The sequence below is a fragment of the Primulina tabacum genome, chromosome 16 (assembly GCF_025594145.1).
Source record: "Primulina tabacum isolate GXHZ01 chromosome 16, ASM2559414v2, whole genome shotgun sequence".
NCBI classification, from domain to species: Eukaryota; Viridiplantae; Streptophyta; class Magnoliopsida; order Lamiales; family Gesneriaceae; genus Primulina; species Primulina tabacum.
In genome coordinates, this window is record NC_134565.1 from 18515718 (window position 1) to 18587806 (window position 72089).

At 37.4% G+C, this 72089-nt stretch overlaps 2 protein-coding genes across 8 annotated transcripts; one reads left to right on the top strand and one right to left on the bottom strand.

The window, feature by feature from the left end:
- The first annotated feature begins 9372 nt into the window (after positions 1-9372).
- On the top strand, positions 9373-13671 carry LOC142528385 (uncharacterized). The gene is made up of 7 exons (XM_075633430.1): positions 9373-9832; positions 10062-11539; positions 11892-12074; positions 12204-12338; positions 12664-12719; positions 12871-13049; positions 13583-13671. The coding sequence occupies exons 1-7, from the start codon at positions 9373-9375 to the stop codon at positions 13669-13671; spliced, it is 2580 nt and encodes an 859-aa protein (XP_075489545.1).
- Positions 13672-30404: 16733 nt separating this feature from the next.
- On the bottom strand, positions 30405-47022 carry LOC142528725 (peroxisomal nicotinamide adenine dinucleotide carrier-like). Of its 7 annotated transcripts, none has more exons than XM_075633851.1 (12): positions 46808-47022; positions 46634-46720; positions 46484-46558; positions 46133-46263; positions 45958-46012; positions 45488-45640; positions 44053-44121; positions 43866-43973; positions 43221-43289; positions 31855-31909; positions 30763-30997; positions 30405-30663 (listed from the first exon to the last, which is right to left on the bottom strand). In XM_075633851.1, the coding sequence occupies exons 1-11, from the start codon at positions 46886-46888 to the stop codon at positions 30807-30809; spliced, it is 1074 nt and encodes a 357-aa protein (XP_075489966.1). In that variant the 5' UTR covers positions 46889-47022; the 3' UTR covers positions 30405-30663; positions 30763-30806. The 7 variants fall into 7 exon arrangements, with proteins under 7 accessions (XP_075489966.1, XP_075489965.1, XP_075489964.1 ...); XM_075633850.1 differs by having other exon boundaries at positions 31855-31924; XM_075633849.1 differs by having other exon boundaries at positions 46484-46720.
- Between the last annotated feature and the right edge of the window lie 25067 nt (positions 47023-72089).

A 72089-nucleotide genomic window follows, 5' to 3' on the forward strand; every position in this document is an offset into this window, starting at 1 on the left:
AACCGCATCTAGCGGCCGTGACCCTCAAACACTTCTAGTCGAAGAGTCCTTTCCCTTAAGGAGTCTATTTTCGTTTTTATTTTTTCTCTATTATTTTCAGCCTTTAAACATACACCTAGGGACCCTTAAAAATGTGAAAAAACATCCCTTCAAGTACCCCTACCATGGCAGCCCCTTTGTGCATCATTATGAAGAGTTTTAAAAAAGAAAAACTCTTGTTTTGTGCATGTATAACCATAAAAACGAAAATATAAAAGTTGTATCATGTTTTTCATGCAATCATATATCAAACACATAATATGGTGTGAAAGATGAGTAAAAGGAGAATATGGCGTGCCTTTGCGTTTTAAACGCACGATTTTTCATTGACGATTGAGGAACGACGACGAGGAAACGACGGCTTGAATTTTCCTAGCAATTATCGATGCTTTCTTTGTTGTTTTCCCAAACTTTTTCTTGAATTGGAGGTGTGTGCCGTGAAGTTTGAAGATTTGTGGGCTGTGGGGCGTGGGATTTTATGGGTTTAGGGTGGGGTTTATAACTTAAAATACTTAATTAAGTTGCTAATAAGGCTTAAGCTCACTAAGTAGGTAATTTAGGCCCATTAGTGCTTAATTAAATTATTAAAAATAATTTTGATTAATAAACTTTGTGAATTTATTAGCCGGGTTGCCAAAACGTTCGTATTTTTGTTGAAAAAACAACACCGATAAAAATTACGTCCCGGCGTATAAATCCATCTCAAAACCCCTTATTTTAAAAAAATAAGAAAAAACATCACCCATATTTTAAATAATTTTAAAACAATTATTCCATAAAAATATTTTCTATTTTTTTAGCCATCGGTCTCTGTTCCTCGATCGCAACTGTAATATCCTTTAAAAATACATTTTAATGCAACCATGTAGAAAAATATAATTTAAACATATCAATATGCACCACATAATTAATTTAATGCAATTAAAATAATTAATTAAAATACAAGAGAATTTAATAAATCGTATGCATGTGGTTCGCGTGGACCTTTAAATTTTCGGGGCGTTACATCTAGCTCCTTCCATTGCTATGTTATTGATATAGTTGTTGTTATATATTCATTGATCAAGGAATACCATTAAATTCATTGATAAAGGAGCTAGTAAGCCATTGTTGCCTACCAAATGTTTGTTCAATTACCTCAATGAAGTTCCTATGATTAAAGTAAATGATAGATAGTATTTACAGTGCATGTCATTGGCCGATTTCATGATGAATGTGTATCTCTCATAGTTTTGATATTTATATCAAATAGATACCTATTACATGGTCACAGGTCACAGAACTATCAATTCATTTCTTTAATTCATGCCAAGAAATATCATATATATTTCCTCGATATCTATTGCTCATTGAAGATGGTATTAAATTGTTTCTCATTGCCATAGCCATGTTATTCAAGCCAAGCCTATGTATATGTATTTGTTATTTATAGCTCTACTTACTGAGTTATAAACTCATTCCAGTTAATGTCATGTGATGCAGGTGACAAGAGTATGAAATGGATTGTCAAATGCGGAAGAAGTCATATAGAAAGATAAAGGAAACTTTTGTAATGTCACACTTATTTTGGTGTAGTGAATATTGGAAATTTTGAGTAACATGTATTTTGTAGAATGAATCAAGAAAAATTGTGGTGGCTTTTGAATATCTTTTGATGAGGATCTTGTGAATGGTTATGTTTAAAAGTTTGAAAATTTCATTATGCAAATAGTATCTTATTTTTCCTCTTTAAATTGTAAGGCTTCCGCGCATGTTATTTTTAAATTTTATTGTCATGGGAGTGGGGTGTTTCACCACACTTCATTTCTTTTAAATTGATTCAGCTCTTCTAGCATAGCTTCAATCCAACTAGTATCCAGAAGAGCTTCTTCATTCTTCTTTGGTTCATCCTGAGAGATAAAAGCAGCATGCATATATTCATTTATAATTTGCCTTCTGGTTCTTAATGGAACTGCTGGATTTCCAATAACCAAAGATGGAGGGTGTGATTTTCTTCAAACAAAAGGTTTTAAAGGGATTTTTTCCTTATTTAATGGATTCATGCTCAGCTAAAGCAGTAGCAGGTTCTGGAATGTCAGCTGCTGGTTCTAGTACATCTTATGTCTGAACAACTGGTTCTACCAGAGGAATGTCTGGTTCTGGATTTTGAGCATCTTTGACACTTGGTACTGCATCATCTTCACTATCCAGTTTCAGATGAATTCTCTCTAATCTGTTACCTAGATTTGGCATGTTAGAAATTTCAGGAGCACTGCTATCTTCATCAAAGACAACGTGAATAGATTCTTCAACATTAAGAGTTCTATTATTGAAAAATTATATATGCTTTGCTTACTGCTGAATATCCAAAAAATAGTCCAGCATCTTATTTTGAATCAAATACAGACAAATAATTTTTACCATTATTATGCACAAAACATCTGCAACCAAACACATGAAAATATGATACATTAGGCTTACTCACTTTCCATATCTCATATGGAGTCTGATTATGCCTCTTGTTGATCATGGTTCTGTTTTGTGTATAATACGCTGTGTTGATTGCTTCTGCCTAGAAGCGCTGAGAGATGTCTGCATCTGCTAGCATTGTTCTAGTAGATTCTTTAAGAGTCCTATTTCTCATCTCAGCTATCCCATTATGTTGAGGCGTTCTGGCAGCTGAATATTCATGATGAATACCATGTTCATCCAATAACTCAAGAATTTTGTTTGTAAATTCAGTGTCCCGATCACTTCTTATTTTAATGACAGAAACTGATTTTTCATTTTGAATCTTTTTCAGAAGCTGGAACAGGAGGCTACTGGTTTGATCTTTTCCAGCAAGAAAGATTACCCAAGTAAATCTAGAAAAGTCATCAACAACAACAAGAGTATATTTATTTCCCCTAAGCTCATGATAGGGATTGGACCAAACAAGTACATATGCAATAATTCCAAACATCTTGTTGTTTATTTACGACCTTTATTCTTGAAGCTAGATCTTACTTGTTTGCCAAGTTGAAATGCAGAACAAACATGATTCTAACTAATATCGGGTAAACCATCAACTATATTTTGCTTCTTGAGATTATTGATTGACTTGAAGTTAAGGTGATTCAAACTCTTGTGCCATACCCAATGTTTATCACTTAGGGAGGCAACTAAACATGTAGGAACATTAACATGATCTTTGTTCCATGATACTTTGTAAGTGTTGCCTTCCCTTATTCCGGTTAAGACTATAGACTCATTGGCATCTTTAACTATGCAGGTGTGCCTCTGAAAAGCAACTGAGTATACATTATCACACAGTTGACTAATGCTGATTAAATTGTAACAGATATTTTCAACCAAGAGTACATCATTTATAATGATATTACCATGGATAATCTTACCCTTACCCACAGTTTTACCTTTTGAGTTGTCCCCAAAAGTTATCTTTGATCCAGTACAACTCATTATTTCTGAAAGTAGACTCTTTTGTCCAGTCATATGTCTGGAACATCCACTGTCCAGATACCATGTAGAGCTGCTTATGTTGGCTTTCCTCTCCTGTTCCTGGAAGCACAAATTTTAGTAAATTGTACCCAATCTATTTGGGTCCAAGCCTTATCAGTCCTTTAGGAACCCACATTTGTACAATTCTAGGTGATATTGGACTTCGGGTATCCCCAGGGGTGTGTGCAACAGAAGGTCTGTTTGAAACGTCTACTCGTTTTAAAAGTGCGGGAATTTTTTTTTTTAAAAGCTCACATTTCGAAATAACATTTAAAATAACCATATTAAAGACAATAAAATTAGCGCAGTTTAAAAATAACCAATATCATCCAAGTTCAAACGTAAACGTAAATAAGTAAAATCGTAATATCATCGACGTGTAAAAATGTTTGACTCCTCTCAAAAACTCGTAAATCAAATGCGGAAAACGTTCGGTCCTTGGGTCATGTCATCGCACCAGGGCTGCCTACTCAGAGTTCGGCACCTCCAGTATCCTCAGCATCAAGCTCACATGCATCAGCTCTATCGTATCAGCTCTATTCGATGGATCCATCTACGTATAACCACAATACTGGGTGGCAGGGACATCAGCGATAGCATTATCCCGTCCACTGAGCCTTGGCCTCAGCTCATCATATCTCATGTCATCGTATACATATACATCGTCAGTCACAATCAATTCACATCCTATCAAAAACATCATCATATTCACCACTTAATAAAAACATGCATATACGTAACTTTTTCCTTAAAACCAAGCATGCACCGTATTTATCATAATTTCATAAAAATCATAAACGTGATACGTAAACATTTAAAACATGATAAAATGTGCTCAGGGCACTGTCTTGACCAAAATCTCACCCCAGGTGCAAAATGATCATTTTGCCCGTGGAAACTCGAAAATTATCGTTTCACCCTTGACCTCTAAAATAGACCCGAGGCTTACCAAACTCCTTAAAATTTCCCAAAACATTATTAAAAGCATTCCTAGACGTAAATTCAAGCCAAATTCACAACTTAACCGATTTGTTTTAAAACTTGGTCCAGGGTCCCGGTTTTAATATGAATCGAACACAAACTTAACCAAAACTTTCTCAACTTTCTATCACACCTAAAAAAACACTATAATGCTCCTAAAACCCAACAATTCAAGCCCCTAAACTCACGGCTGAATTCCAAAAATTACATAATATTTCGGACCTCCCTTATTGGCACTCCATCACCCTCATCTTCACAAAAACTCACGCCCCTAGCCTACCCCGACGGCACTAGCCTACCAGGGGCCTAGACCAGATTCTAAGGCACCTATTAGAACCAAGCCACCAGCCCCATGCATGCTACTAACAGCTACGAACCGAGAGACAACAACAAGATCCTACCGAGACCAACTCGTCTCTCCCTAACTTGATCGCTCGTTCCCTCGTTTCTAGCATGGTTCGAGCCATTCCAGACCCTGACTCAGACCCACCAGGGTCTGTTCCAGGGCTGGTGAAGGCCCTCACACAGCCAAGATATGAGGAAAGTTGATCGAACCCCTACACAACCCTCACACACGCTCGGCCTTCACGATTTCAACCAAACCGAACAAACTTCTCACTCCAGCGCCTACACCTCAACACTCTCGATCTGCACAGACCCTTGAAAACCTTAATTATCAGCCCCTTGCACCACATATCATCAAAACGTGAGTACCGATCAAAGAATAGCATGAACACATGCAAACCGAACATATAATTCAAGTACAGGGCTGGATAGAAGGTTTAGCATGCATAAATACATATACATCAGTAATATAATGTGAATGATGCGAGAATGATGTTACAAAGCATGTCTGATGATGATTGATGAACAAAACAAGAAGAGGGAGACACCGGATGAATTTCTTTGCAAGAATAATTGACCACTGAAGGCTTCCTCGATGAAGTGCTCTGAAAACTGTGAGGAAAAGATGAGGGAGAGGGGAGGTGTTGGCTAGATGATTTAGGTTTAGGTTAAAGAATGATTTGGGTGCTTAATTATATAATAAACAACTAGTTAATGGGCCCCAATTTGTTTAATTAAAATCTTAAAAGAGTTTTAGCCCAATAAGCTTCAAAATAGGCCTATTAAATCCAAACACGCTCCCGTAAAATATTTCGTGTTGGAAAGATTTTGAAAATATTAGCCGAACCCTCAAAGAATCCCGTGATTCGATAAAATTTGCGTATCAGGATAAAAATAAAATTCTGCAGGTGAAAATACCCAATAAAATCCTATTTTTTAAAAAAAAATACTCTTAAAACACCTTATATTATTTATAAAAATTTAATCGTGTAATAAAAATAATTTTCCTGAGAATTCGCCGGTCTCTGTTCCTCAATCGAGCGTGAAATGCATCTAAAAACCCTAATGCATGAACTTATAAATTTTCATGAATTAAATCCTATCATTCATGAATTAAATCCTATCATGTATGAATTATGCATAAAAATAATTAAACACATAATTACAAATAAAAATCCTAAATTTCATGCATTCAGATTAAGTGAATTTAAATTCCTGGATCTTACACTGTTATTTCTAACAGAATGCATTTTAGGATGTTGTTCTTCCCTTCTGTTTTTTATCGTTTGGTGTGTATCTCTTCTAAAATGATCTGCAATTATAGTACTGGTAGTTTCTAACCTTCACAGAGAGTTGTCCTACTGAGTTGAATCCTCTACTGGATCCAGTACTCTGATGGACTTTTCTCTTAGGTTCAACATAACCCAGACCATAATGATTACTTCTGTTCGTCTTATCTAAAAACCTTTCAAATTGAACAGTTAGTACTACGGGTTCATGTACCACACTGTATTTAACAAAGTGAATGTATTTGACTTTGCTCATATCCAGTTTTGGCTTTGTACTTGTTTCAGAAGTGCTTTCATCGTTACTGAATCCGATACCACTCCTGTCTCCAGATTGCTTATGTAATTCTTGCATCTTCTCTAATTAAACAGAAGACTTGTTCCATGCATTCACCAGAACCGATAGCTTCTGATTTTCAGACCTCATCGTATGGTAATCTGCATTTAATCTGTTACTCTCAGTTCTTAATTTACTTATCTCAACTTATAGATCACTGCAGCTGTTTCCGTGCAAGCAAGTAAACTTACTGATTTGATATTTCAAGTTTTGATTATCAATTTTAACTTCCTCGAATGATTGAGAAAGTCTTGAGTACTCTTCTACCATGTCATGCAGTGCTTTAACCAAATCATTTCGTGTAAATTCATCATAATCAAAGTCGAATACCTCTCCAGATGTCGAGGCTGATTCAGTATTCGCCATGAGACATTTTACTTCTTCTTCATCACTCTGAGTCAAAAGACTCAGAGCTAGAATTCGCCCACTTTGATTTACTTTCTTCAGCAATCATTGCTTTGCAGTCTCTTCTGGATTTCTTATCATTCCGCTTGTACTCCTTCTTCAGGTTATCCTTCTTAGGTTTCGGGAAATCAGCAATAAAATGTCCGATTTTTCCACTATTGAAGCATTCCATATCACCAGGTGGTGCTTGATAGATGAGGTTTTTACATGTTTTATTGCATTAGTTTGTGTGTATTTGCATTGTGCATTCGTACATTTCATTTACATTTTGTTCATTTTAGAGTAAACATATGCATTTGATCATGTCTCAGCTTTTGTGTGACAAATTTGCAGGAAAAATGACCGGAAAACCGAATATGGAGAAAAATGCGCAAGCCAAGATGGAAATGGCAGAAAGGCTGGCGCCCGAGCGGTAGAAAATTACCGCTCGGACGCGAGAGGTGATCCAAGCAGCAAATCTCCAGAGAGGATGGCGCTCGGGCGGTAATATTCTACCGCCCGGGCGCGAGTAATGATTTCCGATAAGAAAACTTACAGAAGACTCGGCACTCGGGAGGTAATTTTCTACCGCCCGAGCGCGATTTCCGCATTTCCCAAGCAATTTACAGAAGGTGTGGCGCTCGAGCGGTAATTGACTACCGCCCGAGCTCCACCTATTTTTGGAAAAAGTTCCTTGCCGATTCCTTACCTTATTCTGGGGATGTGGATGATATGGAGGGGATCTTTGGACATTTTGAGGGCATTCAGACATTATTCATCAGCCGCCACAAGCTTTGGAGAGGACTTTTGCGCTTGGAGTTGAAGATTCGAAGATTTCCGGGCATCATTCCTCGCATTTTCAGTCACGACTAGTATTTCGAATCTAGTTTTTATCATCCAAACATTGTTTTGTTTATTTCTACTATGAATTCGAGTAGCTAACTTTAAAATATTTGTTGGGATTTAAGGGGATCCTACCCCAAACTTTGATTTAATTAATTTATATTTCGATTGTTGCGTTATTCTTGAATGTGCTACTGTTTTCATTGTGTTGTTAGAGCGTAGCTAACTTTAACAACGTTTTTATATTGCGAGTGAGTTCGAGAGAATTACTTGTGATAGGAACGAGTAGTATAATCCGTGGATCTACAATTTACATAGATATATGAAATTGGATACGCGCCGATAGTCATAGTCCGGTAGGGCGAAAACTAGGGGATTTCATAGATCGACATGCGATTCACTCTTGATAAATAATTAAAGGCATTTAATTACTTGATTGAGTAGAATTAGTTTGGCATAGCTCGAGAGAGTGTGTTCAATTGAATAGGAAATCATGTCGGAGGCATATAATCATTATCGAACGAATTAATTAATTAACGAGGGGTAGGTGAATTGATATTCCCAACAAATTCATTTCTTATTGAATTTTAATCAACCATGTTAGATATTATATTTCATTATTTAATTATTGAATCTTTTTATTTGCATGTTTATTCAAGCATAGTAGTACTAAACCAATCAATCAAATTTCGTTGCTAACGATTGAATAACTGAAAATAATAATTGTCAAATACAGTCTTCAGTGTAACGATACTCGTACTCATGTACATTATACTCTTACTTGACATCGTGCACTTGCGATTAATTTTTGAGCATACAAAATCATATTTTTATTAAGGATTCCACAGTGCAAGTTTTGCTCGATTAAGTTTTTGGTGTCGTTGCCGGGGACATGTTAATCTACAATTTTATTTTCAATTATTTACTTTAGCATTCTCTATTTTACTTTATTTGACACCTTCGATTTCTTCGCAGGTATCTCTCTTGTGCATGCCAAGGTCTCTAGAGTCTGAACTAGAGATATTCGATCTCGAGATTGAAATAACCTTATGCAGGAGACGACAACAGCAGAGGCTAAAAGACATAATGAACAGGAACGAACGTGAGGAGGAGCATCACGAAGGTCTAAGGGTCGAAGAGCCAAGGCGCATACCCATGCTTGAGTATGCGCAACCGTCACTTGATGGAGCACGTCCAAGCATAGTGCGACCAACTGTCAGGGCAAACCAGTTCAAGATCAAGCCAGCCATAATTCAAATGATCCAGAACACTGTCCAATTCTGGGGGAATGCGCTAAATGATCCGAATACTCACATCGCCGACTTCTTAGAAATTTGCAATACTCTTAAATTTAATGAAGTTTCAGATGATGCTGTTAGACTACGTTTATTTCCGTTCTCTTTGCGTGATAAAGCTAAATCTTGGTTGAATTGTTTGCCTGTAGGGTCAATCACAACTTGGGAAGACATGGCTAAGGCATTCCTCTTGAAATACTTTCCTCCATCGAAAACCATGAAGCTGCGAGCGGACATAACCACCTTCTCTTAGTTTGAGCAGGAGTCACTCTACGAGGCTTGGGAGCGCTACGAAGACTTATTGTGAAGATGCCCACATCATGAGTTGCCTCTTGGGTTAGTTGTTCAAACTTTTTACTATGATTTAATTTCATCTAACCGAACCATGATAGATGTTGCGGCCTGCGAAAATCTGTTGAGGAAAACGGCCGAAGAGGGGTATGAGTTACTAGAGGAGATGGCTACTAGCAGCTATCACCCTCAATCTGAGAGGAACACTCCACGAAGGAATGCAGGAGTACACCAGGTAACTGATTTTTCAGCTGTCACTGCACAATTAGAAGCACTTAACAGGAAAATAGACAGCATGAACGTAAACGGGACAGCGATGCGCCTGCAAGAGATATTTTGTGAAAAATGCGGAGGAGAACATTATGTTAAGGACTGTCAAGACAGTGGTCCTTTCTATGTGAATGAGGAGGCACCAGTGAATCAAGTGGGGATTCCAAATCGTCCGAGGAATGATCCTTATTCAAATACATACAATCTTGGATGGAGACAACTCCCCAACTTCTCATGGGGTGGTCAAGGCAGTCAGACTCGACCACAAGGAGGACAGCAGTATAGTAAGCAACCGATGTATCGACATGATGCCTCGAGATGAGAAATCTAGTTTGGAGCAAATGATGTCTAAGTTCATTTCAGCCACCGAGACTAGACTGCAAAACCAGGATGCATCAATAAAGGGCTTGGAGAATCAGATAGGTCAATTGGCTAAAATTATCACAAGTAGAGAACCGGGCACCTTGCCAAGCAACACGGAAACTAACCCGAAAGAGCAAGTGAAAGCCATAGCGTTGAGGAACGGAAAAGTACTTGAACAAGAAGAGAAAGAAAAAGAAGATCAACGAAATGGAGCGATTGACACATCTACAAGTAAATCTTCTAAATCTACACCCACACCCACTGCACAATCTACAATTGCAATTCCACCACCTTTCCCTGCAGCATTAAGAAAGGCGAAATTGGATGCGCAATTCTGTAAGTTCTTAGAGATATTAAAAAAATTGCACATTAATATTCCTTTTGCTGATGCTCTGATGCAAATACCGAGCTATGCTAAATTTCTGAAAGACATCTTAGCTAACAAGAGGAAGTTGGAAGATCACATGACGATAAACTTGACTGAGAACTGCTCTGCATTGGTACAGAACAAGATACCATCGAAACTAAAAGACCCAGGGACTTTTTCTATTCCTTGCGTGATTGGTGATATTGTTTTTCATAAAGCCTTGTGTGATCTTGGAGCAAGTATAAATCTTATGCCGTTATCTGTATTCAGGAAACTCGGATTAGGAGAACCTAAGACAACAAGGATGTCCTTGCAACTAGTAGACAGATCTGTCAAATACCCGCGAGGAGTCATAGAGGACGTCCTGGTAAAGGTAGACAAATTCATATTTCCTGTAGATTTTGTAGTACTTGACATGGAGGAAGACGTGGAGATGCCCTTGATTTTGGGGAGACCATTCCTTGTGACTGGCAAGGCCCTGATTGATGTTCAAGAAGGGAAGTTGAGATTAAGATTGGGCGAGGAAGAAATTACTTTTGACGTCTTTACTGCTCTTAAGCACACATTGCACACCGATAGTTGTATTAGAATTGATGTTGTGGATTCACTTGTGTGTAATTTTGTGCAGGAGGCCATGAAAGACCCATTGGAAGCCACCCTCACAACTGAATTGGAGGATGATGATTTGGACGAAGAAAAAGCTGAAATAGTGGCATACTTTAATACCAACCATCCATGGAGAAAGCCAATGAGGATGAGACTGGAGGATTTAGGAGAGCACCGAGATTTGACCCCTCCAAAGTCAAGCATCGAGGAACCACCAACGCTTGAGCTCAAACCCTTACCTCCGCACCTAAAGTACGTATACATAGGTGAGAATAACACTTTACCTGTCATTATCTCTGCTGCTTTGACAGATGCTATGGAGGAACAATTGTTGCAAGTTCTCAAAGAGCACAAAAAGGCATTCGCCTGGAAGGTAGCAGACATCAAGGGAATCAGTCCATCGATCTGCATGCACAAAATCTTGATGGAAGAAAAGTATTCACCCCTCGTGCAACCTCAAAGACGACTCAATCCAAAGATGCAAGAGGTAGTGAAGGCTGAAACTATTAAGCTTCTCGATTCAGGTATTATCTATCCTATTTCCGATAGTGCATGGGTGAGTCCTGTTCAATGTGTGCCTAAGAAAGGTGGGATTACGGTGATCACTAATGAAAAGAATGAACTTATTCTCATGAGGACTGTTACGGGGTGGAGAGTGTGTATTGACTATAGGAAGTTGAATGATGCCACCCGTAAGGACCACTTTCCCCTTCCCCTTTATTGATCAAATGTTGGAGAGACTAGCGGGGCATGAGTTTTACTGTTTTCTAGATGGGTATTCGGGGTATAATTAGATCACTATTGCACCTGAGGACCAAGAGAAAACCACTTTCACTTGTCCTTATGGAACTTTTGCTTTTCGCCGTATGCCTTTTGCTCTTTGTAATGCACCTGCTACATTTCAGCGCTGCATGATTGCTATATTCCATGATATGATTGAAACCTTTCTTGAAATATTTATGGATGACTTTTCTATATTTGGTACAACATTTGATGAGTGTTTGCAGAATTTGAGATCCGTGCTGAGGAGGTGCGAGGAGACTAACCTGGTACTTAATTGGGAGAAGTGCCACTTCATGGTCCAAGAGGGAATTGTCCTAGGTCATAAGATTTCAGAGTATGGAATAGAGGTGGATAAGGCAAAAGTGGAAGTTATCAAGAACTTACCACCTCCGACATCCATAAAGGGAGTTAGAAGCTTTTTAGGCCACGCCGGTTTCTATCGGCGTTTTATCTGAGATTTTTCTAAAATTACCAAACCTCTTTCTTCCTTACTTATGAAAGATGTACCTTTTGATTTTAATGCTGACTGTGTACAGGCATATGAGGATTTGAAGGAGCGCTTGGTGACAGCTCCTGTCTTGGTGGCACTAGATTGGGATCTACCCTTCGAGGTCATGTGCGATGCCAGTGATGCTGCGGTTGGTGTCGTCCTTGGCCAAAGGCGGAACAAGGTATTCACACTATATACTATGCAAGTAAGACTCTAGATGAAGCACAACTAAATTATGCCACCACTGAAAAAGAGTTACTTGCAGTAGTATTTGCACTCGACAAGTTCCATGCATACCTAGTTTTGTCTAAAGTAATTGTGTTTACTGACCACTCTAGCTCTTAAATATCTGCTTGCTAAGAAAGAGGCCAAACAATGATTGCTTAGGTGGATATTACTTCTCCAAGAGTTTGACCTCGAAATAAAAGATAAAAAAGGTGTAGAAAATGTGGTGGCGGACCATTTTTCTAGCACTAGAGCTTATTAGTAATGACTGTGTAAATCAGGCTATTGATGATTGGTTTCCTGATGAGCAACTGTTTGAGGTGAAATATTGTCCTTGGTATGCAAATTTTGCTAACTTTCTTGTCACAGGAACACCTCAACCAAATCTATCGTTTCACCAACTGAAAGAAATTTTCTTCTGACGTGAAGTATTATTTTTGGGAGGAACCGTTTTTGTTTAAGATTTGTGCAGATGCCATGATAAGAAGGTGTGTTGCAGAGGAAGAGTTTGGTAAAATTCTTAACCATTGCCATGACCGTGAGGTAGGTGGTCATTTTGGACCAACCAAGACGGCATCCAAGGTACTTGAATGTGTCTTTTATTGGCCAACCCTCTTTAAGGATGCTCGTTCTTATGTGATTACCTGTGATAAATGCCAGCGGACAGGTAACATATCTAACCGTCATGAAATGCCATTAAATAATATTCTTGAGTGTGAGGTTTTTGATGTATGGGGATAGATTTCATGGGACCGTTTTCTAGTTCGTTCACGAAAAAATATATCTTGGTTGCGGTTGATTATGTGTCTAAGTGGGTAGAGGCAGAAGCTTATGCCACTAATGATGCTCAAGTGGTCCTGAAATTTTTAAAGAAAAATATTTTTAACAGGTTTGGGACACCAAGAGCAATCATTAGTGATGGTGGCACCCATTTTTACAACAAATTATTTGAAAAACTTTTGAGCAAATACGGTGTCACACACAAGATCTCTACCCCATATCAACCCCAAACGAGTGGTCAAGTGGAAGTGTCGAACCGAGAGATAAGGAGAATTTTAGAGAAAGTGGTAGGTGTAAGTCGGAAGGACTGGTCTATGAAGTTAGATGATGCTCTTTGGGCATATAGGATTGCTTTTAAAACACCTATAGGCACTACACCATATAGGTTGTTGTTTGGTAAAGCATGTCACTTACCTGTAGAGTTGGAGCATCGAGCATACTGGGCCACAAAAGCATTAAACTTTAACTGTACTGCTGCAGGTGAACGACGTCTGTTGCAACTGGATTAGTTGGAGGAATTCCGGAACATGGCATATGATCTTGCACTATCATACAAGGAGAAAACAAAGAAGGCTCATGACAAGCGGATCGTCGAGAGGGAATTCAAGGAAGGTGAAAACGTCCTGCTCTACAAATCCCGATGGCGACTCTTTCCCGAAAAATTGAAGTCATGATGGTCTGGTCCATTCGTGATTTCCAAAGTTTACCCATCGGGAGCTATTGAATTGCAAGATGGCAAGGATGGGACATTTACGGTCAATGCCCATCGACTGAAGCACTACATGGGTGGCACAGCTGAGCCACAACTTGGAATCATCCGGTTCCAAGACAATCCGAACTAAAACTGACCGACAGTCAAGCTCTCGACTATAAATTGAGAACTACCTCTCTTTCTCTTATCTTGCATTTAATTTGATATTTAGGTTATGTTAGTTATGTTTTATTTATTTTTATTGTTTTGTTTTCATTTTTTTTATAAAAAAATTAAAAAAATAAAAAAATAAATAATAAATAAAATGCGGGGATAATTTTCCAGAGAGCTCGGCGCTCGGGCGGTAATTTTCTACCACTCGAGCGCGAATACTTATTTCGAAAACAACTTTCCAGAGAGCTCGGCGCTCGAGCAGTAATTTTTTACCGCTCGAGCCCGCCTGCGATTAAAATCGCGATTCCCCTTCCCCCTTTCTCATTCTGAAAATCCCCAAATCCCTCACAACCCTCTCGCCACCCTTTTCGGTTTTCTTGTGCAGGCACTTCGCTCCCTACTCAAATTCCCAGGCAAGGCGGAACAATCTTGATGCAAACATGGTTGATCAAGCACCAAAGAAAACATGGGAGTCGTTGGAGTTGCCCGAAGGACCTATAACGAGGGGACGTAGCAAGAAGTTTAAAGAAGCACTTCAAGGACTCATGATGAACTACCAAGGAGGATCTACAAATTGGGTGACTAAATTAGAGGAGGTTGGGAAGCATGGGAATAATATTGGAGGTTTTTGGAATGTTATTCAAGTGCAATTGCCGAAGGTCCAGCGCACCCGCGCTAAAACAGAGACCGCACCCGCGGTCCAATGGCCGAAGGACAAGCGCACCCGCGCTAATAAAGGGACCGCACCCGCGGTCCATGATAATCAAATTTCCCGAAGCTGCAGCGCACCCGCGGTCGGAACATCAGCGCACCCGCGGTCTTCACTGCCGTGTCAAACTTGCTAGACAACTTTCTTTGTGACTTTTTGCACTACTTTTTATTATTTTATTGTATTTATATGCATTGTATCAACCAAAAACGTGATAATTCAGAAGTTTAAACATTATTGGAGATTTTCTCTCAATATTCAAGGCTATTTTAGCTTTGGTTCATAACAAAATCAAACTTATCAAAGATTGCATCTTTGTGGCGTTTGTCGATTGTTTTTCGCTCGAATTGTCAAAACAAGATCTTTGAAGGTTCGTTTGAAATTCAATTGTTTTATCGTTGATATTTGTTGCTAAGTTTTAATGGCTTAGAGGTGAATATCACAAATCGTTACTTGTTTCAAAAGATCGGGACAACATAATCGATCCTTGTTTGTTATTGAATTGATGGTGCAATTTCGATATTCGTGCTTGCTTTTCATTCGTACGAGGTTTCGTATCATTTGGTATCAGAGCTTTGGCTCATTGAATTCAAGTAAGTATCTTGTTCTTAATTTTCAGATCTGTCTAAAATTTTGTTCTGTTTCAGATCTGTGGTATCCTTTCGTTTCTTTTGTCAAATCTTTCTATATAAAAATATATATATATATATATATATATATATAAGAAAAGAAAAATATAAATTTCATTCTGTTATCAGATCTGTGTTATTCCTTCGTTTCTGTTTTCAGATCTGTGTAATCCTTTGTTCTGTTTTCAAATCTGTGTTATTCTAGTGTTCTTGGCTTTGTGCAATCCAAGTGAGACAGTTGCAAGTGTCACAAGTTGAATCTTGATAGTTTGGTATACAAATATAAAGATTGATCACATCTTTGAGAGAACTATCACATTCGAGTGAAAATATTTGAGTGCGAGTGTTATTTCTTTGGATTGATTGTGAGAATTTGGGTGAGGAACATCTTTTATTTCTACTAACATTTTCTTGCAAGTACAAAATCTAAAAGTAAAATGGAGAGGGAAGTAGGAGAAAGTTCGAACCAGGGGTTGTCTAAGGTTCAAATGGAGGCGTTATTTGGGCATTTTAGTAGAATGATGAGGGCCGAGTTGGATCCTTTATATGAGAGGTTGGATAGGCTTGAAGTTAGCACTAGTGAAAATAAATCTAAACCTAAAGGTTTGGGTACAGTCGAAGAAGAAGAGGATGATTATGAATTAGGAGTAGAATAGGAGAGTCAAAACGAGAACTGGGGTAGGAGCGGAAGAGGTAGAGGATTTGGTAGGGGAAGAAGAGAAGCCTTACGGGGTAGGTACGATGATGGGAATAAGGAAGATAATAACATAGGTAGCATTAAGATGAAAATTCCGTCGTTCCATGGTAAGTCGGATCCAGAGGCTTATTTAGAATGGGAAAAGCGAGTTGAATTTGTGTTTGATTGTCACCATTATTCTGAACTCAAAAAGGTTAGGTTGGTCGTGGTTGAGTTTGTTGATTATGCACTTATTTGGTGGGATCAATTAGTAACCACTAAGAGAAGATGCAATGAGAGGCCTATAGAAACTTGGGCTGAGATGAAGAGCGTAATGAGGAAGAGGTTTGTACCAAATCACTACTATAGAGAAATGTTTAAGAAGTTACAAACTTTGAGACAGGGTGTGAAGAGTGTTGAGGACTACTATAAAGAGTTGGAAGTAGTCATGATTAGAACAAATATATATGAGGATAGTGAGGCTACTATGGCTCGTTTTCTGTGTGGTTTGAACAAGGAAATTCAAGACCAAGTGGAGCTTAGACATTACTTGGATCTAGATGAAATGGTGTAGATGGCGATAAAAGTGGAGCAACAACTCAAGAGGAGAGGAGCTGGCCGTACCACACAATATGGGAATACATCTACACCTTGGCGTTCCAACGTTGTTAAACGTGAATAAAGCAAGGTAGTGGTCAAACCCAAAGTTGACATTAGACAGGAGGCACCTAAACAGGGAGTGCAAGGTAAACCTGAAACTCCTATTAATCGTTCTAGAGATATTAAATGTTTTAGGTGTCAAGGAGTTGGTCATATTGCTAGCCAATGTCCCAATAAAAGGGTAATGGTGTTGAATAATTATGGGGAGTATGAATCTCATAGTGAGGGAGATGATGGAGAGGATGAAGATGAGATGCCTGCATTAGAGGATCCTGATGAGGGATACGAGGCAGTTGTGGGCGAAGCATTAGTGACTAGGCGTATAAGGAGTACCCAAGTCAAGGAAGAAGAAACTAACCAAAGGGAAAACTTATTCCATACTAGGTGTTTTGTCAATGGCAAGGTTTGCAATCTTATTATAGATGGAGGAAGTTGTACCAATGTTGCTAGTTTTGAGATGGTTGAAAAATTGAGCTTGCCTACTTTGAAACATCCTCAACCATATAGGCTACAGTGATTGAATGACTGTGCTGAAGTGAAAGTGAACAAACAAGTCTTGGTTGCGTTTTCGATTGGGAAGTATATTGATGAGGTGTTATGTGATGTGGTGCCAATGCATGCTTGTCATATTTTGTTAGGGAGACCATGGCAATATGATAGGCAAGTGACACATGATGGGTTTAAAAATAGATATTCTTTTGTACTCAAGAAAGAACCCATTGTTTTACTTCCTTTGTCCCCAAAACAAATCATGGAAGACCAACGACAAAAGAAAAAAAGAGACGAGGCCGAAAGAAAGAGTGAAAAGAAAAGTGAGGTGGCCTTAAACAAACAAGAAAAAGATATGGTCAAAAAAATAAGTGATAAAAAAAATGATGAGATGACCATAGAGATAAAAAAAGAGGGAAAAGAAAATGAGAGTAAAGAGGTCAAAAAGAAAACATATATGGCCCAAAAGAGTGATATGAAACAATTGTTGCACACACATGATACACTTGTGTCGATTCTTTACAAAGAGATTCTCTTTAACACAAGTGATATAGCCGAAAATCTTCCGAGCATTGTTGTTTCCCTTTTGCAGGAGTTTGATGATATATTTCCGGATGAGCTACCTCAAGGAATACCACCATTGAGGGGGATTGAGCACCAAATTGATTTTGTGCCCGGAAGTGCATTGCCAAATCGTCCAGCTTATAGAAGCAATCCGGATGAGACTAAGGAGCTTCAGCGACAGGTAAGTGAATTGTTAGATAGGGGTTTTGTGCGTGAGTCCATATCTCCTTGTGCTGTACCTGTTTTATTAGTTCCTAAGAAAGATGGATCATGGCGAATGTGTGTAGATTGTAGGGCAATCAATAATATAACTATCAAGTATAGGCATCACATACCTAGGTTAGATGATATGTTAGATGAGTTGCATGGTGCATGTATTTTTAGTAAGATTGATTTAAAAAGTGGTTATCACCAAATTAGAATGAGGGAAGGTGATGAGTGGAAAACGACATTTAAAACCAAATATGGGTTATATGAGTGGATGGTCATGCCTTTTGGCTTAACTAATGCTCCTAGTACGTACCTTTATGAGGTTGATGAATCATGTTTTGCGTGCTTACATAGGAAAATTTGTTGTGGTTTATTTTGATGATATTCTTGTGTATAGCAAAGATTTAGAAGAGCATGTTGAGCATTTGAGACTTATACTGACAACACTTAGGGCTGAACATTTATATGCTAATCTTAAGAAATGTGATTTTTGTACAAGAGAACTTGTCTTTCTTGGTTTTGTGGTAAGTTCACAGGGGATACAAGTGGATGAGGACAAGGTAAGTGCTATTCGAGATTGGCCAACGCCTGCTAATGTTAGTCAAGTTCGAAGCTTTCATGGTCTTGCAAGCTTCTATAGGAGGTTTGTAAAAGATTTTAGCACACTGGCGGCACCGATGACGACGGTGATTAAGAAGAACGTTCCATTCCATTGGGGCGAGGAGCAAGAGAAGTCTTTTAATATTATTAAACAAAAATTAATTAATGCGCCTTTACTTGTTTTGCCTGATTTTTCTAATACTTTTGAAATTGAATGTGATGCTTCAGGTGTAGGTATTGGAGGTGTTTTGATGCAAGGAGGACGACCAGTGGCGTACTTTAGTGAGAAACTCAATGGAGCAGCACTGAACTATCCAACGTATGACAAGGAGTTGTACGCGCTTGTGAGGACTTTGAAGATGTGGCAACACTACTTGAGGCCTAAGGAGTTTGTGATTCATACCGATCATGAGTCTCTAAAGTACCTTAGGGGACAACAGAAACTGAACAAGCGGCATGCCAAGTGGGTGGCATTCATAGGAACATTTCTCTACATAATCAAATACAAACAAGGTAAGGATAATGTAGTGGCCGACGCACTATCACGGAGGTACGTACTAATTTCTACCTTGGATTCAAAAATTTTGGGATTTGAATATGTGAAAGAATTGTATGCGATGGATGAGGATTTTAAGAAAGTATTTGAAACATGTATGCATGGTCCACATGATAAATTTTATTTGCATAATAGGTTTTTGTTTAGAGAAGATAGATTGTGCATTCCTAAGTCATCAATTCGTGAATTACATGTGAGGGAGGCACATGGTGGTGGTTTGATGGGGCACTTTGGTGTGGCTAAAACTTTGAGTTGTTTGCATGAGCATTTTTATTGGCCACATATGAAACGTGATGTTGAACGTGTTTGTGAAAAATGCATTACTTGTAGACAAGCTAAGTCTAGAACACAACTACATGGATTGTATGCACCACTTCCTGTTCCTAGTGAACCTTGGATTGATATTTCTATGGATTTTGTTTTAGGTTTGCCAAGGACTAAGAAGGGGAGGGATTCAATATTTGTTGTTGTTGATAGATTCTCTAAAATGGCACATTTTATTGCTTGTCATAAAACCGATGATGCATCCAACATTGCAGATTTGTTTTTAAGGAAGTCGTTAGGTTGCATGGTATGCCTAGTACTATTGTATCTGACCGTGATGTTAAATTTTTGAGTTACTTTTGGAAAACTTTGTGGGCTAAGCTTGGCACTAAACTGTTGTTTTCTACTACATGTCATCCTCAAACGGATGGACAAACTGAAGTTGTTAATAGAACTCTAGGAACACTTTCGCGTGCTATACTCAAAAAGAACTTGAAAAATTGGGAAGAATGTTTGTCATTTGTTGAGTTTGCTTATAACCGTAGCGTGCATTCTACTACGAATTATTCACCATTTGAGATTGTTTATGGTTTTAATCCTTTAACTCCTTTGGATTTGATGTCTTTGCCTTTGAGTGAAAGGTTGAACATGGATGGTAAGAAGAAAGCTGAATTCGTTAGAAGTTTGCATGAGAAGGTCAAGAATAACATCGAGAAGAAGAATTTACAATATACGAAGCAAGCCAACAAGGGAGGAGAAAAGATGGTTTTTGAAAAGGGAGATTAAGTGTGGTTGCACTTAAGAAAGGAAAGATTTCCAGAAAAGCGACGTTCGAAACTCTTACCTAGGGGTGATGGACCATTTCAAGTGCTTGAAAAGATCAACGACAATGCCTACAAATTAGACCTACCAGGTGAGTACAATGTCAGTTCTACTTTTAATGTTAGTGATCTTTCGTTGTTTGATGTAGGAGATGATCAAGATTTGAGGACAAATCCTTTTCATGAAGGGGAGAATGATGCAAACGTGGTTGATCAAGCACCAAAGAAAACATGGGAGTCGTTGGAGTTGCCCGAATGACCTATAACGAGGGGACGTAGCAAGAAGTTTAAAGAAGCACTTCAAGGACTCATGATGAACTACCAAGGAGGATCTACAAATTGGGTGACTAAATTAGAGGAGGTTGGGAATCATGGGAATAATATTGGAGGTTTTTGGAATGTTATTCAAGTGCAATTGCCGAAGGTCCAGCGCACCCGCGCTAAAACAGAGACCGCACCCGCGGTCCAATGGCCGAAGGACAAGCGCACCCGCGCTAATAAAGGGACCGCACCCGCAGTCCATGATAATTGAATTTCCCGAAGCTGCTGCGCACCCGCGGTCGGAACATCAGCGCACCCGCGGTCTTCACTGCCGTGTCAAACTTGCTAGACAACTTTCTTTATGACTTTTTGCACTACTTTTTATTATTTTATTGTATTTATATGCATTGTATCAACCAAAAACGTGATAATTCAGAAGTTTAAACATTATTGGAGATTTTCTCTCAATATTCAAGGCTATTTTAGCTTTGGTTCATAACAAAATCAAACTTATCAAAGATTGCATCTTTGTGGCGTTTGTCGATTGTTTTTCGCTCGAATTGTCAAAACAAGATCTTTGAAGGTTCGTTTGAAATTCAATTGTTTTATCGTTGATATTTGTTGCTAAGTTTTAATCGCTTAGAGGTGAATATCACAAATCGTTACTTGTTTCAAAATATCGGGACAACATAATTGATCCTTGTTTGTTATTGAATTGAGGGTGCGATTTCGATATTCGTGCTTGCTTTTCATTCGTACGAGGTTTCGTATCAAATCTTCATAGGGAAACAAGACTCACCTCTCTCCGGTCATGCACCATCTCCATCAACACCACCATGGCTCCCAAGAAACAACGAGGTAATCCCGGTTCCTCCTCTTCATCTTCATCCTTTGATAGACATCGTTTTGTGAGTGAGGCGGCTAGGGTTAGATACGATTATGCTAAGATTCACAGAAACCCTATAGCCGAGAGGGGGTTCCGTAGACAATTTGAGGATAGACACTTAGGGCCCTTTGTGGATTTGGAAAGACGGGGATGGGCACAATTTGGAAATCAACCTTCGGCTGCAGTGGTCTCAGTGGTGCGGGAATTTTATGCAAATGCTGCGGAAGGGAAGGATGGTACGATTTTTGTTAGAGGTCGACTTGTTCTATGTGACTCGGGTGCAATTAACTCACTATTAGAGACATTTGACGTTGATGACTCACAATTTGAGGCATTGGTCGCCGACCCCGATTATGATATGATCCTCGCAGAGCTGTGCCATCCGGGCGTGATGTGGAAACCATTGGGCGGACCGCCAAGATGCTTTGACGAGAAGTATTTGAAAGCGGGAATTGCCCTTTGGAATCTATTTGTGGCCCGAAGGATGATGCCGGTCTTGCATAAGAGCGAGGTGCAAAAAGAGCGGCCAGTGCTCCTGTTTGCTTTGACTGCTAGATACAACATAAATGTGGTCAAACTTATAAATTCTCAGATCATGTTGAGTGCTCACAATAGTCATGTCGGTCTCTTCTTCCCCACCATCATCTCTAAATTGTGTGCGAGGGCGGGAGTTGTATTCCGTGATGATGAGGAGTGGTTGCAGCCGATGAAGGATATTTGTGTAGATGACTTACAGCGGAAGAGGGCAAAACGGCACGTAGACTTTCCCACTCAGGAGGAGGAGGCAGGTGGATCAAGCACCGCCATCCCTCGTCGCCCACAACCCCGCAGGCACACTCAGAACGACAAAATGGACAAGAGTCTTGCCTTCATGGCTCACCAGGAGCAGGTCAACACCAACGTCACGGCACATCTTGCCCGTCTCGACTCCATGATGCGCACTTATGCTCATCCACGGGGGCGTAGATCCAGGGACCATACCACCACGTCCGTCGTTCATTCCCCCCTACCAGTTTCAGTATGACTATCTTCCGCAAGAGGATGCAGCCAAAGTGCCCCCACCGGAGCACGACGAGGAGGAGCCTTGATCAGGGGAGTTCACTGTTTCCTCTTTCTCCGCGTTTTATTTGAGTTTTTTTTTCTTTTTTTTACTACTTTATGTTTTATTTCGTACCATTATTTCAGTCTAGCAAGTAGTTTGCAATTTTATTCTGTGTTTGCATTCGTGTGTGAACTTTTGTGTTTTGTTTTTTTTTTTTTTTGTGCAATTGATACATTGCACACCTTTAGTATGAGGGGGTCGTTTTTCGTATTTGTCTTGCATGAGTGTCAGATGATGGTGAAACTAGTAAATTGGTAGCTAATGATGATTGTGGGATAAATGAACTGCATGTTGCTTAGTCTTATCACTCGTTATGAATCCCCAGGTGAATTGAAATCTTTTTATGCACATATAGTGGATTTTGATAGTGGTGTCGATTACAGTTAAGTTCAAAATAATCTGTGAGGGGAACTGGAGAAACATAAGATGCGAGTAGAACTTGAATGATTACCTGTTGAAATGAGTAACCAACCAGTAGCATGAACTCAAGTAGAAAATCCTTCATCAATCGTGCATAGGACCAAAAAATTCATCCCTAGGCCAGATAAATAAACATACCCTATATCCCAAGCCTAGGGAATACGCATGAGAAAACTATGCGGCAAAAAAAAAAAGAAAAAAGGGGAAGTAAGGTGTGGGGGAGCCAAAAAGGGATGAAATTTTATCCCAAGGATAAAAATATGGAGATGTAAGGCGTTGAAGAATATCAGAGAAAATTTCTGACAAGTGCATTGTGAAAATGATCTACGTACTCCCAATCTTTCTGAACCACTTGAGCACTTATTGCTATTGACTCCCTACATTGTGTTGTTCAACTATGAAACTCTACCACTTTACATGTTTACTGGTTGGTCCCAAATGGAAACAGAACTCAGGAAAGAGAAACTTGCGTTGACTTGTTGATTCGGCGACCCACATGATTTGCGAATAATACTGTCTGAAACACAAGCTAGAAAAATCCATAGCACACACGACCACACCTTGTGGAAAAATACAAATGTTTTGTGATGTCTTGAAAGGGGTATTAATGGATGTTGTGTCTTGACTAAGTGGATGTGGTTTACAAACCCGCTGAGGCAGGATGATGTCAGTTTGCTACTTCGCCATCAATCTAGTTATTTTAATACGTTCACTTTGTGTTTGTTCATGTTTTGGTTGTAGTCTGTAACCTATTTTGCTTGAGGGCAAGCAAAATGTTAGTATGAGGGGGTTGATAGATGTGGTTTTTACATGTTTTATTACATTAGTTTGTGTGTGTTTGCATTGTGCATGCGTACATTTCATTTACATAACATTCATTTTAGAGTAAACATATGCATTTGATCATGTCTCACTTGTGTGTGACAAATTTGCAGGAAAAATGACCGGAAAACCAAATCTGGAGCAAAGTGCGCAAGCCAAGAAGGAAATGGCAGAAAGGCCGGCGCCCGAGTGGTAGAAAATTACCGCTCGGGCGCGAGAGGTGATCCGAGCAGCAAATCTCCATAAAGGATGGCGCTCGGGCGTTAATATTCTACAGCCCGGGTGCGAGAAATGATTTCCGAGAAGAAAACTTAAAGAAGACTCGGCACTCGGGCGGTAATTTTCTACCGCCCGAGCGCGACTGCCGCATTTCCCAAGCAATTTATAGAAGCTGTGGCACTCGAGCGGTAATTGACTACCGCCCGAGCTCCACCTATTTTTGGAAAAAGTTCCTTGCCGATTACTTACCTTATTCTGGGGATGTGGATGATATGGAGGGGATCTTTGGACATTTTGAGGGCATTCAGACATTATTCATCAGCCGCCACAAGCTTTGGAGAGGACTTTTGTGCTTGGAGTTGAAGATTCGAAGATTTCCGGGCATCATTCCTCGCATTTTCGTCACGACTAGTATTTCGAATCTAGTTTTTATCATCCAAACATTGTTTTGTTTATTTCTACTATGAATTCGAGTAGCTAACTTTAAAATATTTGTTGGGATTTAAGGGGATCCTACCCCAAACTTTGATTTAATTAATTTATATTTCGATTGTTGCGTTATTCTTGAATGTGCTACTGTTTTTCATTGTGTTGTTAGAGCGTAGCTAACTTTAACAACGTTTTTATATTGCGAAGTGAGTTCGAGAGAATTACTTGTGATAGGAACGAGTAGTATAATCCGTGGATCTACAATTTACATAGATATATGAAATTGGATACGCGTCGATAGTCATAGTCCGGTAGGGCGAAAACTAGGGGATTTCATAGATCGACATGCGATTCACTCTTGATAAATAATTAAAGACATTTAATTACTTCATTGAGTAGAATTAGTTTGGCATAGCTCGAGAGAGTGTGTTCAATTGAATAGGAAATCATGTCGGAGGCATATAATCATTATCGAACGAATTAATTAATTAACGAGAAGTAGATGAACTGATATTCCCAAAAAATTCATTTCTTATTGAATTTTAATCAACCATTTTAAATATTATATTTCATTATTTAATTATTGAATCTTTTTATTTGCATGTTTATTCGAGCATAGTAGTACTAAACCAATCAATCAAATTTCGTTGCTAACGATTGAATAACTGAAAATAATAATTGTCAAATACAGTCTTTAGTGGAACGATACTCGTACTCACGTACATTATACTATTACTTGACATCGTGCACTTGCGATTAATTTTTGAGCATACAAAATCATATTTTTATTAAGGATTCCACAGTGCAAGTTTTGCTCGATCAGTGCTTCCTTCTTGAAGTTCCGGTTTGGGCTTTGGTATGTTCAGTGATTTTTCATCATGAATCTCGAAAATTTCTTCACGAATAAGAACATTGCATCATTTCTGATTTGTTCACCAGTCTTGTCGGATTTGCTTTCAATATCACCAGCAGGTGAAACATTTGAAACAACTGCATCAGTAGCAGTAGCAGTAGCAGTAGCTGCAAGAGCCTTGGTTGGTGGATTCGAGAAGGGCTCTTCTCCACTTCTTACTTCTAGTTCAAACTCATAAGCTTTCAGATCTGAAAACAAGTCAAGTAGTTCCAATTTGTTCAGATCTTTTGAGACTCTCATCGCCATTGTCTTGACGTCCCATTCCCTGGGTAAAGCTATCATCACTTTGAGTGTTACTTCTCTATTTCCAAGTTCCTTTCCCAGAGCTGCTAGTTTATTTACTAAGCTGTTGAAACGTTCATCAAACTCGCTTAGAGTTTCTCCAGCTTTCATCTTGAGATTTTCAAATTTTTCATTGCCACAGACATCTTATTTTCTTTTGTATGTTCATTTCCTTCACAAATCTCGATAAGTTTCTCCCAATCTCTTTGGCTGTAGGACACATCTTGATTTTGCTGAAGGTGTTTTTGTCAATTGTTTTGTAGAGAATATCATTACGCAACATTGTCTAAATTTTCTTTCTTCTTGTCCTCGCTTGTCCTCGCTTGTCCATTCACTTCTTGGCTTTTCAAGCATTTGTGGTGCAGTATCAATAACAGCAATAGCAGTATTAGGCTTTAGAATTTTCTATGGACCATTTGTGATGACAAACCACATGTCATCGTCTTGAGCTGCAAGATGGGCTTTCATCCTAATCTTCCACTCATCGAAATCCTCCTTCGAGAACATAGGGACTTTGCTGAAATGTGCCATTTCTGTTGTAAATTTTCAGAATAAGAAAAAGCTGCTCTGATACCACTTGTTGGGGATCGATATAGAGTTTAGAGGGGAGGTAAATAAACTCGTTCCTTTGTTGGACGTTTTTGCAAAGGGTGCTAGAATCATGTTAGATATTATAGCTTATCTTGTTCGAATAAGTATCCAGCAGATCACAATAATAAGTGTGGAAACGATCTGATGGTATGAGGTGAAAACAATAAAACAGTAGATAGTGGTTGTTTCCGGAAGTTTGAAGATGAAATCTTCTACGTCTCCTTTCTTCTATTTCCATAAGGTATCACTAAAAGACTTTGGTTATTACATTACAACTCTTATACACACCCACTTCAGTAGGACTTATCCTTTGCCTACTGAAACTCTTGACTTCACAACACAATAAGATGAATACAACAAAGTTCTGAAAAAGACTCTTTCCCATATTACAGACTCTTCTCAATAAGATGTAGTAAAGTGAATAACTTGTGAAGAAATAACGAAACAGCAGCTTAATATGATCTCAGAAGATCAGATAATTGTTATAAAGAGTGTGCTGCTTTTCGGTATATTGAGCTTGAAGATAAGTAGTAGTTCTTGATAGCTCAAAACATCGTTGGATAAAGAATGTGTTATTTGAAAATGATAAGCGTTGTTTTCTATATAGGATTGATCCTTATATATATAGAAACCTTGAATCCAACGTCTATAAACAAAACGATTTCTTTGACTCTGAGTAAATCAACTTTATCACCGAAAAGGGTCCTGCAGAAAGCTTCAGAATAATCAGTCTTTGTTTAATACCAAAACTAGTAAGGAGCGTTAAATGTCTTCGTACAACATTAATAGTGCAATTAATACTTGTACTAGGTAAATTAACGGTAACAATTAAGACTTGTAACTATCAAACGAAAGACGTTAAGTTCTTCTTTCTGCTTAAGCTAAATTTTGCTTTTGTTTTTATAAGCTGTTAAGTACTCAAAAAATACTTCTTCTGTTTAAGCGATACGAGAGCTTCTGTTTATTATACTGTCTTCTGGTTTAGCTATCACGGCCTACTGATTTTGACTCTCATCATCACAATTAAATTAAGTCTAACAATTTAGAATAAGAACGAGTGATCGAGTTGTGGACTTGATAGGAGGATTGAAAAAAGAAGATTTTGAAGAACATTCGTAGGAAAATACAACAAGAGTTACATCGGCTAATACCAGAATAGTTGGAACAAAGTGATTTATTCACTAAAAGTATATTTACAAACACCATATGAATGTTTGTTTTGTTTAAACCATTCGAGTGTCCAAGATAATATATGAATGTCAAATAAAATTTTTAAAACTTCCGCTGCGTTTTGTACACGAGAAAATCAATTACCAAACAATATATATACACACACAAAATTTTGGCAAAGTTGCAATAGCTTACTCTTGCAAATATAGGAGGTTAGCATTTGTTTCTGCTTCAATTTTTGTACTTTTAGGAAGAAGCTAAAAGTTAAATTGAGATGTTTTTTCTTTCGATTTTTTGTTAATGATTTAAAAATATGATTTGAAATTTTATCCTTTAAAAACTCGTGATATTCCACGATTAACATCAATTTTTATAAATATTTTTGAATTTTGTTTTAAATGTTGAATTGTATTTATATATAAATTTTTAATATTTTTGAATTACTTTCATAAAATTAAAAATATATTTAATAACATGTCTTTTTGGTTGAAAATTCGATACAAAACCTTGAAAAAATACTATTAATATATGATATTTAAGTACTAAATATTTCAGATCTGATACTAATATATGATTTTAGAGTATCCATACATGTATAACAAATTTTGGTATTAATGATATGCCTTTTTCCAAATGAAAAATCGGTACAATATATTGCAAATATGGTATCGATATATGATACTAAGTATTAAATGTTTCAGATCTTACATTAATATATGATTTTTGAGTACTCAAATATGTATAACAAACTTTGGTATTAATGACACTTTTTTCATATAAAAATTGGTATAATATGTTAGAAATGTATTATTAATATATGATATTTCAACATAAAATTTTTAGATCGACTATTAATAAATGATATTTGAGCACACAAACAAGTATAGAAAGTTTTGATATTAATATAACTGTTTCAATTTTATAATCAAACTTTTTTTTTGTATAGATCTAAAAAAATTTGTTTTGCAATATCGTATACATGTTCCAAAATTTCAATTTTTTGGAGTGAATTTCATCCGAAAAATTAGTTGTGTGCTCAAGGAATGCAGAGAACGTTTTTCATGTGAATCAAAGACCGTAAACAAAGTTTTGGTCTGGCAAAACTAGACACATTTAATTATACTAGCATGAAGCACGTACGATGCACGTAAATAACAATTATATGATAAAAATAAAAAAATTTAATTTTCTAAAAAATAATTTGAATCATTTTGTTATTTATTTGAGTTTAATCTCTTGTTATATGAGACCAATAAATTAATTAACAACTTATATAATTTACTTTCGAACTTTTTGCCAAATTAAAATTCAAATTTTTAATTTTATGATATATAATAAATTATAATTAGGATAATATATAGAACCAAATGAACTGAAATAAATTTTTTTAAAAAATATCCAAACACCACATATAAGGCATAATAAACTAAAAATCAATCAAATTGTGGGCTTTATCAATACATAAATCATAATTTACATAAATTAAGCACAATAACGATAAATAATTATCAATTTAAAATATCGTGACTAACTCATCAAAACAACATCAAAAATAATGAAATAATAATATTGATAGTAAAATACGATTCATAATACTTCATTTAAATAATATTTAAACACCTACATAATTTTTTTACTTATGTTTTTAGAATTTTATATCATAGATAATTAATTTTATATCAAAATATATCTTTTATAAACTACATTGATGATTATTAATTTCTTGTTAAATATAAATTTAAAATAAATAAATCAACATATGTAATGAAATACACATTTAAATAAAATTATATGGCAAATATCAAATAAAATCTAATAAACTCATAGAATAATTATTAAATATAAATTTTAAACTACTGACATTATTTTCACATAAAAATTTGAAATATAACCAAAGAAATAAACTTGCATAAAAATATAATTTTTTGTATTTATTGAATTAGTTAGTTTGATTTCAAAATAAATAAAAATATTAAAATATAATATGTAAAAGCTCTAATATTTTGACAGATGTTAATCAATGATCATTATAATTTAAATTTATTATAAAGATTAAAATGAAAAGGATAGAACATTTAAAAGTATTATAAAGATGAATTATTTGAGAAAATTAATTAGGAGTTACATTTTATTCTTGAAATGATATAAATTACTACAATCAATTTAATTGTAGTGATAATTCATTAACAATTTGTTAGAATTTTACATATATATTCTTATTGAGTTTTTGGATTTTTATTAATAAGGAGGACATTTGTGTCTTTTCACAATTGGATTTGAAAATAAATCAATGATCATAAATTTTTTAAAATATATATATTTTATAATGGGATCATTTCATTATGAATATAATTCAACTTTTTTTCACGCTCGTTTACCATTGAAAAAATCCACACATTTATATGTATATAGAATGAAATATTGTTTTTTTTAAATGAAATATGACATAACTAAATATTATAACGAAAAAAGATAAGAGTAGAAAGTCAAAAACCCAAAACCATAACAATAAAATGTGGTTAATTAGTATTAATTATTAATTAATAGACTAAATGTGAAATTACCACGTATGTTACTTGATAATAAAAATAAGAAAACATGTGAAGTATAATTATGTACGTACAAAAAAAATTAAGGATAGAAAGTCAAAAACACAAAACCATAACAATAAGATGTGGTTAATTAGTATTAATTATTAATTAATAGACTAAATGTGAAATTACCACGTATATTACTTGATAATAAAAATAAAAAAACACATGTGAAAAATAATCATATACGTTCACAATTAGAAAACTTTTTAAGTATCCACACTTTTATATATATATATATAGGTATATAGATTGCGAATTTAAAAGCAAGTCTCCTAATTAATAATTGTATAAATATATTTTGACGGTGTACGTACCCAAATTTAGATCGAAAAAGATAAAAGTTATTTAAGTTGAGAACATTTTTGCAATTTTGCTAAATATTAAGGTTGAAAACAATTTTTGTCCAAAATGCAAGAACTTTAGCTTGTACTAGTTTTGAAATTTCATTTCCAAACACCACATACATTTGCTTTTCCCTTTCTTCTTTATAATCTCTACAAGAATCAACGGTAGAAACTCTTGCAAACATTCCCTTATTATTTTAAGTAATCGACATATTCGTCGAATCTCGATACTTGAGTACTTGAAACATAGTTAATTTCATATTGAAATTTCAATTAATCCCTTGAGCATATTGAATTCAGTGTCCATGTTTTGATCCATTTGGTAACTTGCGTTTTTTCATAAATTCAATGACAAGAAGGCCGTCCAAGGTTTGAACGGAGAGCTAACCTCCAGTATCTGGTGCGGTCTTTTCCATGAGAGCCAGCTATAACACAACATACCTGAAAATTTTCAAAACATGCAAAAAGAGTGGAAATAATGGGTGAATAGAAAATGACAAAAAAGTTTGTCACAAGGTCAGCACCTTTATTGTAAACTAAGAATAATTCTTCGGAGATTGTGATGGTATCATTTAACAGCATTCGATAAAATTTTCGAGCTTGTATCTGAGACAACAGCGTATGCCTTAACGAGCTCCTCTTTCACCATGAAAAGTAGCGACGCAGCAAAAACACTTTGTACTATCTTTGTGCTCATCCCTTTGTAAAAGCTGTGTAATCCTTCGTAACGGATCATTTTAACAATGGCATCAAATGTTCCTGTTATCAGAGACACCATAGGTGACAACTGGTACTTATTGCATTACCTATATTAAATCATCAGCATATGCACATGTGCGCAGATATCCAGGTTATAAATGCATAGAGAACGGAATTCTACACTTTGTCCGTTCATCACATGCTTTATTTTTTATGCAAAGCAGTTTCAAGCTTTCGAATTCACAATATAATTTTGACAGCATCATTCAGAGATACCAGGACGGCGCATTTGTTCAATACTTGAGGGTGCAAATACATTTGTGAAGAGTAGGTGATAGTGCGATTTTTGAACTTATATTTTATATGTATTGGACATAAATTATGTTAGTTTTCGATCGGAACTATGCATTCGGTAGTTGTTTTGTCATGTGCAGGAATTGAGGTAACAAGTATTTATATGGGATAATAAAAAGGTGTGTAGAGCAACTTAAAGATGCAAAGGAGAGCAAGTGAGCAATAAAAGAAGAAGGGAAAAGGCGGGAAAAAAGTTTAGATGAAGCAGGCGGCGCCTCAGCGCCCATGCTTCTTCCATGCAATGTTGAAATCACGCAACAGTAGGAATGGGAACAAAAATTGGTGGGAACATATATAAAATTGTCTTCCGTGTTAAATGGTAAACCTCTACCAGGAATAAGGAAGGGGGTTAATGGTTGGACTTTTGGACATGCTGCCTGTTTTCATCATCACCAACTCTTAAAATTAGAAGAAAGGTACAAACTCATTTTCAGAGAAAAGATCGTATTTTGCACTTGTTACAACACCAGGCAAAAAAACTTGAAATAAATATCGCGGTCCCAGTAATTATGTAAATGGTAAACTAAACCAAAATATATTACTTGTAACAAATCCATACGAACCTGAATATCGTAATGAAACATTGCCACCAATTTCCTGCTTCGCTTGAAGTCTTGACTGCAAAATAGTGAACTAGATACATTGACAAAGAGAAAATACTCATGGAGAAAAATAATAATAATTAGCCAGCAAGAGACAATATCTTAAACTACCAAAATATACCTACTTGGAATATACATCTAGTTTGCAAAATATATTGTTCCAATCTAGAACACCTTGACATGAATTCTCTTATAAGTTAAGATTTCAATTTGATTTATTTTCATTTAGATTTAAGTAAAGCAGTTTTTTTTTTATAAGAAACATAACAATATTATTAATATTAGAAGTTTACATTACAAGAAATGGACTAGTGATTCACTGCCATTAAATAGTAGGTCATTAATTTTTAACAATACACATAGGACCAATCTCGTAGAATATCAAACGTAGACAATCCCTGAAAGTGTTTATCCGCTCGAAATCCAGTTTGCTGTTGTGAACTTGATTTTTGCCCAACACTCTTCTGTAGCTTCTTCCAATTCTTCAAAAATTCTTCTATTTCTCTCTAACCAAACCGACCAACTAATTCCATGGATCACCACTCTCCATAAAATTTTACCTCTTTTCCCGAGCATATGTCCCAGATCCGTACTAAACAAATCTTGTGTTGTCTTTGGCAGAACCCAAACCAGTCTCATTTCTTCCAAAGCCTTAGCCCACAATGCATGAGTGAACTTACAATGAACAAACAAATGATCTTGTGTTTCCACATCCTTACGACACAACACACACCAATTTGGACAAAGAGCACAATTAGGATATCTCATTTGCATCATCTCGGATGTCGGTAATTTTGCAAGGATTGCTGTCCACGAGAAAATTTGAATCTTTGACGGAATGGGTATTTTCCAAATGATATTGAAAAATTTGAAATCTTGTGCACCATTACTGTAACGTCCGAAAAATCAACCTACGTAAACCACATGCATGCAAAATTATTTTAATTGCTTAATTGTTTTATTTAATTGATTTTAAATGTTAGCATGATGTTTATTATATGATTAAATGTATAATTGCATGATTAAATGATTATATGACACCTTTACATGAAATTAAGGATTTTACCCGAATATTCGATAATAGGCAGAGAAAATGAGACCGGTGACGACCAATACAAGAATATGTATTTTTATTTAAATAATGGCAAGGCTTCCTAATATGATTTAAAATGATTTAATTTTTCTAAAAATGTTGGAGTTCGAATTATTATACGAGTCGAGCTCGATTTTTCCCGAGAAGCCGGTTTTGGGCAAACAAAGAGTTTTAAAAAGATCAAAAATATTATTTTTGAGAAACTTATTTTATAAAATTTTATGCTTTAATTAATTAAGTGTTATTGGGCCTAATTTAATTATTCAAAGAAGGCCCAATTATCTTTAAACTTGCAAGCCCAAAACAAAGCACATTAGCATGTTAATTTATTTATAAATAAGCTACCTAGGTTTTGAAAACTCACATAATTCACCAAAACAGCCGAGAACACCTTGCACACACTCACAATATTTTCGAAAATTTGGGGAAGGAAAGAAGCTTGTGTTCTTCGTCATCCGGTCGTCCAACGTCGTACCCTCGCCGAAGATCTTTTATTCGAGCGTTCTAAAACGCAAAGGCACGTTTTCTAAACCCTTTTAAACATCATACAAATCATAATATGTGTGTTTTAATTGTTTATGCTTGAATAAAATAGGTATTCGATTATTTTTACGATAGATCGTATATTTTCAAAAACGCGACTGATTTTACGTTTATTTGAAAACCGTTTTGAATCCAACGGACACGCTGCCAATACATGATAAAATATGAATAAAACTTAGCCAAAACTTGACAAAATAATTGAGAAAACATGCTGGAAACCGTAGGCTAAGAAGCAAAGAATGAACAGTAGGTAATTGCGTGCATGTTGTGGTTCAAGTGTTTCGTTTGTTTTGCATGGGTTGATGGGGCTCGACCAGGGCTCGTCCAGGGTTAGGGGTGGTCTCGGTCTAGGGCTGGGTTGGGTCCTAGGGTGGCTAGGGCTCGCGCTAGGTGGGCTGGAAGAGTCCTAGCGCGAGGGGAGTCTTCACGCCCAGGTCCAAGGGGCTGGCCGAGGGTTCCGGGGCCTGTGGCTCGGTTAGGGGCTGTCTAGGTGGTTCATCAGGGTCCTAGGGTCATGGGCAGGGGTCGGGCTAGGGGTTGGTGCGGCTGGGTGCGCTGCTGGCTCGGCTAGAAGTGGAAGAACGTGAGGAACCTCCTTGTGCGCGCAGGCTGCTGTCTACTTCAGGCGGCTCTTGCGCGGGGTCCAGGGCTTGGGCTTGTCTGGGTAGGGTCCAGGTAAGGTTAGGGTCAGGTGGGCTCGGTGGTGGCTCAGCTGGAAGTGTCCTAGTTGGGTTAGGAGTTCTAGAGGAGCTAGGAGACTCACGCTCAAAAGATGCAGAATTTGGGGTCAAGTTTCAGCTGGGTTTGAGCGACTTAGGGGCTTGTACTTTGGGTCAGGGTTTGTCAGGAGGGTGCCTAGGTGGGTTGGCTAGGGTTTGGCTCAAGGTGGCTCGGACGCGGCTCGAGTAAATCGGGAGAATGGCTCGGGTGGTTCGTATATGTGTCAAATTTCGAATTAAAGAACAAAAATTGAATCCATGGGTCCACGGGGGTGGCTCATGACTTGGAATGGTAGAATAAATCATAAAAAGATTATGTTAAAAATTTGGGATCAAAATAATGAGTTTTGGATTTATTCGGGATTTAATCGCCGCACGAAACGTTAATTAACGAATTAATTGAAACACCTAGTTTTAACCTTTATAAAATTATGAAAAATTAGGTTCAAGCTTAAATAATTATTAAAAGTCTAAGTTTTTAATTTGGGAATTTTATATTGAGGTTTGGTTTAATTCGGGATTAAAACGCGTTAATATAGTCTTATTTAAAGATTAATTTAAAAATTATCGATTTAAGCCAAATAAAAATATGAGAAAATTCATGTGAGCTTAAATAATTATTTGGAATAATTCAATGTCATTAAATGTGAGAAAAAGATAAATTCGAGAATTTGTACGTCAATGGGCAAAACTGTTTTTTTTACACTTAAGAAAATTAATAAACGCTTGGCAGCGTCCGGAAGGATCATAATGTTTGTAAAATGATATTATATGATTTAAAATGATGATTTTGATGATAATATGTATTTTTATGATTTATGGTAAAGCTGTGCAATTTATACTGTCTAAAATGCTATTTTTTGGAAAGCTGTCTTATTTTATGATTTTTGAAGAAAAGAAAAAATATTTTGAGGGATGTGACTTGATTGTGACAAAAGATATGATTTATGATATACGATTTTGTGGGGATAACGTGAGGGGAAAAAGCCCAGAGGGAACCTATTTACAGGAAAAGGCCTCAGAGGGAACCCATGTTTGGGAAAAGGCCCCTGAGGGAACCCGTCTATGGGAAAAGGCCCACGAGGGAACCCCAACGATCGTATTTCCACGGTGTAGCCTAATGCACACCCCCATGGGCCATGTGGAGCTAAGACTGCAGTCGACCAAAGGATAAAAGCTAGTCACCTTCAAGGATCAAACTTCACCCAAAACGATATATGATTAAAAACTTATGATAAAAATGATTTTTATGATATATGATTTATGATGATGATTAAAGCTATTTTTAAATGATTTTTAAAAAGATTTATTTATTCTCAAAGTTATTTTAAAATGATTTTTACGATTTATGATTTAATTATGCTAAAATGATTTTTAATGGTTTACTTATGTTCAAAAGATTATTTTAAATAAAAATATGATTTTTAAATGTATGTGAATGTATATGTATTATTTGCTATCCATGTTTAGAACGTGTTGAGTCTTTAGACTCACTAGGTTTGTGTGCTGCAGGACTTGATGATTTTTGGAGGCGGTGACGATTGAGTCGATCAAGTGCAGCAGTACACACCCGAGGGCCTTTATGTTTCCGCACTAGCTTATTAAATTTATGATTTAAAGATTTATATTCATGATTTTTATTAGAGATATTTTTATGCTTTATTTATTGTTAGTTGATCTTTTTAAAGGTCAATTTAGAAAGTTTTGGTTAGTTGATGATTAGGATTTTGTTTTATGCACTTGAGATTTAAATTGTTAAATTATTATGATTCATGATTATGTTAAATTATTTAATTTAGTTTAGTATTTAGATTTTAGAATTTATGGTTTAAAAATTAGAAAAAAAAAATTAGGTCGTTTCAATTACTATCCTTAAAGAATGATTGGAAAAAATATTTGACTGTGAACTCGCGGACAGGTCCCCCTCCCACTTTTGAAAATCATCAACCCCTTCCACCAATCTAAACCCCTCCAGAATGCCTAAAAGTGAAGATAACTGATTGATCTCCTCCTCTCGGAGAGATCTACGAAATGCAAGTCCCAAGAAAAAGCATGTGATGAAGAATCATAAGAAGCAAAATAAGAAATTGGCAAATTACGAACAAAAGATAGCTGAAATAAAGAGGGGAACAAATCCCGGAAAGATGAATCCCCCAACCAAATATCCTCCCAAAACCTGATTTTTGTCCCCCCCTCGAACCACTAATCTCAGTAGTCTGTGATAAGTCGGGTATGATGTAGAAATGAACTTCCACGGACATCTAAAAGTCACATTCTTAGCCAAACCCGCATCCCATCCATTTTCTTGTAACCCATACTTACTCTTTATTATTCTTTTCGACAACGTTTCATTTTCAACGTTAAACCTCCACCACCATATTTCTCAAACATATATTCCCGAGACCTAATCCACCTTTCTCTTTCGGTCGGCAAACTTTTTCCCATCTAACCATATGACAACGTGAATCTCCCTCATCCCCATCCCACAGAAAGTTTCTCATTACTTTCTCCATCGCCCCGGCCACTCCTTTTGGTATCTTGAAGAGAGACAATAGATATATAGGCAGAGCAGTCAATACCGCAGCAATCAATGTTACTCTACCCCCTTTGGACAAGAAAGCCTTTTTCCAAGATGCCAATTTTCTATTTATCTTAATCATGATAGGTTCCCAAAAAGACACTTGTAGAGGATTCTCAATCCTGACATATCACAAAACTCGTTCAAAACTCGCACACCAAGAAGCCTAAGTGTGCCTCCGTCTTAACAAAGAACAATGTATCGTCCGCAAACTGTATATATGATACTTCAACCTTCTCTCGGCCCACTTCAAACCCTCTGATGAAGTTCTCTTCTTTTGCTTTGTCAACCATTCTTCCCAAAACATCGACAACCATATTGAACAAAAATGGTGATAAAGGATCTCCCTGTCTCTGTCCTCTATATGCTTTAAATTTCCCCCTCGGTCTCCCATTAATCATGATTGAAAACGAAACATTAGACACGCATCCTCTTATCCATCCTCTCCATCTCTCCCCGAAACCCTTCTTTTGTAAGACAAAATCCAAGAAATCCCATTCAACATTGTCATACGCTTTTTCAAAACCCACCCCTTTTTATTTTTCTTCCTCCCTTCTTCCACCAACTCATTCGCAATCAAACAACAATCCAATATCTGCTTTCCCTCAATAAATGCATTTTGAGTTTCTGACAATGTATGTGACAACACTTTTTTCATCCTTGCAGCCAACACTTTTGCTATTATCTTGTATAAGCTCGTTGTGAGGCTAATGGGTCTGAAGTCTTTTACCTTTAACGAGTCATGTTTCTTTGGTATCAAACATATATACGATTCGTTGGTCAACCTATTTATGATCCCCCTTCATAAAATTCTGCAAATACCATCATTAACTCGCCTTTGACTATATCCCAACAATCCTGATAAAGTGCCAAAGTATAACCATCGGGCCCCAGTGCTTTGCACCTTTCACACGAAAACACCGCCTTCTTAACCTCTTCTTCGAAGAAAGGTTGTTCGAGTTCAGCTCTCATATCATCATCGATATTTGCCCATTCCATTCCTTCGATCCCAAATCTTTTCACAGCTCTATTACTGTACAATTCTTGGAAATAATCAACAATGAATTTGACTATTTGACCCTCATCCTCTATAACCCCTCCATCATCCATTTCCAATTTACTAATCATTGCCTTTGTTTTTCGGTGGTTTAGCAAGGAATGGAATAATTTGGTGTTGCGATCTCCTTCTTTTAACCATTTAATATTTGCTTTTTGATGTAACATTCTGTGTCATCGGCACACCAACTCTTCCAACTCCCATTTAATTTTTAATTTTTCAGCCACCCCTTCCGCATTCTCCCTCCCCTCACTCTCCATTTCATCCAATCTCATAATTTTGTTTCGCATTTCTGCCTCCCTCATCTCAATCTTCCCAAACTCATCCTCTATAACCCCTCCATCATCCATTTCCAATTTACTAATCATTGCCTTTGTTTTTCGGTGGTTTAGCAAGGAATGGAATAATTTGGTGTTGCGATCTCCTTCTTTTAACCATTTAATATTTGCTTTTTGATGTAACATTCTGTGTCATCGGCACACCAACTCTTCCAACTCCCATTTAATTTTTAATTTTTCAGCCACCCCTTCCGCATTCTCCCTCCCCTCACTCTCCATTTCATCCAATCTCATAATTTTGTTTCGCATTTCTGCCTCCCTCATCTAAATCTTCCCAAACTCGTCGTCGTTCCATAATTTGAGATCATCCTTAATCGACTTAAGTTTTCTCATGAATTTATATCCCTCCCATCCTTGAGCTTGTTTGCTATTCCACCAAATAGCAAATTTATCCTTAAAACCCTTATGTTGCAGCCACATGTTCTCGAATCTGAATGGACAAGGCCCCCATTTAAGTTTCTGTGTTTCCAATACAATTGGAAAGTGATCCGAAGTAATGCGCGGCAAAACAGATTGCTTGTGATACGGAAATAATTCCACCCACCCTCCCAAGAACAAGAATCTATCTACCTGCTGCAAATCGGTATAGCCCTCAAGTTTGACCATGTAAATTTCGCATTCAATAGTAGGGGGTCGCACAATTCCAATTCCAGTATCAACATATGAAAACAAGCCATACTTGTTGTTTGTGAGTGGCTATTGATTTTCTCATTCAAATATCTAATAACATTGAAATCCCCTCCCAAACACCACATTTCCCCACATAGAACTCTTAGACCCGCCAGCTCATCCCAGAATTTGTGTCGAAGTTTTGTTGTGCATGGTCCATATACTGCTGTAAACCACCAATATCTAAATCTTTATTTTTGTCTATGCAAACCGAAACTGTAAATTCCCCAATCACATTATCCGTGATGGATACCACTTTCGGATCCCACATAACCAAAATACCACCTGATGATCCAATTGAGGGTAAATGAACCCAATCAACAAACCTTGATTTCCACACGCTGGATATAAATCTCCTATCAATCAATTCTTTTTTTGTTTCTTGTAGAATAACCAAGTCGGGTTTCTCCTTGCGAAGCATATCTCGAATGAATCCTCTCCTCGTTGCCGACCCTCCGCCTCTTATATTCCAAGAGAAAATTTTCATCGAGATACCTTTTCTCCCATTTGACGTATTCCATCTTTATTCAGCACATCCTCTATCTCCACCCTTTTAACTCCCATGTTCTCCAAACAATCATAGTCTCCACCATTTTCGGACAATATCATCATCCCCCCACTGTCCCTTTCACATTCGTGGATATTAATTCCTGACATACCCGACTTTTCACCAACCACTAAACCACCCTCAAACCCGATGTACCTCCCCTCCCCCGAATTTTTATTGAAAGAGAAGACAGAAGAATGAAATGAAGGATCGGAAGAGTGAATATGTTGCGAAGAAGTGTTTTTGTTGTGTAGCTTATCCGAAGGTGATGCAAAGAAATCCCCTATGTCCTCCAAACCCAAGCTGGTGTGTGTCGCCGTATCAGAACTGATAGACATATGAGTCCCCACATCGCTAAAATCACTATCCTTTTCAGAACCACTGCCTTGATCCTTTGTAAAATCCCTGGTTTCCCATGTGTCATCCTGTTCCCTATGCAAAGATTCTTGATCCAGCCACTGTCTCTTGATCTTTGTTGTTGCCTCATCATGTGTATTAAACCAAGCATTATTTGTCCTTGATTTTCTTCTGGTATAGACGACCTCAAAGTTCTTTTCTTGTTTACTTATGTCCTATGGCCGACCACAACGCCTTGTGTGCTCAGTCTCTTTGTTGGTCAATGATTGAACTATTCCTTTGTTGAAATCATCCACTTCTTTCGGACTAACCCTTTTGAGAATCTTGATTTGTTTGCTCCCTCTCACTGGTTCTGATCCAAACTCTTAAAACCCTTTCTCCCTTCCGTTCTTGTGTTGTAAACACATTCCTGTTGTTTACCAAGAAACACTTCCATCCCTTGAACGATCTTTGTGTTGCTATATTTCCTTTCTTGGTGATTAAAATGAACCTCTCCTCCCAATACCGTTTCTTTGCCAATGATTTTTTGTTGGGCAGCTTCCCCATCCCTTATAATCTGTTTGTATACTGTTGTGACCTTCGCATCCTTCGTTTCGCCTAGTTGTTTAACATGTCCATTGTCTTCCTCAATTGGTCTTTTCACTCAGCCCCAACCAGCTATCACTCTAGCACCATCAACTACTACCTGTGCATAGGATCTTTTTTCATAAACATCGTACGCTGATATGTTGACCGAATCGACATAAATGCGCACATTCATAGGACCACGCGGTGTCTGAATCACCAAAGAACTATTAATGAATCCCCCTTCTAGCCCCACCACTTTGATTTTAGCAGCTGCCAAATCCTTTAGCATAAGGGTATCTTGACTAATATCCACCAATCCCCCACAACTATCCCCCACACTTTTGAGCACATCCGCCGTCCACATATCCCATGGTAATCCAACAATCCTGATCCAACTGTTGCAGCATTCGTAAACTTCCTCTGTAGTGTTGATGTCGCTCCTCCAACGTTCAAAGGTCAAGGAAATCCTCTTTTCCAAAAAGCATCAACTGATTTTCAAATAAAATTCAAAATCCTCTCGACTATTTGGCCACCACATTGCTTTATCTGCTTTGAACGGAAAGATCTCAATCTTCTTCTCAACCGCCTTACCAAGGGCTAACGTTACCATTTCCCAAGAAATATTAACGCATTCCTTCGTGACAATCAATGCTTTGTTCCACTCTTTGCTCAAGCACTGTCGGAATTCTTTATGTGCATCAATGTTCCCGGATCCTGTAGGACTTGAATTGATCTTACCACGGAACACAGATTGTCGAGGTTGCTATTTGCTCTTCAATTGATATGCTCCTTTCAATATGCTGCTGTTCAGAATTTTTCCGACATAATTCACCAGACATTTCCAGCCCTCCTCATACCGTCCGCTTGGAATTATAATTCGCTGCTTGTTACCTGAACGCTCAAATTTGGATACTTCAATGTAGCTTCCTCGTCCGTTAACAAACTTTTGCACCGATATAACTACTTCCCCCCTTCTTATTCTGTTAAAAGTAGTATGTGATTTAGGGTTGGTAATGTAATCCCCCATAATTTTCCTCAGCCAGTAAGCACTTTCACGATCAATTTCCAGCTTATAACTCGCATTCCGAGTTCTTTCTGTCACGCAAATAGAGTCTACCTTTTTGCCCAGTGAAATTAGGAATAATTTTTGCTCTATTCTAACCTCCTGCCTTAGCAGTCTGGTAATTGCTAAACTCCCTCCTTAACATTTCAAAGGAAGGTGAAGGGATTTGGTAATCGAAAATGATGGTGAATGGTCGTATATGGGCGAAGAATGGCCAAAGTAATTGGATGCTGGCAGAAGTTGATGGCCACCAACAACGTGGTTATCACTTATCGAGTGTAATAGTCAGCGGTTATAGTTGTGCACCATTAGTCATTTGACCTCGGACAACGTAAAGGCTCTACGTAATAGCATATACTTTGATCCATTTACTGACTTTATTGGGGATCATCAGGTGGCAAGGTTGGGTGTAGTTTCGAAATATGCAAGAGCAAATATATTGCAGTCGGGGATTCATCGTTTGCATACGGATGGAGATATTGTATGTGAACTCATGAGTTAATAATGCGAGAAATCTCTAGCCAGATAGTATAACATGTGCATTTTGGAAATGTGTTTCCTCATTTGAACATACCATGTCACTATTATTATTCAAATATATATCACATCATTGTCGAATCCATATGCAACTCTCGATATACCAATAGTTATTGATGTGATCGGTATATATGAGTTGAAGGAAACGTACTATACGCTAACCATAAAGTAAGATTCTTGCAAGCACTATAAGCGATACGGATCATGAGACAATGCTACTAGTTGCTCTTACCATGATCTGATGGGTGCAGCAAAAGAAAAAAAAATATTTTCGGCCAAGAGCTTCCGCCACCGCCGCCTCGTTGACGACGCATTGCCTCCAGATTTTTTAAAATCGGACGTCTTAGTCTCAACGCAGAAATTGTTTGAGATCTCTAGTGCGATCTAAACAAGAACAAAGTTTCCGATCATGAACTTATTTTGACGATCAAAGGAGGGAAGTCCGAAAAGATATATCAGAAGGACTATTTCCAGATTTGGAATCAATGTTGAATACGCAACGGTAACAATTCTAAACACCTTATGGATATTTAAATTCATACAACGTCCCAATGAGCGTTTTGAACGTCGAAAGAAAACTTTAAAACTTCCGCTGTGCCTTGGGTGCGAGAAAACAGTACTCCAACATCCTCCTCGTACACTTTCCTTTTCCTTAGTTAGGCATGTTTCAAATTTCGATTTGGCCACCATAACTTCATCAAACAATAAAAATAATACATCGAGAACATATGATCAATAAAGATCCTTGAGTTTTCTCATGGGAATCAGAGTCAAGAGTTTGTGGGAATATGGTAATGAAGTGTCAAATCTAGCACCATTTGGTAGTGGAAGAGTGATGAGTAAACAAGACAAACAACTTCTAGTATCACTCCATATTTGTAGAGTGACAAGCAAATAAGGCAAGCAGTATATATCATAGCTATTGCAAAACAGCGACTCCCATAGAAAATGAAGCATATAACATTAATCAGCAGAGGAAACACCACATAGGAGTATGAGTGGATAATTCCATGTTGACAGAATGATTACATCTACTCAAAATATCCTTTGGATTTGTGTTTGTTTTCCGTAGTCTCAGGCATGCTTCAACTTGATTTTCAGGTAAACATATTAGGTTAATTGTGGTGTATTTTCTTTCGGTTAATTTCCTTCTCTACTTTTACCGATACATTTCATCATCCATATGCCATACTTTGCAATAAACTGTTACACTTAACAAAAGTATCAGTATCGTGTCAAAGAAAAATATGTGATTTTACCTTAACAACCAGAAGAGGGTATGTCGAAACAGTTGCCCCAAGTTTCGCCAAGGCCCCTACTAAGAAAATCTGTTCACATAAAGGAGACAGAAGCTAAAATTTTGCAAGTAAACCCACATGCACCCGCATGATTTGTTTTAGTGGCACACACTTGTTTGTGTAGAAACGTACAAGCCACTCTAATCACTGCAAAACTTGTTAGTCTTGTGGATGTTTTTGTTTCAAATTTCCTTTGAAGTAAACCAAATTTTGAATCCTGATTGAGTGAAAGATTCCTATTTTGCAAAATAATTGTTTTGGACATCAATATTCAAACAGGAAGTATCCAACCATCAATGTTACTTTGTTACAGAAGAATCAAATAATGTGTATGCAAGATTCTTAAACCATCCGATGTTCTTTAAATTTGATTTAGATTTCAAATTGACTTTCCAAATAAAATGTAGAATTTTGACAAACAAAATGTAAGTGACAAACCATATTTGACCTCAGTTTTATGGACCTCTAGATTCTAGAAAGATAATGGAAAACAAATTGCCTTTAGAAATATTTTGCATGGATATTATTAAAAAAATGAATAGAGGTTGACCAAACTAATTCTAATAAATTGAAAAACATAACAGAAAGCCATCAAATTAATGATACCTCCAAAGCAGTTATGTTCTTTAAACCTTGTTTTTTAGAAGCTCGCTTAGTCCTCAAATGCTTCAGCAAACTCTCATATATCATAAACTGAATTGATGGATTGCACACCTGTCATGCCAAAAACGAAACCGGTTTAACAGGAATTTGTAGAGAATATTAAATAGTTTTACAAAATTTAAACACTTACCATTATCAGTGTCGGAACTATGCCTTTCCAAAACCCAGCAATTCCTGATTCGTGATAAACCTCACATGCCTACTAAAGACATCCAAATATAAGTTTTGTTAACAGAGTAATTTTTCTTATAAACAAAGAAAAAAGTAATGGTGATCTATCAAATGGGAGGACAATGTTTTCCAAAAATAAAATGAAACTGGTAAGTATCATGCTTTTCTATATCCATGATCAACTAGCAAATTGATGCAAATAGTGCTCAACAAATTGCTCGATTAGCATGTACTTTATGACAACCGTGCACTCAAAGCTACGTGTTCAACATACATGAAATTGAAATATCAGATGACTAGGTACGTTTCGATTCTTCAAGTTTCACGTACAGCTTAGTTAGAACACAGCCACATTTATTCGGTAAAGTTGGGTTGCTGTTGCATTTATGCTTCAACCAATTGAGAATCCACGGCATCAGAATGGTTTTGTACTTTGGTTCAATCAATTGAGAATCCACGCCATCAGAATTGCTCGATTAGCGTGTACTTTGTGACAACCGTGAACTCAAAGCAACGTGTTCAACATATATGGAATTGAAAACTCAGATGGCTGGGTATATTTCAATTCAGTCGCTTACTTCTCCGTTAATTCAATATTTATCTGTCCTATGAAACCAACTTCAACTTTCACATACAGCTTAGTTAGAACAGAGACATTTATTCGGTAAAGTTGGTATTGCTGTAGCATTTATGGTTCAACAAATTGAGAAACCACGCCATCAGAATGGTTTTGTTTTCTTTGTTTCCGTCAGTTGTCTCACATAGTAATTCCTAGCTAGTAACCAACCAAAAATTTAAATGATCTTCAAAATTTGCCAACGGCTTTTCTCAGTAGAATTCACTCACGTGTGGACCATTAGGGAGTTAGGTATCCTCTCTCATGGATTTTCTTCATATATTAGATGGTAATGATGTTGATATCCTTGTAATTATTCCACTAACTAGTTAAGGCAGCTGTGATTGATTAGTCACTAAACCACCTAAATGAATAGTAATGAAAACTCATTTATCATGGTTGAACATAATTAATTAAGTAACCGAACTACGATAATTGTAATTAAATAACATGTTATAACCTTTAATCAGACTAATAGCGTGCTAAAATAGCAACGTAGTTAAATTTTAAGCAAAAGGAAACAGATAATTTTGATCATTTTAACAAAATGTAAGCCACTAATATCAGCGAAAGCAATTTCTTTAGCACCCTTGACTAAAACTCATTTGAATGCGTCTATTCCAGAAATTGTACACAAAATAATAGTACTGAGAAACTCAATGAAAGCATGATGCAATATGAAAGCACATACAAATGATTTTATTTCATAAAGCTGAAGAAACACAAAAAGAATTATGTATTGATGAAGATGAAGATGAATAAAGATAGTACTATTCACCGCCTGAAATGTTCCATAAGGACGAGGTTTTATTGAATCAAGAGCATCCAATTGGTCAGGCAAAGTAGAATGTATCAGAATATTCTCGGACGCTTCCTTGAATAAAGCTTCCCTTTTTGCCTCTGTTATTTTCTTCTCCGCCTGAGTGTGAGTCTGAAAGTAAAAAATGAAATGTTGATATTTTAGAAATTCAATAGCAAGAGCACAGTTAAACGCTCAAACTATAACAAGAAAATTAGAGTGTAAAAACATTGAAATTGATTTTATAAACTGACAGGAGAATGAGCTATTATATGCATCACAAAATAGATGTTTTCCATCTATTTGCACCAATTAAGTAATACCATACAATGCACTTCATATACTTAGTTACACGAACTATTTCAGTTTAGGAACAGAAAATTGAAACACGTTCGCAGTATTATTATCAGAAGGAATAGGACTGCCTGTATAAAAAGTGAATATGCTACCTGCATACGCGTCACAAGAACCCATATTGGGTTCGTAAGCAACACGTTTAGTGACCTGTGGTATAAAATTGCAATCATGTTAGGGGGAAAAGAATACAGTCATCCTAAATGAGATTATGCAGGACGTGAAGACAGACAAAGAAACCAAATAATTTCTAAAAAACAAGACTAGTACCCCGCAAGGGCCGCGACAATAAGCCACGAAAGCATTCCTGGAGAGCCATCCCCTCGTCCTTTTCTTTTATTTTCAGCCGCTATAGCCTCGGCCTTATTTTTGAAATACTGGTAAAACGAATAATAAACACCCTAGCAGCTTCACAAAGGAGATCATTAGTTAAAAATACAGGAAATATGGAATTAGTTTTCAAATGTAAGAAGGTGTAAATAGAATCCCACGGATATTTTGATCGCCACGTAGTGGTCTGTCATCCCAGAATGAACAATAAGAAGAAACACACAAGAACTGGATAAATCGCGTAGAGTAAAGCAGAACAACGAATGAAACGGTGTCAGCTGCTAATAACACCTGAGAAGCAGCAGTCCCAAGCAGAGATGGCTTGAGGCCGCTATATAGTCCTCCCAAACCTTCACTTTTAATAACCTGCCAACCCCAAATCAGCAGAAAGAAGCGCCCACAGATAAAATTTGGATATCGTAACAGTAGGAGCCGCATTACCCTAACAATTTGAGCCAGCGTACTCCCAGCAGCAGCTTGAGGCGAATCCTTCTTAGCCACTCTTTCTGTTTGCTGACGAGTATTTACCTGGAATTGCATGAATTATTCACCTGGAGAACAATCAAAACGCCATAGGTGCACTGCTGAAGGTGCAAATTAAACAGGGGAAGGTACCGTCTGAAGAGGGTAAGTGATGATTTGGGCAATAATCCCCCCGCCGGCTCCCGCCATCCCATTAACCACGGCATTCGACATACGTACACCTGAATTCACTGTTCAGTCAATCAACATGTCAATAGAATCTTATCCCCGCATTCTTCGCTCGATACTGATATTTTGAGTAAAACGTGTCTTCGTTTCTTTGGCTTTCGTGGTTTATTTCAGCGTGCATAATCGACAGTGTGGTTGAGCTTTAACTACAAAAAAATATTTTTTATTTTACTAATTTTTTATTATTTTATTTAATTATAAATATTTATTTTATTTGAAAACTTATACAAACTTTTATTTTATTTGAAAACTTATATAAACTCTATATACAAATTTTTTGATATATTATAGTACTATAAGGTCTTATATATGATGCTGATCGTGAAATTCATTTATAAATTACTATATAATTTAAAGTTTTTTAGACAATTCGGTCGTCTAAAATAATGATAAAGATCTCTCGAGCTTGAGATTAGCATATGTGATGTAGTATACCACGTTTTAATTCGTAGAAACATGGAGATATCAAAAACATAGAGATGAGTGATCATATTATGAATCACGGAACAACCCTCACTTCGATTTTCCAAATAGTTATCCCTTATTAAGTGGATAAATATGTTATTATTGTTATATATTATTAGAGCATCTACATTCATGTTCAAAATAGGATGTATAAATACTCAAGTGAGGTTTAAACCAATATAGATACTTGTTCAAACACTCACACGTCAGCATTTATCCAACTTTTGTTCATTTAAATGAACGAGTTCAATTCCAGAAATCAAAAACCATTCATAATCTCATTCCAACACATGTTTGCACGCTTCAGATATATTATTTCATGAGCGTGCAAGAACACGTTTGAGAGGTCATCAGAATTGTTAATAATGGTTGGCCCAACACACGTGATGATTTCTCTTTCTTTAATGTATTTTTTAATTTAAAATTATCATTTTTTAAAAACATCCATATTTTAGATAAATTAAAAATAATTTTAAAAATTTTAAAAAATCATCTACGTTTAAATAAATTAAATATTTAGGGTAAATTGGTGAAAAATACCCAAACCCAACAAAAATTTAAATTTGATACCCACATTAAAAAATTTGGTTTTAGTACCTAAAATGAAGTTAAAAAGACATAAATACCCTTTTGATTGATTATATGTTATAAAACTCAAATGGTTGATTATCTGGGCCGTAAATGGTATCAGAGCCGAGGTAAAATTATTTCAAACATACAAATTTATTACTATAAAGTAATTAAATGTTTGAGGAGGAGAATTTTTCTCAATTAACATGAATCCGAACCCAAGGTTCGAGATTAAGTATTTACAGGATTTATTCCAGAACTCTGGAATATTTGAAACAGGAAGATCTAACTAAGGTTAGATATCAAGAAGGAACTTATCAGAATCCTAAGGTAAACTTATGATTCAAAATAACATGTTCTTAGAAATAGTATCGGATTCCTCTAAACTCTCAAGAGATCTTAGAGAAATTCAAAAGACGGTACAAAATTATGGCAATATGTTGTATTATGTACCACAAAATGTGGAGAAAATCATTGAAAAATAGGAAGAAATCCTGGGAATATTAAAGGATATTTGAACAAGAATTCAAATCATAGAACAACAACCAAGTTCTAATAAGAGAACTTCATAAGGAAGGTTACCACCATCCTTTGGTACTGAACCCTTGTTACATCAACAAGGGAATGCCAAAGTAATGTTAAAACCTTTGACTGAAGAAGAAAAAATGATCAATCTAATTAAATCTGTCTCAGAAAAGAAACTAATCTGATGACAACTTTAGAAAAGATAGGTCTAGAGGATCTACAAGAGCTTGCAGAATCTTTTGCAAATCTCAAAGTTGTAGATATAAAGATGAACACAACGGGAGGTGAACCACCTTCTATAACCTGGTCATCTTCTCAAGAACCGCCAAGGGAAAGTGTGGGATCTCAGAATATAAATATGAGAAAATCTCAACCCGATTTCAATACTAGTGGAGAATCACACCCAGCGTGTTGGAACATTTCATGTTCGCAATCTTGATTTTGATGTTAACAAAACTTGTTATTTTGTTTCTAATGATTTACCTAAGTGCGCAGGAAGCTAGAAGTGATCAGGCTTCGAACTGATCAGTTAAACGAGTCAAAACTGAAGCTATTGAGATGCAAAATGAAAACATCAACTGATCGGCCAAACTGAATCAGCTCAACTGATATCTTAGAGAACGGTTCAACTAATTGTCCGGCTGATAGGTGATTTAGTAGAAGACCTTCAGAAGCCTGGACAGCTGATGAAGAACCCAGCTGACTAGTTCAACTGAAAGAGTGAAATCAGTTTAACTGACGAGTCAACTGATTTCACCAGCCCAACTGAAGATCAGTTCAGATGACCAATTAGGAAAATCAGCTAAAAATCAATTAGTTGCAGATCAAGACAAGCTCACCTTAGTGGACTCAAGCTACGCACAGAGATACAAATACCTGTACAATCAAAGGTACAATAATGGACGTTGCAGCAAAGATTAAAGCCGAGAGATTCTTGGAGGCATGTCAGAAAAGTCAAGACACATATACCAAGGAACGCATTCAAAGCTGCAACTTTAACGCCCCAGATTCGACGACTGTCCTCACTGTATCAAGACGGATCTTTCCAGCGTGCTTATGTCCTCACTCACACGCACCCTGGGAAACTTCCCAGGAGGTCACCCTTCCCAAAATTGCACCAAGTCAAGCACGCTTAACTTTGGAGTTCTTATGTGATGAGCTACCGAAAAGAAGATGCACATTCGTGATATGAGTAGTACATTTCAAATCTTTTCAACCCTCTTCAACTATACAGTCCATTACATTGAACAGTTTCGGAATCCCTCTCATTCCCGTGTGGGTCGGTTCATTCATGTTCCCTCCACCTAGAAGCCTGCCAGGAGCCGCTCATTGTCCGTGCAACTGATGGCACCGGCGATCACCCCCCGCCCTCTTCGGCCCCGGGCCTCACATGCACACCAGCTTCCGCTTGGTTCGTCCCCGAACCACACCGTACTAAGAGAGGTCGGCTCTGATACCAACTGTAACGCCCCAGATTCGACGACTGTCCTCACTGTATCAAGACGAGTCTTTCCAGCGTGCTTATGTCCTCACTCACACGCACCCTGGAAAACTTCCCAAGAGGTCACCCATCCCAAAATTGCACCAAGTCGAGCACGCTTAACTTTGGAGTTCTTATGTGATGAGCCACCGAAAAGAAGATGCACATTCGTGATATGAGCAGTACATTTCAAATCTTTTAAGCCCTCTTCAACTGTACAGTCCATTACAGCAACGATCACATGTGATGAGTCTTGAAGTACGGTCTCAATGCCTCTATATATACACGCTCAAGACCATCAGCAAACAAATCAAGAGAGAGCATATACTAGTGTGTGTGAAGATAAAAAGAAAAAGCACACATATTGCATATCATCTTACAAGAAGCAATCAGCCCAGAGGGAACACTTCATCGTGTTATCAGCTTAGTTCATAAGCATATTTCCCTCAGTGTGTGAGAACACTTTCGGGTAGTTTTCAGATATCAGTTCTCTCACACACACACACCACCACTCAAATACAGTCTTGCACAAAGACAGTAAACTTCTGTATGTAGTCTTTCTCACATAGACGTTAAAGAAGTCTTGGCTGGAAGGTGCTGCCTTCAGTTTAGTCTAGGAGTTCAGTTAGGTAGTAGTGTAAGTCCGAGCTGAGTGGGTTTGTACAAAGAGTTGTATAAATCAAAGTCTTTTATGGAGTCCTACCTGAGGGGGTAGAAGGGGTGACATATGAGCATTTGAAGTCTCCAAACATCCATAAATATATATTGTGTATTTTTCTGATTAACTGTTGTTTTCAAATTGTTTAAATCAGTTAGAGTATTCGTCAGTTCAGTTTTCAGCATAACTGAACTGATGAATGCAAAAACTAATCTACCATTTTTCAGTTATTCAATTACTCAGGATATACAAAATATAACAGTGTTTCTTAACGAAGGATTATTTCGAGTGTTTTTCGTTTGGTTTTAACTCCAAACTCGATCTAATTCATTGGTGTATACATTCTTAGAACACGAGCTATTGCAGCTCTTGAGAATATTTTGTTTGAAGCACCTCAAGGTGCTCTGCAAACGATCATTCAATTGGTATTAGAGCTAGATGTTCTAAGAAAGACATTTGAAAACTGATATTTTAAAATATGTTTTAAAATGTTACTTAAAATGGATTTCAAAATCCTCTTAGAAAATTTTATGTGTTTGCCATGAGAAGAGAGAAGGGTCTTGGATCTGCAACTAACATTGTAACTACTTCTCTTGACTCATTAACTTTGTTGTTTTAAGTAGCTTGCAGGGCTTTGAGTTCAGCTGACAGCAGTTCAACTAAACTGCTCAACGGACAAAATTTCAGTTGTCAGTCTACCAGTCCAACGATCAACAGACGAAACCCAACTACCAGCTGAAACTGATGAGTTAAGTGGAACTTAATCATCAGAAGTACCGTCGCTTCATTGCCATATCAGATCAAATATAGATGATCAATGCGGTTCAACATCAGTTGAGTCCAGTTTGAGTCAGCTCGACCAGTTAGCCAGCACAGAGATCAAGTCCAAAGGAAAATTAGCTGATCTTTTGGCAAAAGAAACTCGAAATCTTTGCAGCATTCAAAGCATTCAAGGCGACCATATATTCAGTTCTATTATGTGTAAACTAACTGATGTTTGATGTTATTTAAAGTCTACCAGTGGAGTGGCAATTTCCCTTAAAATTGTTGTTGTGCGCAAAAGTATAACACAAGGGATGCTTATTTGATTGAATAAACATCTTGTTCATCCCGTTATCCTTTACATAACTGAACTGCTATCTTAATATTTGTTGTCCAAAGTGCTTGATTGATACTAAAACTTCATTAATCTCGTAAATGATTATAATTTTGAAGGAGAGTTTTTAATTCAGTTTCTGAGGGGGAGTTTGGTTTAGAATTATCACTCAAACTAAAAAAACTGTTTTCAAATTATTTTATTCAGTTGTTGATGGGGATCTTTCCTTTTTGCTACTCCTCGAACTGAAAAACTCCTCTTAAAAGTTTTTTACTTTTTGATTCTCACAAAGGGGAGAATCATTTTTTTTCGCTTTAATTGCTCAAGTTTTTTTATCATAAAAAAAGGAGAGATTGTTGGAACATTTCATGTTCGCAATCTTGATTTTGATGTTAACAAAACTTGTTATTTTGTTTCTAATGATTTACCTAAGTGCGCAGGAAGCTGGAACTGATCAGGCTTCGAGCTAATCAGTTAAACGAGCCAAAACTGAAGCTATCGAGATGCAAACTGAAAACATCAACTGATCGGCCAAACTGAATCAGCTCAATTGATATATTAGAGAACGGTTCAACTGATTGTCCAGCTGATAGGTGATTTAGCAGAAGACCTTCAGAAGCCCGGCCAGCTGATGAAGAGTTCAACTGATGAAGAACCCAGCTGACCAGTTCAACTGAAAGATTGAAATCAGTTCAACTGACGAGTCAACTGATTACACCAGCCTAACTGAAGATCAGTTCAGATGACCAATTAGGAAAATCAGTTAGAAATATATTAGTTGAAGATCAAGACAAGCTCATCTTAGTGGACTCCAGCTACGCACAAAGATACAAATACTTGTACAATCAAAGGTACAATAATGGACGTTGCAGCAAAGATTAAAGCCGAGAGATTCCTGGAGGCATGTCAGAAATGTCAAGACATATATACCAAAGAACGCATTCAAAGCTGCAACGATCACATGTGATGAGTCTTGAAGTATGGTGTCAATGCCTCTATATATATACGCTCAAGTCCATCATCAAACAGAACAAGAGAGAGCATATACTAGAGTGTGTAAAGATAAAAAGAAAGGGCACAGCATATTGTATATCATCTTACAAGAAGCAATCAGCCCAGAGAGAACACTTCATCGTGTTATCAGCTTAGTTCATAAGCATATTTCCCTCAGTGTGTGAGAACACTTTCGGGTAGTTTTCAGATATCAGTTCCCACATACACACCACCACCACTCAAATACAGTCTTGCACAAAGGCAATAAACTTGTGTATGTAGTATTTCTCACATAGACGTTAAAGAAGTGTTGGCTGGAAGGTGCTGCCTTCAGTCTAGTCTAGGAGTTCAGTTAGGCAGTAGTGTAAGTCCTAGCCGAGTGGGTTTATACAAAGAGTTGTATAAATCAAAATCTTCTAGTAAATCCAACCGAGGGTGTAGAAGGGGTGGTGTAGGAGCAGTTGAAGTCTCTGAACATCAATAAACATATCTTGTGAATTTTTCTGATTAACTGTTGTTTTCAAACTGTTTGGATCAGTTAGAGTATTAAAGAGTTCAGTTGTCACAATAACTGAACTGATGAATGCAAAAACTAATCTACCTTTTTTCAGTTATTCAATTACACAGGATATACAAAATATATCATTGTTTCTTAACGAAGGATTATTTCGAGTGTTTTCCGCTTGGTTTTAACTCTAAGCTCGATCTAATTCATCGGTGTATACATTCTTAGAACACGAGCTATTGCAGCTCTTGGAGGATATTTTGTTTGAAGCACCTCAAGGTGCTCTGCAAACGATTCTTCACAGCTGGAACAAGGACAAGAAGAAATCAAATTCCCTTGCACCAAACACCCTATGGGAAAACTGTTTTAGAACCTATACATCCTTATGGGGTTATGCTTAACCTTGATGTACAAGATTTCAATAACAGAGAAGATCCCATAGATGACTGGACATCTGCTATGAGAATCGCCGCAGGAACACTTGATCTCAACAGAGAAGGATTCATTAAACTCCTAGAAATGAGTCTTATGGGAACAATTAAAATTGCTTGGGACATGACTTCATTAGAAACTAAAGAATCAGTCCTAGCTTGAGAATCTCATAGTGAGATAGCTGGAAAAATGGCTATCCTATTTAAAGCACAATTTCTAGGGGTAGACTATTTTAACAGTCAAGATACAAAGAAGAGGAAGAAATATACTCAAGCTCTGTATAGCCTTGAATTACATGACATATGTTTAATGGATGAATATATTATGTAATTCACTAAATATAGATGGAATTCAGAAGTCGAATAAAATATAGGTATGCAGCTTTTCTTCGCCAAAATGCCGAGTCCCTGGAGAGAAATGCTCATAAGGGAATATGTCCCTGCCAATCCAGATACGTTGGCACGAAGAGCCTCTTTTCTCAAAGAAAATTGGCAGAATGGTGTCATATGGCAGCATTACAAAAGAATTACAAATGCTTAAGCGCTATCAATAAAAAAACTCCTTTGTGTTGTAAATAAAATGATCTTCCAACAATTATTGGAAGTAAACCACAGAAGCATAAGAGGAAAAGTTTTAGGACTCATCCTTATGCTCGAAGTGGAAGAAGTTCTTGGAAACCAAGAACAGTTTGTTCTAGACAAAAATCCAGATCTTATAAATCTGGACAAAGAAGTTGACCATCAAGAAGTAGTATATCATCCCAAGCATCGAGTACCTCTCAAAGCACATGAACAACACCTACAAAGAAAACTTTTGGAAAAGCTCATACTCGAGCTAATGAAATTTTTAAAGATTGTAATTGCTGGACATGTGGATCAAGAGGTCATATCTCAACCAATTGTCCAGAAAATGAAAAAATAGGTATTAAACGTTTCGATCCAACTCTGGATATTGAAGAAGAAATTTATTACCAAGATCTTATTCAGGTGTACCGATTCGAGGATATTGCCTCAGATGAAAGTATATATGAAGAAGAAGAAGTCTTGAGTATGGGAGAATATGATGGAACTGAATCAGAATCTGACTGAAGACGAGGTGTTTCGACAAGAAAAACATGAAGATTTGTCTGGATTCTTCAGTCAGACAACAATATCTCATAACATGGTTCAAAGAATCATGAGAGAAAATCCTAGTCTACAGAGATATCAAGGATTCTCTGCAGTATAGGTAAAAAATTTCTTAGAAAGTCTCGGCCTAAGAAACAGAAAGCATTATCTAATCTATAAAGTTTCTAGAAGGGAAATGGCAATCTTGATGGAACTTACATGAAATACAATGGAGATGCAATTAATTCCTTCTGAAGAAATTAAGGAGCAATTACAAAAACTCAATATAGAAGTAGCAAGGAATATGTCATGGATTCATATCGGAGCAATCCAGATTATGATAAAAGCTACTTTCAAAGAAGGAATAGATTCACCTATTGATATTGCTATATGCGATAAAAGAACGGGAAACCTTCAAGATTCAGTATTGGGAACTATCTCAAAAAATCTCTGAGCAAGAAATATTGTAGGAGTAATTTATCCAAGAATAGCCTATAATTTAGCAGATCGATATTTTAATCGAGCCTTGACATTACATCAGAATTTCAAGGAAAAAAGATTGATGAAAGAATGTAAAGACCATATTCTATTACCTATCAAATTTCATATGCTCCATCTAATACACATCATTCAGAATTGTTTATTATAAATGAGTTCATTGAAATACCCGAGATATTTGGAAAAGTTGCACAGGAAATTTATCCAGAAAGAGTTGAGTTTCCTTTAATACAGGAAACAGATATCCAAATACAAGACAAATCGATTTTACAAAGGAATCAAAGTCTTAGATTGGAATCAAGGAGACTATCTTTTCAAGGAGATAGAATTACAAGTTACAGGTGGGGAAAAAGCGCATGTCCAAGAAACCCAACAGGAGCCAAAAAGCTTTTCTACCATAGGAAAGCTTAGATGCCCAGAAGGGTGGAAGGAAGTAGAAATAGTATTTGATATTACAAAACAAAGGAATCGATTTCCTTGTAATACCATAAACTATTTGGAACAACCTATGATAGGAACTTACCAAAGAATGAATAATATTAGAGAATTGGAAGTTCATATTAAAGGAATTCCACTGGAAAGAATCATATCGATGGGTTCTTGGAATAGAGTTTCTCGAGGAAAACAAACCTTGGAAATGTCTAGAGTATGGAATAGAGTTTATGGCAGATGATAGAATACGGAAAATTCAATGACCACATGCCCATTCTCGATATACATTCAAGTAGGAATGTTATATGAACGATATAAGGCAGAGTATTTTGCTGCTTATATTGATTCAGGTGCTGGAATACATACAGCAAAACGAAGAGTTTTTCCAAATAATTTGAAAGAAGAATTTCCAAAGATTGCTGAAAGAAGATTTTTCCAGAAGAATATTAATTTTATACAAAGGGATTAAGATGAATGAAATCGTAATTGGAGGAGCTGGACAAACACCTTGGTAGAAGGTAAAAACACCACCAATTTATTTTCATGATACATGAGCTGACTTTTTAATAGGAAACAATTTCCTACAAATGTTTAGGTCCTATACGCAAGAAAATGAAACTAGAAGATTAGTGTTCACAACACCTTGTGATCACAAAATTATAGTCCAGAGACTAAGAGGTGCTTTTTATCAAAAATTGCCAATACAATTTCGCAGCAAGCGTGGTGATGAAGGAAATATTCTGAACCCAAAAATGAAGAGTTCTAGACGGTTTGGAGAAATAATGCTCCAACTAAGAGCAGATAAAGAGCTCCAACCAGAAGAAATAGAATGCCTTAAGATAGCTCTACATAAGAATGAGGTAGAGTTTGAATCTAAGGTATCATTGGAAGATGTCAAGAAAAGGATAAAAGAAAATTACAATGAAGATTCCTTGGCATGGTGGGAGAAAAATCAACTCAAGCTTGCCTTAAAATCAAGGAAGGCAAAGAGTATGAATTTAGTCCGTTGCAAACATATCCCAATGAATATAATTGATCAAAAGGATATGCAGATTATAATCAAGGAACATTTGGACATTGGTTTGATCAAAGCAGAAATTTCAACATACAGCAGCCCAGGATTTCTGGTAAGAAATCAAGGTGAAATAAAAAGGAACAAACCCAGATTAGTTATTAATTATCTAGAAATTAATAAGATTCTGGAGTTTGATGGTTATTTTATACCAAGTATAGAACATCTAATCAGTTGCATCCGCAATGCAAAGATATTCTCAAAGTTTGATTGTAAGTCTAGTTTTTATCAGATTCGGATGCAGGAAGAACACAAGAAATTCACTGCTTTCTCAACAACACAAGGACACTATATCTGGGAGGTATTACCAATGGGATTGACTAATTCACCACAGATATTTCAAAGAAAAATGGATAATCTATTTAAAGATTATTCCAAATTTATGTTTGTCTATATTGACGATATGTTGATTGAATCTAAAAATATGGAAGAACATATTAAGAATCTAGAGATTTTCTCTGATGTCTGTAAAAAGGAAGGAATGGTTCTATCAGAAAAGAAAGCAGTCATTGCCACAAGAAAGATTGAATTCCTCGGAATAGAAATCGAAGAGTCTGGAATAATTTTGCAAAATCATATAGTAGAAAATATGCAAAATTTTCCAAACAAGTTAAAAGAAAAGAAACAACTTCAAAGTTTTCTGGGAGTTGTTAATTTAGCTGGGATGTTTATAAAAAACCTAGCAAAACACAAGAAAGTGTTTAGTCCATTATTAAAGAAAGATTCAAGATTTATATGGACAAAAGAACACACAGAAGGACTTCTCTATTTAAAGGAGATTTGTAAAAATCTTCCGGAAATGGCTATTCTTCAGGATGAAGATGATCTAGTATTATATACATATGTCAGTGATCATTGGTGGGCGGCAGTTTTAACAAAGCTCACTCTAGAAGGAGAACAGCCATGCAGATATTGCAATGGACTTTTCTCGGATCCAGAAGCCATAAGATGGCATATCAACGAAAAAGAATTTTATGCAGTAAAAAAGGCTTTTGAAAAATGACCATTATTTCTACTTGCAAAGAAATTCACTTTGAAAGTTGATAATACACAGGTGAAAGCTTTCTTAAGGAATAAAATTGAGTCTAAACCTGATAAAGCTAGATTATTGAGATGGCAAACATTATATCAGAATTATATTTTTGATATTGTAATAATTAAATCTCATGTAAATATTCTTGCAGATTTTTTAACAAGAGATGGACATCGGTGATATCGATGTCATCATCAAGATGCAGATGCATTTTAGGGAACACCTTGAAATGCTTCAAAACGAGTTCAACAAGCTGACCTTAAACGCAGAAGTTGTGGGAAGGACTACAACAAGCCGATAAGAGAATTATCTCTGATCAAATCACATGATGTTTACAGGCTTATACTCAGTTATGGTCTGTGATGCAAATGCCTATCCTCCAAGGCATTGAGAAGCCACTAGTTTCACAAATGGAGAGTTAAGAGTACATGACTCTATACCTGGAGCATGGGATTCAAATACCCCTAGCACAAGTGTTAAGTCGGGATCATCTCTCGATGAGTCGGTCGAAACAAAAATTGAGACTCCAAATCTTTATCTCGAGTCCTCAAGTCAACCCTTCACCTCTGGGATTTAAGAGGGAAAGATCAACCTTAAACCTAATACTGACAAGGGTAAATCTAAGGTTGATACTAATGAAGCTGCAATTTCTCCATTTCAGGTTTACCAACAAAACTGGGAGAAATTAAAAACAAGAGTAGGCATTAACCCAGCCACTAACAGGGTTGATGTTTCAGGAAAATATCTTAGGGTATGGATGAAACAAAATTCAAATCCAAAGGAGGTCAAAGCTTGGTATGAATTCGGGGCTTTTGCCTCAGTTATACCACATCGCCAAGCTTCCTAGAAATTTTAGGATTACCCAAATGGATTCAGGAAGCTGTTCATGAGACGTGGGCGAATAATGACTATTTGTCCAGAGGAGACATTCTGGAGTTATATTTTTTCAGTACAGCCCCAAAACCAACAGGGAAAGGCTCACAGGAAGCCTTTCATTTCATCAAGCTAAAGAGAGCAGATACAAATGTCCATAAATTTATCAAGAATCCTCCTTCAGAAGAAACACCTTTTTTTGCTTCAATAACTGAAGATGACATTTTCACCAGAAAAGCATAGGGTCTATGGGTCTGTCTTACTGAGATGGGCAAAGTCAAGTTTCCGTTTAAATTTCATCATAATTCGGTAAAAGGATCATTCATGTTAAATACTATGACATGAAAAACCACAAGTTTTGCAGAAGATCTATTCGAAAAGAAAAGAAATCTTCTGTAGAATAGCAAGCTACCGGGGAGTAAAGAAACTCATCAAAAATTCTGCAATATGGCTCATGTGGGAAGATGGTCAGAACAGATCTGCCCAGAATGCCCAAATCAAAAGAAGCCAAAATTTGGCAAGGGCTTCAGACCTCGATTAGACAAGAAGCATCTTGCAGAGACAGGACGAAGTGGTGAAGGACTACAACCACATTTTTCTCGGGAAAGCCAAAAGTTTAAGATTCCTCGACAAAAATAAGTGGACATGTGAGTACCATCACTTTTTCTTTGGGATAACAAAAGCCAAAAGATTCCCCGATAGGAAGTAGTGGGAATGTGATAAACACACTAAATGACAAGGAAAAATTGGACCCAAATAACTATAAATAAAGTGTAAATGGTAACATGAAAATTCACACAAGAGTTAACCAAAATTTGGAATCAAAGAAAAATGTATGCTATTGATGTGATCTCGTTAAAATGGGTGAGCCGGGTACGGGGCTCCAACGGACCAAATCAATAATTTAAAATGTTTGGGAATTTGAGTGAAGATAATGGCTTGGATCAATACCTGTAAACAAGAAAGTAACTCGTGAATTGGCGCCGGAGGGATGTCCGGCGTGGCCACTCCGATGCTTAAGTCAGCAGGCTTTTTGATGAACACAAGCAATATTTGAGAGGAAATATGTAAGTGCTTTTAGTTCGAAGATTTTAGAATCATTAAATGACTTTAATACCTGCTATTTATAGTGGAAGAATGGGTAGTTACCTTGATTACCACATCACCTACTAAGTCGATTTATCATACTAGCTTCTGATGACTTCTCGGACACTCCAAACCCAAGTGGTTCTGACGGATTAGACTGCCTGTATCGATCACACTCGAGTGTGGTGCAATTCTCGAGGTGGCCTGGGTAGTTGGTTACCTGGGTACCTGTATGAGAAACCGGGTGGAGAAGAAGTGCCTGGGCAGCTGGCTTCTGATCCGGGCTATTCAACCGATAACCCGGGTCATCATTAACTCGGAAATGGGTCACCATTAACCCGGACCTTTACAGGGGTATCACCACACATCCTAAAAATAGTCGGGCTAGAGCTTGACTCGCTGTCCCGATCAGTCATGCATGTTTACTCCAAAACATATCCCAGAGTGAATAAGAGCCTTGGGTCTCTAAATATCCTGCAGAAGTGATGAGGTGTCAGGCTTCCATATCTCTCAGGTTTTGAACATTCATCGTTTAGTACTCTTGGGAAATTCGCTGTCTCGGGGAGATGACATGCTTAGCACATATTTGACTTTCTCTTGATTCACCTCGATCCCTCATTCTGTCACAATGAATCTCAAGAATTTGCCACTCTTCACGCCAAAAATACACTTGGCAGGGTTAAGCTTGATTCCATAATGCATGAGAGTCGCAAAAGTTTCTTCTAGATCACTAATAAAGCTGGCACCCTCTCGGGATTTGGATAGAATATCATCCACATAGACTTCCACATTCCGTCCCAGCTGCTTCTCAAAGACTTTATCCATCAGACGCTGGCAAGTAGCTCCTGCATTCTTCAACCCGAAAGGCATTACAATATAACAAAATGTACCTCCCGAGGTGATGAAGCTGGCTTTGTCTTGATCCTTTTTAGCCAGAGGGATTTGATGGTACCCCTGGTATGCGTCCATGAAACTTAGCAATTCATAGCCCGAGGTGGAATCCACCAGCTGATCAATCCTGGGCAGAGGATAATGATCTTTGGGGCACGCCTTGTTGAGATCGCGGAAGTCTACACACATGCACCACCTCCCGGTGGTTTTGGGTACCAAGACCACATTCGAAATCCATGTGGGGAATTGAATTTCCCGAATGTGGCCAGCTTTCAGAAGCTCCTTAATTTGCGCATCAATTACTTTGTCCTTTTCAGGGCCAAAGTGCCTCTTTTTTTGTTTTACTGGGTGAGATCCCGGGAGGATGTTCAATTGATGTTCCGAGTGGGTATACTGAGATCTCGGGCCACCCGGATTTGCTGGCCTGGTCCGATTTCTATTACTTCTTGTTCTTCTTCTGCCACAAAATGCACCTCTCCTCTCCCCATCGTTCTTTCCCCGTCCACCCTTGCCTTCTTCCCTTCCTTCCTTGTTCTACTCTGATCCGCCCGGACTGCCTCCACATAGCATTTCCGAGAGGATGGTTGATCTCCTCGGACTTCTCCCACCCGAGCTCCTACTGGAAATTTTATCTTTTGGTGGTATGTGGATGCTACGGCTCTCAATTCGTTCATAGCCGGTCTCCCCAAAATGATATTATATGATGACGGGGAATCCACTATGGTGAATGAAGTCATCACCGTCCTCGTAAGATCCTGAGAACCCAAGGTTAATGGCAACATGATCTCCCCTTCCGGGTAAACCATATGGCCAGCAAAACCAAAGAGGACAGTCTCCACAGCCTCTAGGTGGTAGCCCTGCAAATCCATCTGTACAAAGGCATCTTTAAAAATTACATTTACAGAGCTGCCTGAGTCCACAAAGACCCGTAGAATATCATAATTCGCCACTCGGGCTTGGATCACCAGGGCGTCGTTGTGGGGCAGATTCACCCCTCTCAAATCTTCCGGGCCAAAACTAATGATCGCCTCATTCCTTCTTGCTCCTTCTACCTCCAAACATTCCCTCCTGCTTCTCCCCTTCCTCGCCCGGTTAGAATCTCCATCAGTAGAGCCTCCTATTATCATTTTGATCATTCCTGTGGCAGGGGGCGAATTCTTTTTTCTCTCGGGCTCAGGCTCCCTTCTTCTACTGGGCTCAATCCTCGGGATATTCCTCACACTTCCTCCTCGGGCGCTGGATCCTGGTGGCCGAGATGTCCAAGGTGGCACTCTCGGCCTCTGGCTATTGTTACTGGGTCCCGGGATGAAGGGTGAGGCATAATTCCTCTTTAGTGCCTTGCAGTTTTCAGTGTTATGGTGACATACTTTGTGAAAAGAGCAAAATCCACTCTTTTCTGGCCGGGATAACTGATGATCCGGGGCCAAATCTCTGCTGCACTCCTGCACTTCCCTCTCCCGAGCAATTTTCAGAGGCACGTGGTGAGAAAAGTGCCCTGTATTGCCTCTTTTCTGGCCCCTCTCCTCGGGCTTAGACATCCGGTCTCCTTTTTCCTTTCTCACAGCGTCCCTCTTTTGTTTCTGGGCCTCCTCCATATTGATATATTTTTCTGCTCGCGACAATAGATCCTCGAAATCTCCCGGCACCTTCTTAGTCAGTGACTTGAAGAACTCACCCTCTCTCAAACCCTGGGTGAATGCAGTAGTCTTTGTTTCGGTGGCACAAGTAGGGACGGCTAGGGCCACTCTGTTGAATCTTCTGATATAGGCCCTTAAACTCTCTTCTGGGTTCTGCTTAACTTCAAAAAGACTAAAAGCAGTCTTTTTGTACTTTTTACTGCTGCTAAAATGGTGTAAAAACACCTTCTGGAAGTCTCCAAAGGAACTGATACTTTGGGAAGTCAAGCCTTCGAACCACCTCTGAGCTGAATCCACCAGTGTTGTTAGGAACACCTTGCACTTGATTCTATCAATGTAACAGTGCAACATGGCCATATTTTCAAACCTGGCCAGGTGTTCCTCCGGGTCTGCATTGCCATCATAGTCTTTCACCTTCGCAGATTTGAAATTTCCAGGAAGAGGCTCCCGGACAATGATATCAGAAAACGGGCATCCTCTCGGGTCTGCCCGGGCAACGCTCCGTCTTTCCAACTGTCCTTCCAAGACCTTCATCTTTTGCCTTAATTCCATCAATTCCTCTGCCACGGTAGGAGATTTGGACCCAGCGCTGGATCCCTCGTCTTCTCCTACCATCTCGTTATCCCTCCTTCCCTGCCCCTGCTCAAATCCCTGATCACGTCCCTGCTTATCACCGGGTGGTGTGACAGGGTGAGAGACCTCCTTCCTGGCCATAGCTAGCACAACGGCATCGGCCATCATTTTCTATAACTCTTCCGGGGTCAGGGTAATGAGGTTTGTTCCAATGTTATTAACATCAGCTTGTCTTGAAGTTTGCCCCCCCATCACCCTGGGCGTGAGAATTACCCTGGTTGGTTCTTCTCGTACGAGCCATATCAACGTCTCGAACTCAGTGTTTTCCCACAGACGGCGCCAATGATGTGATCTCGTTAAAATGGGTGAGCCGGGTATGGGGCTCCAACGGACCAAATCAATAATTTATAATGTTTGGGAATTTGAGTGAAGATAATGGCTTGGATCAACACCTGTAAACAAGAAAGTAACTCGTGAATGGGCGCCGGAGGGATGTCCGGCGTGGCCACTCCGATGCTTAAGTCAGCAGGCTTTTTGATGAACACAAGCAATATTTGAGAGGAAATATGTAAGTGCTTTTAGTTCGAAGATTTTAGAATCATTAAATGACTTTAATACCTGCTATTTATAGTGGAAGAATGGGTAGTTACCTTGATTACCACATCACCTACTAAGTCGGTTTATCATACTAGCTTCTGATGACTTCTCGGACACTCCAAACCCAAGTGGTTCTGACGGATTAGACTGCCTGTATCGATCACACTCGAGTGTGGTGCAATTCTCGAGGTGGCCTGGGTAGTTGGTTACCTGGGTACCTGTATGAGAAACCGGGTGGAGAAGAAGTGCCCGGGCAGCTGGCTTTTGATCCGAGCTATTCAACCGATAACCCGGGTCATCATTGACTCGGAAATGGGTCACCATTAACCCGGACCTTTACAGGGGTATCAGCTATATATCTTAAAGTTTCCAAAAGACGGATTAAAGAAATAAGAAAGCAGCTGAAATATTTTAAAGATCTCTACAAACTATTAACAGAGGAAGAGAACGAAATCTCAGCTGATATAATACAGACGCATATCCACTGGTTATGCCAGGAGATAAAATTCAGAAGAACAAGCATTAAATAAATCCTATAAAATCATTTAAAATCATAAATCGTAAAATCATTTTAAACTAACTTTAAGCATAAATAAATCCTATAAAATCATTTAAAATAAGCTTTGAGCATAAATCATTTTAAAAATAGCTTTTATCATAAGCTTTCAATCATATGTCATTTTGGGTGAAGTTTGATTCTTAAAAGTGACTAGCTTTTATCCTTTGGTCGACTGATCAGTCTTCAGCTCCACATGGTCCATGGGGCTGTGCACTAGGCTCCACCATGAAAATACGATCGTCGGGGTCCCTCTAGGATCTTTTCCCATACTGGGGTCCCTCTGGGGCCTTGGCCCGTAAACGGGGTCCCTCTGGGCCTTGGCCCATATATGGGCTCTCTCTGGGGCCTTGGCCCTCACGTCATCCCCAAAAAATCATATATCATATATCATATATTTTTGTCACATTCAATTCACATCTCTCAAAATATTTTTTCATTTTCTTTAAAAATCATAAAATAAGACAGCTTTCCAAAAATAGTATTTTAAACAGTATAAATTACACAGCTTTACCATAAATCATAAAAATAACATATTATCATGAAAATCATCATAATAAATCATAAAATATCATTTTACAAGCATTATGATCCTTCGGGACACTGTCAAGCGTTTACGTATTTTTCTAAGTGTGAAAAGACCGCTTTTCCCATGGACGTAAAAATTCTCGAATTTATCTTTTTCTCATTTTTAATGACATGGGATTACCTTAAATAATTATTTAAGTTTAAATATAATTTTTCGTAATTTTATAAAGCATAAAACTCGGCTTTTCAATTATTTCTTTAATTAGCGTTTCGTGCGGCGATAAAATCCCGGATAAATCCAAAACTCAATATTTTCATCCCAAATTTTAAACATAAAATTTTATTATTTATTCTACCCTTGGGAGCTATGAACCACACCCGTGGACCCATGGTTCCAATTTTTAGCCTTAAATTTTTGTTTTTGACACACAATCGAATACACTGAGCCATCTCCCAATTTGCTCGAGCCACGCCCAAGACACCTCGGGCCAAACCCTAGCCAACCCACCTAGGCACCATCCTAACCAAGACCAGCCCCTAGAACCAGACCCTAGCTCACTCAATCCCTGCTGGAAACTGACTACAGGACCTGCGCCTATGGTGAACCTCACGCCCAAGTCTCCTAGTGCCCCTAGGCCTCTTCCAGCTGAACCACCACCAAGCCCACCTAACCCTGACCATCCCTTGACCATGCCCAGACCCAGCCCAGCCCCTGGAACCCAAGCACGAAGCACCTGAATCTGGAAAACAACCTGTGCGCGTGTGCTTCTACACGTCTCCCTGCGAGCCCTCACCGAACCGAGCCACCCCTGAGCCCAGCCCTTCTTAACCCTCACTAGACCATCCCTAGTCACCGTCCAGACCACCAAGCCCAGCCCTTACCAAGCCGCAGCCCCCCCCCCCCCCCCCCCCCCCCCCCCGATCAGCTCGTGCGTGAATATGGGAGGAGTCCCACTTCGGGTGGACTCCTTCCACAAGCCTAGAACTCGAACCCTAGCCACCCTAGGACCTTTCGTAGCCCTAGATCAAGACCACTACTGCCCCTGGATTAGCCCTGGACGAGCCTTACCAACCCATGCAAAGAAACGAGCCATAGCATTTTGTACAAGCCAACACAACAAACGGTTCCTTCTTCTGAATTTATTCCTACGGTTCCAGCTTATTTCCCTTCATTATTTATCATATTTTGGCTATAAATAATTCATATTTTATCATGTTTTGGCATCGTGTCCATCGGATTGAAAAACGTTTTCAAAATAAGCGCGAAATCGTCAAAACTTTGAAAATACGCAACGTACCGTAAAATAATCGAACCCACATATTTTTCATGCATTATCAATTAAAACAAACATATTATGATTTGTATGATATTTGAAAGGGTTTAGGAACGTGCTTTTGCGTTTATAACGCTCGAATATACGATCTTCGGCGAGGGTGCGACGTTGGACGATCGGACGACAAAAAACACAAGCTTTTCTTTCTTCCTAAATTCTGAAAATCTGAATTGTGTGTGCAAGTGTGATTCACGGCTGTTTGGTGGTGATCTTTGAGGTTAAAAGTCATAGGTTTAGCTATTTATAAATTTAATTACATAATAATGGGCTTTGATTTTGGATTTTCAAGATTAAGGGTAATTGGGCCTACTTAATTTAATTAAATTCGGCCCAATAACACTTGTTTAATTAAATAATAAAATTTTATAAAATTAGTTTCCCATAAAATAATATTTTTGATCTTTTAAAACTCCTTGTTGGCCCAAAACCGGCTTCCGGGGAAAAATCGAGCTCGACTCGTAAAATAATTCGAACTATAACATTTTTAAGAAAATTAAATTATTTTTAAATCATATTAGGAAGTCTTGCCATTAATTAATGAAAAATAATTATTCTTGTCTTGGTCGTCCCCAAGCTCCTTTCCCCTGTCTATTATCGACTATTCGGGTAAAATCCTTAATTTCATAAAAACATGTCACATAATCATTTAATCATGCAATCATACATTTAATCATTTAATAAATATTATGCAAGTATTAAAAAACAATTAAATAAAAAATTAAGCAATTAAAATAATTTGCATGCATGCTGTTTCCGTAGGTTGGTTTTTCGCACGTTACAAGGATATTCTTGGAATTTTGAAAATTTGGGGTAGTTAAAACTAAGTTTTAGAGGTATGGATAATAAAAAGAAAGTTGAAAAGAGGGTTGAATATTTTTAAATAAGTTGCCTTAAGATGAATTCATTTTAATTAATAAAAAAGTTACTGTTAGGAGAGTGTGTCCGCTCCCATAAAGGCAATATCATTTTATTTACAATTTATATATATATATATTATTTAGTTTTGATTTTATTTTTAAATAATTCAACTAATGAGTAACTAATTTTTAAAATAAAAAATATCGGTTGTTTTTATTAAAAAATATAAAAATTGTTTTAACCGCCTCTTTAATAAAAAAAATTAAATATTCATCTATAAATATTCACACATTACACAAATTACTCTTCTCTTTTCTATTTTCATTATCTCAATTCTTTTAAAAATTTATTTCTTAAATCCTACTTTGTTCCGAAATGGATGAAAATTATTGAGGTTTTTTTAAAAATTTCGCGAGTTATTCAAAAATGTCGGAAAAAAATATTTCTTCCCAAAAGTCACAAATTCCACCAAATTATCGATATTTTCCATACCCACAAAATTATCTACATAATCCATATCCACCAAATTATCAATATAATCCATATATACCAAATTACCCATCTAATCCACTTGCAACCAGTATGCCTTTTACATCTCTGATGGAAATTGAACTTGCCACTCCAACTTTTGTCCCAAAAGCTCCACTGTCCGACCGTGAATCTCCAATCGAACTCGCAAATTTGGAGAAGGTGGGTTCTGGCGCTGAGGGTAGAAAAAACAGTCAACCTCGAGAAAAGTTGAAGACGAAGTCTTAGCGATATCTTTTGTCACAATCATCGACGACCCAATCATCGACAATGATCAAAAGGCGGAATCTTTATGGGGACGTGTTTCAAGCTACTACAATGTCAATTGTCCTGCAGGTACACCCAACAGAAGTGCAAGTGTCATACGATCGCACTGGCAAAATACCATAAAAAAAAGTATATCGCTTCAATGCAAATTACATTAGCATTTATTGTGTGTTAAAGTAGGTGCCCGTCGAGCCAAGTGTTGGCCAAGGGTTCACATTGAAACTCTATGTATAAACAATATTTATTTTAATAATATTTGAAAATATTTTTTTGGCACATCTTTATCTGTATACACATGCTTGTTGCATAGGTAAAGTCCTTGAATATACAAATAATAGAAAGAATATGAGATGCTCATATGATGAGTATCATGAAACTCATATTTGGAATACTGTATATTCTAAACATTTCCTAGTCGATTCAGCCGCTGCTAAGAAGGATATAGGCCGCTCGTGTTTGAGACTAGTATCTGCGATGTGAGTACCATGTTTCATTGGTAGGGGACATTGTGATGTCCGAGCATGCAGATAGGTGCTCCTTGTAGAGTGCACCGAACAACCTTCCATAAAGGACTTTCCACGTGGTTCTCACTTATCGAGTGGAAACGTCCTAGTTTGTGGTGGTACACCATTGGTCCTTATGACCCGGGACAACATTGAGACTCTATATATTAGCATTTCACTTTGACTTGTTTACCGACTCATATGGGGTCATCAGGTGGTAAGGTTGGGTGTTTTGTCGAAACGTATAGGAGTCGATGAATTGTAGTCGGGGATTTACCGCTTACCTTCGGGTATGGATATCCTACGTGTATGTAGTTTGAAATATCTGATCAGAGTGTTGGTGGTAATTAAGAAATGAGTTTATTAGATTACACCATCGATGTAACTACGACATAATACATAGTATAGATTCTTTGACAACTCTCGATATACCAATAGTTGTCGAATCGGTCAGGATATATGAGATGAAGGGACCGTACTGTACGCTAACCATAATTGATTGGTTCTTGCAGGCACTATCATTTGATACCTAGGGAATCATGTAAGCGATGATGCTAGGCGTTTAACATGATTGGTTGGGTACTATCAGACTTGAGTTCTGACGTTCTTATTGTCAAGGAGTTGATAAGTAAGAATGGAGCAACTGGGGTATGCTCATATAAAGACATGTTTAGTCCCGAATCACATAGAGATGTAAATCCACTGCTAGTTGTATCAATGAACCATTCAGGGTCACACAAGTGCTAACTTTTTAGATCCTGTTGAGAGGTAAAATAGTTCAATGTGTTGAATGACTTATAAAGGAGTTTGTAAGCGCAAAGAAAAATATAAATATCACTTTTATAAGAGGATTATGGGAAATGTAATTTTTAATTTGAGGAAGTATTCTTAAATTAAAAATTGGCCAAATAAAAAATGTATTTGAAAATTGTGATTTTCATAAACATTGTTATGGACTAAATAAAATTAATTCAAGTGTTGAATTAATTAAATACTAGTGGGCCTAGTAGAGTCCATGTAATTAAATTAATTCAAGTGTTGAATTAAATTAATTAGTATTGGGTTTTGTAGAGCCCAATAGAAAATAATTATTCAATTAGTGGGCTTGGGTAAAATTAAGTAAGAATTAATTGGTTTCAAATTTATTTGAGACAATTAAATTAAAGTCCATGAGCTTTGTAATTGTTACAAACCCAAATAGAAATGCATGCTTAGGAGGTGAAAGGTTGGAGGCAACTTTTCATTAAACAAGGCATGACATGCACATGCTACTTTTTGCTTTTTCATATTCAAAGAAAAATAACTCTCCCATTCATTCATAGCATAATGGCCGAAACTTTCTATCATTTTTCTCCAAATTTTCTTCTTCATTTTTGTTGAGAAAAGCCTATACTTCTGAAAGAAAAATGCTCTATTTTTTCTAGTGCAAAATTAGAGGGGATCTACCTTGTTAGTGGTGGACCTAATTTGAAGGAAAGAAGGAATTTGAGCAAGGAGTGCTTAAGAGAAGCTTGTAGATTGTCTACCTTCAAGAGTCAAGTTGTTTACAACTGGGTTGGAGCCAATAATCAATATTTGTGATTGATAGGTATATTACTAAACACACTATGAATGTCATTTTTGAGTTTTATGGTATTTTCTACACACAATAAGTTGGGGTGCTCCATTTTTCTTGTATGAGAAATAATTTTGAAACTTTCGTTGCGTATCCGGGCTCCGTAACCGATCTCCTTTCAAGTGGTATCAGAGCTATGGTTACTATTTTGTGTAGCAAATACTTGATATTATATTGATGTCAATTTCTAACCGCATGAGATAATTTGTTGCAACAAAACGTGGCCAAATTTTTGGGGCATTTTCAGGAAACATGTTGCTGCTCATTTCGGGAAGCAAGGGCAGCCCGAGAGGATGCGCAAACCCCTCTTTTAAAATAAAAATAATTTTTTTGTTGGTCGGAATCCGGCAACGGAGCTCTAGCAATGGCGATGACGACTAGGTTTTCCAAAAGTGTTTTGGAATATCAAAGTGTCATGGACCTTGAGTTGTTGGGCCATTAGATGGCTAACATAATTTGTGAAACTTAAATGAGCCAAAATATTTTTGGTGAAAAATGTCTTATTGGGCCCTTAAGTTTAAATCTACAAAAGTTGTACATAACTTCTCATAAAATAAATATTTGAAGTTGGAGTTAAATTATTTATAGTAAATGTTGATTTACAAAAAATTCGGTTATAAATAAATTAATTAGAAAGTTGACAAATGAGTTTTTTACTTTGTTGATTTAGTTTATAATCATGACAGTTAGTGATTGGATCAAGATATATAATATTGGATCAATTGATTATTGTGATAATTAATTGATGGTGTATGATATGTGATATTATGCATGAAGGATGATAAAAAGCTCAAGCCCAATTTGCTAGGTGTATGTTAGGATATTTTGTGTTGAATGATTGTAATAATTATCAATTTCTAAGTGGGCTTGGTTTATGGCCCGTTCCCGCTCCATGAGATGTATCCCTATTTGCCATGGATATTTATTTGTAAATATTAGTATAGTGGAAGATCAAGATTGAAAGATGGTGGCCTTGATGATTATGAAGATCGAAAAAATGTAAATAATGGAGGCTTATGTAAAAGTTGTATTTGCATCCCATTCATTTCCCTAGGATTGGACCTAGGCCCATGCTTAGCTTACACGGGCCATTAATATTGGGGCAATTGATTATCATTGTTTAGTTTACTGTTTATAATTTATGCATGATATATTATAAATAATGAGTATGTGCGTTATTATTATTATAATAACAAAGTTGCATGAATCCGGCAAACATACGATCAAACACGGCGAGCTTTTAAACAAAATTAATGATGAGACCTTTCAAAAATTAAAAAACCCTCATTTTGAATAATATTCAAAATTAATATCAAGCCCGAAAAAGGGAATTATAAAGGTGTTTATAATTTCCATGTCTTCCATCGACAATGGGTGCATGATGAACGTTACCCGTGCTCGGGGCTTGACTCATATTATTGGGGGAGCCCTGGACACCGGAAAGCTGTGACATCCATTGACATGGTGATGTGAACTACGTGGAACTCCCATAATTTCGGCTCATATTATTGAGGGAACTAATGGTGACCGTCCATTGAGGTTCAACATCGATGGATAAGGTTTGACACGTAAAGATGAACGACGTCATATTATTGGGTCCTAATCAAACGTGAGACAAAATTTTACGTAAAGGGTTGCATGGAGATGCAATTGGAAACTACATTTTAGGAAGTATGATTGTCTGATATTATTTGGGATCAAAATTTGCTAATTGGACCTTTCGTACCTGCTGAGGAAAGGAGTTTCTTATTTTCACTAGAGGGTATTGAAAGATGTCAAAACAGTGGAAGCGAAAATTTATGAAGTAAAAGTCCATACTTTATATCTTACTAAATATTTTAAAATAGTCATTAACATTTATCTGTTTTACTTTCAGTACAAATTTGACAATGTCTTCGATTCGCAACCCATTATCTGCAATACTCGACAAAACATGTTAACCGGACCTAATTACCTCAATTGGCTAAGAAACCTAAAAATTGTCTTGAATTCAGAAACGATAGCATTTACACTGACTGAGTCGCTCCTTGTAGAGCCTCTGACTGACCGCACTCCTGAGGAATTACAGACTTACAAGGAATGGTGTGACCATAACTTGAAAGCCAAGTGTTATATGCAAGCTTCTATGAATGATGAGCTGCAGAGGCGTTTTGAGGATGCAAAGAGTGCTGCAGACATTCATTTGCATCTCAAGGAGCTCTTTGGTGAGCAGACTCGACCTCTTAGGCATGCTACCGTCAAGGAGCTGATAACTTTACAATTTCGTTATGGGGCCTGGGTCCATGAGCATGGCCTAAAGATGATTGGGCTTGTGGACAAGCTCGTTGGCATGGATCTTATGTTGCCCTTGGAGTTGACCACTGACGTGTTGCTCTTGTCATTGCCTAGCTCATTGATCCTTTTGTGGTGAATTTCAACATGAACAAGCTAGAGCCTACCCTTGAGGAGTTAGTGAATATGCTTGTTACCTTTGAA

What these genes read in the sequence shown, in the direction of transcription:
- LOC142528385 (XM_075633430.1), top strand. Translation starts at nt 9,373, where the DNA reads ATGATAGATGTTGCGGCCTGCGAAAATCTGTTGAGGAAAACGGCCGAA. An exon ending in GGACTGTTACGGGGTGGAGA is followed by an intron (nt 11,540 to 11,891) that starts GTGTGTATTGAC and finishes GAGTGTTTGCAG; the next exon opens with AATTTGAGATCCGTGCTGAG. An exon ending in TGATAAATGCCAGCGGACAG is followed by an intron (nt 13,050 to 13,582) that starts GTAACATATCTA and finishes ACTTACCTGTAG; the next exon opens with AGTTGGAGCATCGAGCATAC.
- LOC142528725 (XM_075633847.1), bottom strand. Translation starts at nt 46,888, where the DNA reads ATGTCGAATGCCGTGGTTAATGGGATGGCGGGAGCCGGCGGGGGGATT. An exon ending in TTGGGACTGCTGCTTCTCAG is followed by an intron (nt 46,264 to 46,483) that starts GTGTTATTAGCA and finishes TGAAGCTGCTAG; the next exon opens with GGTGTTTATTATTCGTTTTA. An exon ending in AGAACATAACTGCTTTGGAG is followed by an intron (nt 43,290 to 43,865) that starts GTATCATTAATT and finishes TTATGTGAACAG; the next exon opens with ATTTTCTTAGTAGGGGCCTT.